General features: G+C 35.8%; 1 long non-coding RNA gene across 1 annotated transcript; it reads right to left on the minus strand.

Moving 5' to 3' along the window:
- Window positions 1-31183: 31183 nt before the first annotated feature.
- Window positions 31184-43181, minus strand: LOC105738479. The gene is made up of 3 exons (XR_001114285.1): window positions 42958-43181; window positions 42231-42546; window positions 31184-31291 (listed from the first exon to the last, which is right to left on the minus strand). It is a non-coding gene; the product is annotated as an uncharacterized LOC105738479 (long non-coding RNA).
- Between the last annotated feature and the right edge of the window lie 28908 nt (window positions 43182-72089).

Raw genomic sequence — 72089 nt, forward strand, 5'->3', positions numbered from 1 at the left:
TTATGCAGCTTGGCAAGCCTACCCTACTTCCCTCCTCAACTCATTTTTTCCATCGACCATTCCATTTCCTTTCTCTTTTCAAACTACCTTCATGGCTTTACTATTCTCGCACTTAGTCAGTGGCCTAGTTTTCTTTTTGAGTCAGAAAAGAAGTTTCAACCAGGCAGGCTGGCATGCTTCTGTGGTCCCAGCTACTGCAGAGGCTAAGGTTAGGGGGATGGCTTGAGCCCTGGAGGTCAAGGGCAGGGAGCTGTGTTTGCACCACTGCACTCCAGCCTGAGTGACAGAATGAGACTCTGTCACAATAATAAAAAAAAGAAAAGAAAAGAACTTTCGCAGGCCACCTCACTTAGAACTTTGTAAGGGAACTAAAACTCTTTTCTTAGAGCATTCCAAAATCATTAAGTTCAGTTAAAGCTAGCTTATTTCTTTATTTGATGTTTTCAAAGTTCAAAAGTCATATATGCTTGTACTACAAGCAATTAAGTCCCTGGGACTTTCTAGGCTTTTGCATTCAAAATCCTATATTCCAAGAAACCTCTCAGTCCTAGGCAAACTGGGTTGGTTTATCACCTTGTCAGGAAACAACACACTGTACAGGCAGACACAGCAAAGATGAAAAAAAATAGTGATCTCACCTGGCTACCTTCCTATTCTTTTATAGCCTTATGCTTATACCAACACATAGAAGCATACATACAACAAATTTACAGGATGTGTTTTCTATTATTTTTACTAAAATAGAATCCTGCTATACACATTTCTCTCCAAGTCGTTTTCTTTTTTCTTGATTAAAGAAATCCCTTTACAGGGCACTTGAAATGGGAAACTGAATGTTGTATTTCTGCAAAACTGAATGTAACCAGCTGAAGTTGATAAATAACCATGAACTTTGAGTGATCCCAGGACACTAGACCCTTGGTTGACCTAAATGAAGACTCTTTCCTGAATAAAGAACAATAGGAATTGTTTAATCAACTGCGTACAATTCTAAGGATTCATTCCATTTTATTCAGAATTTAGTTTTCAATCTTGATTGGCATAACCACCCCGAACTATACATTTCTAACACTTAGAAAGTTTTGAATTTTCCTTTTCAGTGAACCACTCAGTAAATTATATTCACTGGTGAGTGTTCTGTTGGCTGACAAGATAACTTCAGCTTTTTTTTAAGATAGTCTGTTTTAAAAATTTATACCTAATAGTATATAGTGGATACACACACACACACACACACACACACAAACACATATGATTTTATATACATAAATCATTATACATGTGTTTTTGTTATTGTTGTTTTAGAGACATCTTTATTTTTTTTAACTTCTTATTTTTTCCTAACAGGTTGTTATTCAGATTCCCTCTGTTCACCTGTTTAATATCTTTCCCTAATTTTCTGCGAATTCATAAGATGTATATGAGACTTGTATAATCATGCATAATAAAAGGTGGATTTTGGTCTTGTTTGCTTAATACAAATTATATCACATTAAACACATGGGAGGAAACTTTCAAAAATGGCTCCCAATAACCGCACTTTCTGGTATGCACATCATTGGCTAGTCCTTAGACCCTGAATGTGAATGGGATCTAGTCACTTGTTTCTAATGAATGTGGCAAATGTGATGGCTTGTAATTCCAAGCTTAGGTCAGACTGTTGGTGGTGGGCTGGTTCAAGTTCTTGACTTCACTGCGCAAAAGAATTTGAGAGTGAGTCCAAAGTAAGAGTAGGCAAAGAAGTTCATTGCAAAGCAAAGTACACTCTAAGAGGCAGAGTGGACTCTAAGAGGGAGAGACAGCAGCTAGCACGTTAAGAGGAATTCCTTTTATGGGAGCTGTATATACATAGTCGTAAAATACTGGTGAGGTCAAGTGTGCAAAAGAGGAGCTGGTGCATGTGCTCAGTATCTACATGCTCCAACATGCATCGCATGTATCATTAGCATATAAAATCTCCACCTAAGGTTTTTTTTTTTACTATTAAAATGAGGAAAAGATTACTATAAGGTAAAATTTGAGCCTAGCTGCACATGCAGGACCCTGGTGAAGTCCCTGCCCCCTCCCTCAACACAGGAATTTGTAGTTAATAGCTTCTTGGGCTTTCAGTGCTGATTGGTTGGGGACTGGGGAAGTTATGTCAGGAATAAGAGGCTTTTTTTCTCTTTCCTGGACTGTACTAGGTATCAGGAACATGTAACCATCTGGCAGTCTGCTGGTGTCCTGCAGGAGTGCTTGCCTTTCAAAAGAGTTATGTGCTGACTCATGAGGGTGCTAGCAAAAGAAGCCCACTGTGAAAGAAGACCACAGGGCTTCACACAAGGGGACAAGTCAGTATGGCCTCCTAACCTTACCTAATCTGCCTCAATACAAGACTGATTTCTATTTTTTTGGCACTTTCTTTGCTTGCTTGTTTTGAATAAGCCAGGTGCCATGTTGTGAGCTGCCTTTTGAAGAGGTTCAAGTGGTAAGGAACTGAGAGTGGCCTTGGTAACAGTGAAGAATTGAGGCCCTCAGTCCAACACCCTTGAGACACTGAATTTTGCATAAACCTATTGAGTGAGTTTAGAAGCAGATCCTGTCCTCCTTGACCTTGCAGATGACTCAACCTTAGCCAATATCTCCCTTGCTGAGACCCTGAACAGAGGACCGTGTTAAGCCATGTCTAGATTCTGGGCCCATGGAAACTCTCAGATAATAACTGCTATTGTTAAATCACTAAGTTATGAATTTAACATAATTTGTTATGCAGCAATAGAAAATATAACACATTTCACTAAATTTCACTTTTCTCATTTAACAATACAGTATGGAAATCTGTCCAAATTAGTTGATGTAAGTTTGATTCATTCTTTGTTACAGCACCATATTACCTCGTGGGGATTTGCCTTAATTTGTTCAAATATTTCTTTACGGATTGATATGGTTTTGCTGTGTCCCTACCCAAATCTCATCTTAAACTGTAGTTCCCATAATCCTCATGTGTAGTGGGAGGTAATTGAATCATGGGGGCAGTTATCCCCATGCTGCTGTTCTCATAATAGTGAGTGAGTTCTCATGAGATATGATGGTTTTATAAGGGGCATTTCCCCCCTTTTGCTTGGCACTTCATGTGAAGCAGGCTGCCATGTAAAGAAGGCTGCGTTTGCTTCCCCTTCTGCCATGATTTTAAGTTTCCTGAGGCCTCCCCAAGCATATGGCACTGTCAGTCAATTAAGCTTCTTTTCTTTATAAATTGCCCAGTCTCTGATTTGTCTTTATTAGCAGCATGAGAACAGACTAATACATGGGTAGTCATTAATTTGCCACTATATTTCTAGTGGCAAAAAGCTCTAAACCAAGTACATATTTTAAAATTACAATTAGAAGCTGATTTGCAGTCTTACTTTCTATATTTGAGAAGTTGATTTAGAAATCGGGAAAAATACACACATACAAGAAATACTAAGGAAGCCACATTTTCATGTTCTATAAAAAACTTTAGATGAAAATTACGACAATAATTTTAGAGTAAAATACCATTAAGACAGAGTTATATTTTGTTTGTTCTGGAGAAAACAGCTTTAAAAACGATTAAAGTAAATATTTTGTTGACTTTTTAAACTATATGAATTCTCTTTAAATTCCCTTCAGAAGTATAAAAATTAATAAAATCACTTAACATTAAGTTAGAACAGATGTTAAAAATTACCTAGTATAATCACTCATTTTGTGTGTTAACTCCCTTTAAAACTTTGGCATTGAAAGATATTGTAAACAATAATTTCCAATTTTATAAATAGTACAAATACATATTCTTTGTAAAGATGTAAACATTGAAGATAACATTGAAGTCCCCTACTCTGGTTCCTTTTCTCTCTCCCAGAGGGAACCACAACTATTGTTTTGGGTATTGGTATGTGGTATTGTAAATCTTTTGTATATTTTCAAGGCCTTTAATTCCTATAAATAGGTGTATATACCTGTAGACACTGTAAATTATATTATGTTTTATATATCATTCTCCATGCTGCTTTATTAATTGGCATTTGAGAATATAATTTTAACATCTTCTCAGTGCTTTATGACTGATGATTAAGTTTTAGGAATGAGGAATGATAAGTTTCTTTGATTTTTTTTATTTTTATCTTTATATTAAGTTGATTTTTTTTGTTCTGTTGTCATGTGTAATCAATATCATTTTTACTTTTCAACAATGTGCTGGCTTCCATGTTAATGAAATGATGTTAGTAGCTAAGCTGGCAAACAAAATTCCTTCAATTTAAAGTGTCTCTAAGTACATTTCACCCAAGGAAACATTTTGAAACCATGCAAAGCTGAAAACTTGCCTGCAAGCATTTCTACTGACAATCACTTTTCTAGTTTAAGTAAGGGCTAGATATGTTTTTAACATTCGATGTCCTGATGCCTTTAAAACAAATTTTTTCAGCCTCAACAGCAAAAACACATTTTAGAAATGCCTGTTAGTAGAGCAAACATTTCAACCAAAAACACATTTGAACTGTTTAATTCCCTTGCTGAACCAAATGTTTTGCTTCACAAATAGTTTTTAGATTTGCTTTGGTTCAACACTATTCCTTCTTAAACATTGCTGTGAGGATTTTATAAATTAAGAGCTCTTACTTCTTAGAATATTTGTGCAATTTAGATTCAGTTTGGCAGATATTTGTGGAGCATCTTCTTTGGGCTGACTGTAATGCCAGGTACTGACTGATTCAGTGATAAATACTATACAGCCCCTGCTTTTAAGGAACATGTTATCGAATGAGAGAGAGAGAAAAAATCAAGCAATAAATCTGATATAATGTAACAAATGATAGTCAATTAATCAACCAGTGAATTCTTAAGTTTTAGAAATTCTCCTCTGGGCCAGGCATTTTCCTAGGACTACAACCTATCTTTAAGAAGGGACATGCAAAAGGGCACAGGAGTAGTTACCCAATCTCTGCTTAGTAAAAGGAGATCAGGACATGCGTTCTGAGAGATAATGCAAGATCCAGGATGTGAAGGAAAGAAAATTGACATTGTGCAGGCAAAGAAAACCATTATCAGCAAATATGTGAACATTCCAGACACAGAAACAGAAAAGCATTGTGTGTTGGAGAGATACTGAAGTACATTTTGGCGATGGGCATGGTGGAGACAGAGGGTCAGCTGGGAGAAACAGACAAAGACCAGGTCGTGGTAGACCTTGTAGCCTGTTTTAGGAAGCTAATAAGTCAAGAGCTTATACTATATCTTAATATTCATGCTGAAACTCAGCTGCTGACTAATTCAGTGATAATAAATTTAAGCTTTTTACTACCTTAATAATCGTTGAAAAAGAAAATCTGATAAATTTTCAATGGACTGGAAAAAGAATGTTCAGCAAATTATACTTTGTAATATATTGGTGCTTAGGGGCAGTTTGACTCTGACATAAAAAAGCTGAGACTAAAGTGGATTAAACTCACACCCATACCACGTTCTGGCTTCCCCTATAACATGGTGGGTGTTTGGCAAAGGCCTTACTTTAATGGTGTGAGTTTTCCAGAATGCCTTTGATTTTGATTGACCAGCAAAGAGTTCTGGCAATTGCATATAGGATAGGCTGACAATTCTCAAATGCATTACATAATGTTTAAAGTGATACTGACTTTTGAAAACTTCTATAGAGTTGTCAAGATTTAAAAACATTGTAAGGTGAGTCAAAATAATACACTACAGCTTAAGGGTTATCAATGTGATGTAAATACTCCATATTTTGGTCAGATTTTCACTACTGAAGAACAAATAGTATAAATTTGGAAAAATTATTTAAGCTTCTGGGCCTTACTTTCTATAAAACTGAAGAAATTAGATATAAACCTCTTTTAGTTGTAAAATTATGCAAATCAAAGTCATCTACTTTGCAGTAAAATTATCCCTATTTTGAGTGACAAAAATATGTAGTAGCTTGGCTACTGGTAGAGCTGTCCAGTATCAGAATATCTTAAGTAATTTGCTTTTAGTAAGCACCTACTGTGTTGAAATGCTATTATAGGAGATGAGAATATGATGGCTGTGGTCATTTAAACTACTAATCAAATCTTTCTGCCTCTCTGCACCATATTAGAATATGGATTATAATTAGGATTGCACTTCCTGGCCTCTTTGTAGCTGGATAGGGCTATGTAACTTCCTCTGGTCAATGTGGTTGTCAATGAAACTGGCATAGGTCAGTTTCTGGGTCACAGCAATTAAATGTCCGGTTTGAGACCCTCAAGTGTTCTTTTATCAGTGTTCCAGATAGTAGCTGTTCCATCAGCCTGAGTCCTGAAGTGAAACTCCAGTTGACTGCAGTGAACATAAAGCATAAGTAAGAAGTAAACTTTAATTGTTAAAGCTAGTGAGGTTATAGGCTTGTATGTCACTAAAGCTGAACTTAGCCTACCCTGGACTAACAGAATGGGGAGCAAGACAGACAAGGCTACTGTTCTCATGGTGCTTACAGTCCATTGGGAGATAATAGAAATATAAGTAGGAACCAACTAACAGGGTCATTTCAGTTAGAGATTTAGGATGGGTGGTCATTGAAGGGCTTACTATAGATATTTAAATTGAGGCAAATTGACAAAAATAAGTCAATCATCAGAAGGTCTTTGGAAAGAGTATTTCAGACAGAGAAACAGCAAGCACAAAGGTAGTCAAATGGAACAAGCTTAGTATGTTTAAATAGAGAGAGGTAATGTGACTGGAGCCGAGATATTGTATGTGAGTTGTAGAGTGTAAGGTTGAAAAGATGGGCAATGAACTTTCTCAACCCTGGGGGCACATTAGATTCTCCTACAGTACTTAACAAAATACCATTACTAGCCCTAGTTGTAAGAAGCCTCAGTAATTTTTAAATTCCCTAGATGATTCTAATATGTAACTTGGGTAAAAATACCTGATGTAGAGTCTTTTTAGATTACGGTTACTTCTTGATGACTGGAATTTTACTCTGAGTTGTTGAACATTTTTTAGGAGAGGGGTGACATGACCTAACTTTTGTTTTATTAAATCACTCTGACTGCAATGTGGAAAATGTATTATGGGTGAATCAGAAAGATTACTGAAAAGGCTATATCAGAAATGATGTAGATGGGACAAGGTATTAACAGTGATGATAGAGAAACATTGTTGGATTCAGAATATATTAAGAAACTAGTGCTAAATTAACTTGCTGATGGATTGGATACACTTATGGTGGTTGGCATGATGAACAAAGTGAGAAAAAAAATGCTGACACATAGATTTTTGGGTGAAAAACAGTTAAAAGGAAAGCCACTAGCTTAAATGGGTAAGACTAGAACCATAATTGGTTTGCAAAGTGGAGAGGACCAAGAGTTGTTTTTAGGATTGTTATATTAACGTTGCAACTAGTAAACATTCAGTAGAGGCATAAAGTAGACAGATATTAGAATTTGGAGAACAGAAGAGAAAGGAAGATATAAGTTTGGTGGTTATTAGCAAATAGTTTTAAAAGCCAGGAGATTCATGTAGTAATAGAAGAGAGCAAAGAATTGCATCTTCGTATACTCTGATGTTTAGAGGCTGAAAATATATGGACAAACCAGAAAATACTGAGAAGAAACAGTCACCAAGGTAGAAAGAACATCAGAAGCATAAGCATTCATACTATTGCCAAGAAGAGTGTTTTAATGAAGCAGTAATCAACTTGTTAATTGCTGCTGCAAGGTAGAGTAAAAGGAGGACATTAATAGCACTCAAATTTAATTCTCTTTTATATTTATACCTGATAATTCAGTTGATATACATTTAAGGAAATGGCATAGAATAGTGCAGCGCTCTTCAAATATTGGCACAAATACTTCTTAAGTGAGTTTTGAAAAAGTAAGCACCCTTTGCAAATTTGTAAGTTGACCTCTAAAATACTTTTATTATAAATTCAAGTAATAGTTGCAAATAATGTAATTTTCAAAACATTGTAAATACTTATGTTTAGGATAAAATTATTACTTCTCTTTTTAAATGTACCCAGTGGCATATAAATACCACAGCCTAATTATTACTTCTCTTTTTAAATGTACCCAGTGGCATATAAATACCACAGTCTATCATTTATTGAAAATATGCATGAACAAGTTCTTTCTCAGTTGAAATTTAAATAAAAATTATCTTCAAATTTATGTTTTAATTCTACTTCATCCATTCAATTGTATCTTAATATATTTTTATGTGTGAAAGTCTTTTACTGACCACTCTATCATATATAATGCAATAACAATATATAAATAATTAAGTCTAAGTTTAAAAATCCCAGTGCTTTTAATTGTTAAGATTATTGTTCTTCTTCTGGAGTGATGTCAGGAAAACAGAAAGGAAGGTCCAAGGTCTCCTTCCCCTGTCCCCTATCTTCCAGAAAAATAAAAAGCAGATACTATTATTACCAACTTTGTAAGAACTCTGAAAAATGCTCAAGTTTTTCAGCAACCGAGCAAATGCTGAATTTCAAAGCACTAGGAAAACTTTGTGGTGTTTTTACTTGAACTTGTTTCACCCTTCCTCGTGTGGCTGCAATCTTGAAGAAGAAAGCCTATGTTCTCAGTGTAGGACTCCGGTCCCTGAATGGAGCAGAGCTGACCTGATTTGCAAATTGTTGTGTATGTTGGTTCTGACTTATTTGGGGGCTGCCTGAAGGACTGGCTTATGGTACTTGTCTCTTTCACCTAACTCACACCTTGGACTAGAAAAGTGGTAGGCATTACTCAAAAATCCTGCAAGGTGAAGTAACAACTGCAAACACTTCACATAAAAGATTATGGTTAAAAGACACAATAGACCACCTAATACCTGGGAGCAAAAGCTGGGGAGAATTTCTTTTGAAAATTGGGTTATTCAATGTACTATGAATATGGGGAAATTTAGAAATTCATTTAGACGACCAGGGCAAGGAGCATGCTCAGAAAAGGACAGAGAAGACCCTAAGCTTACACCTCAGGCTGAGCCTTAGGCTCAGTGCAAGCCTGGTTAAGTTTTGAAAGATTGCTCTTGCACACAGCCAATATACAAAGACTAGAAGAGAGTTTTATTTTTTTATTTGTTTGTTTGTTTGTTTTTAGTTTCTGGTCTTCAGGGAAATTTCTGTCAAAACTCTAGCTGAACACAAACTGAAGAACAGTGATTTCAGTGACTACAAATGATAAATAACAGTGTCTTTGCATAAATAGTTTGAGAAAGTCACTAAGCCAATGGACTGCTATAGCCTTTAATACCAGAAAGAAAAAAAAATAAAGGAAAGAAAAAAGAAAGAACAAAGAAAGAAGGAAAGAATGAAAAAAGAAAAAGAAAGAAAGAAAAAGAAAGAAAGAGAAAGAAAGAAAGAAAAAGGAAGGAGGGAGGGAAGGCAGGAAAGGAAAACACTGGGGAAGAGGAAAAATCTGATTTTCAGAGTTACCACATTATAGTGTTTAAATGTCTGTTACCAAAAGAAAATAAGGCATATAAAGAAATAGGAAAAAATGGTCCATTCAGAAGAAGAAAATAAATGGGAGGAAAGAATCTCTGAATAAGCCTAGAAATCAGACTTACTAGCAAAGACTCTAAAACAACTGTCTTAAATATGTTCAACAAGCTAAAGAAAATCATGGACAAAGAAATAAAAAAAATCAGGAAAATGATGAATGAACACAATGAGAATATCAATAAAGAGACAGAAATTATTAAAAGGAGCCAAATAGAAATTCTGGAGCTGAAAAGTAGAGTAACTGAAATAAAAAGTTAACTAGAGGGTTGTAAAAGTATATTCAAACAGGGAGAAGAATCAGTGAACTTGATAATAGTACCTTAAAATCATTGTCAGAGTTGCAGACTGAAAAATAAATAAGGAAAAGTTCATCAGAGTCTAAGGAAGCTGTGTGATATCATCAGACAATCCAACATATGCATTATGGGAGTCCCAGAAGAAGAATGGAAAGAAATGACCAAAAAGAATGTTTGAAGAAATAATGGCTGACACCTTCCCAAATTTGATGACATACATGAATCTGTATATCCAAGAAATTCAATGAACTGTAACAAGATAAAGCCAAAGAAACCCACACCAAGACACATTATAATCAAATTGTCAAAAGATTAAAAAACAAAAATGTATGTACATACAATGGAATAATGTTCAGCTATAAAAAGAAATGAAGTTCTGATACATGAAAAACATGGATGAATCTTAAAGCATTATGCTAAGTAAAATAAACCAGACACAAAAAATCAAATATTATGATTCCACTTACATAACTTATCTAGACTATGCAAATTCATAGAGAGAGGTTGTCAGGCACTGGGGTAGGGGAAATGTGGAATTATTGCTCAGTGGCTATACAATTTCTGTTTGGATGATGAAAAACTTTTGGAAATAGAGGTAATGGTTGCACAACATTGTGAATGTCATTAACGTCACTGTATTGTACACTTCACAATGGTTAAAATGGCAAATGTATACATATTTTACAAAAATAAAATAAATTTACAAAACATTATTCTTCTGCATTGAGTTATCATTACAGCTATTATTAGTATACAGTTGATTACTCTCTCTCTCTCTCTCTATATATATATATATATACACATACTTGCATATATTATACATTTGGATAACAATGACTAAATATAAAAAGTATACTTAATTGGGAGTGTATCTTTTAATGAAATGTATGGAAATTTATTCTTCTGAAAAAAATCATGCATCCATGGATAAAGCTTATTTATTGCTAGAATGAGATAAAACTCAGAATCAATTTTTGCTTTACCTTTTATCATGAGCTGTGTTCTAAGAAAATTTGTTGGTATAAATAAAAAATGAGAATGGAGGAAGTTTTGCAACAGCAATGTTGCACAATCCCTTGATTGATGTTGCTGTTGAAAAAAGTGAATGGAAGTCATTTGGGCCATCTTTTCTCAACCTAAAGTCAATGTTTTGAATTGTTTCTGTGATGTTTTCCCCCAATAACAACACACCAAAGTAAAACTAGCTATAATTAAGAATTACATCTTTCATTTGTATAGGCAGAAATAGGTAATTGTGAAAAAGGAGGTGTGAAAAGAGAAATCAACACAATACCTTCAACTGAGTCCCGTGGAAAGACTTTGTGTACCTCCATGGTCACAGGCACTATTCAGACTTCTGGTTTATTGGAAAGAACATTAGACAAAGATCCAGGAGATTTGCCTTCCAGGCTAAACTTGGTGACTGAGAAGCAGAGAAGATAAAGAATTGAATATGTTTCAATATAATTAACTGCTTCTAAGCTATCTTTATTAGTATTTATAAGTTAAATTTTATTGATGTTCTAATATAACGTTTTAAGAGAAAGAGCATTTAGCAAAGAAACTAAAGAACAGGGAAACTATAGTTAGAGGTTATCCAGGAAACCTTCTGTGTAATTTCATGTTCTTTCCCATCATACCTTCTGTGCAATTTAATGCTCTTTTCTGTACTGTTTAGTTTAGTTTAGTGAGTTGGTCCCCACAAGTCAATTACAAGAAGATATTTATTGAGTTAGTTCACCTTAAATTAAAGCTTTAATAATGAAAAGTATATCAAATAAGAAATGCTGAGGTCAATGCAGAAAAGAAAGGCAGTTTTAAAAAAGAAATTGATAAAATCTCCAAAATAAGCTCTTTCAAAACCTCACAGAAGAAATGCCACTCTGCTTATGGTAGAAAAAGAACAGAGATACCTCTATGCTAGAAACTCTTTTTTGATCAGCAGAAACCCATAAACTTATTAAATGATTTTCACTGGTCAATGAGGATGCCTTGTAAATTAAAAAAAATTAATTGAATGTGCTTGATTTATAGAGTTTGGCCAGTACTAGAGCATTTAGGTTTTGTCTACATTAGACAATGACCTGAAGAAAGTTATCCATAAGACTTTAATACACTGTGGAGGTCTCATGCTTATGGTCTTTTGGTTTCCAGTACAGTCTTTTATAATTTATGGTCCCTGGAAGTCAGAAAGATCTTGGGGAAGATATTAAGACCTCTGATTTACTTTATTTTGAAAAATCTTCCAATTGCTTTCCTTTATGCTAGGATAGATTACAAACTCCTTATAACGACCTAGAAGGCTCCTGGCTACCATGTTAACCTGTTCTCAGAGCTCCCTATTATTATCTGTACTCCAGCTGCTTCCCATCTTTCTGTGTCTGTTCTTGACACATACTGAGTTTATGCCTGCTTAGTGCTTTTGCACACTGTTCCCACTTCCTGAAATTTTCTTTTCCAGATCTTTGCTTGGCTTGTGCCTTTTCATGCTTCAGGTCTCAGTTCAAATGTAGCCTCTTCAGAAAGGCCTTTCCAAATCATTCGTTGCTATTCTCTCACTACTGTCTACCTTATTGCATGTTAGAAAGGAATGGTTTTCGTAACACTCATCATTCTTAAAAATTTTCTTGTGTAATTATTTGCTTATTTATTATTTGTATCTTTCCTTGTGTTGCAACTTCATGAAAGGAAATCAATCCTGTTAGCTATTGTATTCTGGTCTTCTAAAACAGTATAGAGTAGGTGCTTAACAAATCTTTGTTGATGATTGACTAACTAGATGAGTTTTCTGACCTTTTTTTCTAGACTATTTCGTGCAAAAGTCGCACATGGGCTTTTTTCTTATGCACAGTTCGGTTTATTTTAATTCTTAAAAATTGATTGACTTGCACATAACAAAACTGACTCAATTGAAATATTTGGCTAATTGGTCTGTCACTGTAGGAAATATAATCTGGCCAATAGATAGCTGCAAAAAACCTGAGATATGTAAATTCATTTCCATTTTTGGAACTAGAGTAGGAAATTAAGCTGAATTGCAAAACTCAGGTCTTTTATGATTTGGACTTCCATTCTTTGTATCTGAATCTCTCAGTTGATCTGAAAGTTCTAGTAAATCATTAAGCTACCCTTTTTCCCAGCAGAACATCCTTCTTATATTATGTCAGGTTCCCACTGTCCCAGAATTTCCACTGGGGAATGGGTCAGATTGGAAGCAATGACCTGAACTGAGGGGCAGATAGTAGCATTTTCTTCCCTTTCTACCCTAACAATTACATTAAATAAGTCGAGATTTCATCTCTCAGTTAGGTTTGCTTATGTAGTCCTCTTTTGGCTTCAATCAATTTGTAGAATTTTCCCGCTAAAAAGGTTGATCTCTCAAGAAGCAAGTCATAGAGGACTGATGTTTATCATTTGTGCCTGTTAACAAACATTTCTCAGTTATTGGCTATAATCAGGCTGTAGCTAAATTTTGGTTGATACCAAGAGTTATGAAGCCTAAAGTATTAGGGAAACTGTTGAAAAAAATCAATTAAATAGTTGTCTATTTTAAAACCACTATTATTTAAGTTGTAAATCTCTGCCTCATGCTTCAGCCAGTTTGTAGATATTACTATTTCAGTCGTCAGCAGCCCAGCTTATTAAAATAATTAAATATCAGTATTTCCTTTTTTCCCTGTTATATTACTTTCAGTTCTAAGTTTCAAATGGGTGTTTACTTTTTAAAATGATGAACATAAAAGCAAACAACATTAGTACCCAAGGATGATGTTTTTATTTGCCATTATTTTATTTCAACTGTAATTAAATGAAAGTAATATTTTAATATTTTACCCACAGATATTATTGGTTATGCTGGGAGCACAACAGAGTAAATATTCAAAATTTTCATTCAAATGTTAAGTCTAGGCCTTGGAAAAGAGATATTAAAATATTAATATAATTTTATTTTCTTTTTCTTAAATGTTAATCTCTCTGATTTCAAGCAATATTCTTCTACACCATTTCATAGGATAGATGATGAATGAATAGATTTTAGCAAATTAAAAATAAAAAATCTGATTTAATAATCAACTTATCTTAAAAACTACAATATATGTGAAAACTTTCAATATTATTCACATTTAAGAGAATGCAAATACATGAAAGAAAAGACTTAGAGGGAGTACTGAGCAAGGTAAAATCTGACAGATGTAGGTAAGGGTTGTGTTGGGTTTTCACAGAGATTTTATTTTGGAAAGAAAAGAGAACCGAAGAAAAATAATTATCTGTTGATAAGATATTATTTTTAAAATCCACTTTCATGATTTTAGGTTTTTATATTCCCTGTTGCTGGTTGCCTTAGAAATATTTTGCTCTCTGATGTCAATAGTGAAGGTTTAGAAATTATTAAAGATTTTCTTTTCATACTCAAAAAAAAAAAAACCTTTGATCCAAAGTAACTGACCCCAAATCCTCAACCAACAAGACCTGTTTCATTAACCTTTACATTTCAGCTGAGAACAACCGTACACTTACATGTTATAGTGCTTGCTCCTTAATAATCTCTAAACTAAAACAGGCACTATTTAAAATTTTGTGTAGGTGGCCGGGCATGGTGGCTCACGCCTATAATCCCAGCACTTTGGGAGGCCAAGGCGGGCAGATCACCTGTGGTCGGGAGTTTGAGACCAGCCTGACAAACATGGAGAAACCCCATCTCTACTAAAAATACAAAACATTAGCCAGGTGTGGTGGCGCATGCCTATAATTCCAGCTACTTTGGAGGCTGAGGCAGGAGAATTGCTTGAACCCAGGAGGCAGAGGTTTCGGTGAGCTGAGATCACGCCATTGCACTCCAGCCTGGACAACAAGAGCAAAACTCCGTCTCAAAAAAAAAAAATTTAGTTTAGTTACAATTACAATTTTTAGTTGCTTTTGTTAGATTTAAAGAAAACTCTGGCCATATCTAATAGGTCTATAGTTCATTCTTGGGTGCACAGGTGGAAATATTCATATGAAACTTAGCTTTCTTGTAGTTTCTTTTTCCTTTGGTTTCAGTGTTTCCAAAGTACACTTGATTCTGCAGTTTTGAGCTACAGCTATTGAGCCAACTATCTCCAAAGCCATCCTAATCTCTTCCCCCTTTAATATTAAAATGTGTGCTTGTTGAGGGATAAGATCATGTCTATGCCATTTTTGTTTGCCTGATGCTGGAGTAGCAAATAAGTTTCATCTCTGTGTCAACTGCAACTAGATTGTTAGTAAATGCCTGCAGTGATGTATTGAAAAGCAATCTGAGGCTGTCTGACATAAGTGGAAAAGATAACTGTGTTTGATTAGCAATGTCTGCCATGGGCATAGGAAGAAGGAATAGCTATAAGACTACGTATTTGCTATCCCTGTGTTTGTGCTTAAGGAGGTGCCTGGAAGAGATTGGTACTTTATAAATGTTTGGTATATAGATGGATGAACTTCAGTTTTATTTGGACAACCATTTTAAGCAGCAAGAAAACTCAGAAGTTCCTTTTAATCCTAACCTTGAAAGTTTCCCTGTCACTCAGTCCAGAAACTACTCCCTGGTTTTGCCAGATAAAATCAATGGTTCCTGGACCTCACCAAAACTAAACTTCCAGAATGTCAATCTATATAATTTACTTCTCACCCAGGTTACGTATTTGTCTTTGAGTGCTATTTACATTTCCTATATATTTGAGTTAATAATATATGTGATCTAGCCACTTTAATTTTGTTGTTTCTATGCTCATGGTTGACCCTGGACATATTATGAAGTAGGCTAAGCATGTTCTCTGTGATCTGAAGCTTATCTCTACAATTTATTTTCTTCCCCTGCATGGCCCTTTCCATAATACCAAAACCTGCTTTTAGGAAAAGGTCTGCTATAATATGATGCAATGCTTTTAAGCTAATATGTGAACCTTCATAGGAACATTTAAAAAATGCTTTCTCTATTTCTCTTTTATTTTTTTGATACAGTGTCTCGCTCTGTTGCCCAGACTGGAGTGCAATGGCCCAATCATGGCTCATTGAAACCTTGACCTCCTGGGCTCATGGTGGTACTTGCTCCTCAGCCTCCTGAGTAGCTGAGACCACAGGTGTGCACCACCATACCCCACTAATTTCTTATTATTATTGTTGTTATTTGTATAGACAAGGCTCATGATGTCTCTCAGGCTAGTTTCAAACTCCTGGGCTCAAGGGATCTTCCCACCTCAGTCTCCTGAAACACTTAGATTACAGGTGTGAGCCACCGCTCTAATTCTTGAGTAAAAGTCTTTGTCTTCCTCCTTTGCATATGTTCTTTACAATTTTCTTAGATTCCATAATCTTTCATAATTAAGACAGTACTCATACTTTCCTTTCTGTACAGTATCAATAAAACATTTATAAAACAAGCAAACAACTAGGACATCAAAAAATCTTGATCTAAATGCCTGATGATAATCTAAAAGGGATATTCTTTTTGTCAGTTAATAACACCTAAACACTTAGTTCAAAATACAAATAGTCATGCTATTTCTTCTTTCTAATGCTTGCCCAAAATGCAAATAATAAAATCTACTTTATAAGCTGCATTAGAATGAAACACATACATATATGGTTTAGCACAAATACAGCACCTTGACTCTAATGGACACACAATCTATGATAGGTGCTATTATGACTTGTGCTAACTCTTGTCTGTATCTCAAACATGTTTTCCCTTCACTGCTATGCCTATGAAAATGTCTCCTATTACTCCATCAAAACTTGAATATTTGTTGTGGTAAGGGCAGCGTGAACATGACTATTTGAGAGGTTCCAATAAATCAACATCTATTTTTCTCAACCAAGTGTTTTATAAGGGCTGAGGACAAATAACAAGCGATTGATTTGAATTTTACAGTTTTCCTGACTGTGTGTGTCTGTGTGTGTGTGAACATGGTATACTTTTCAAGCAGAAGAGAATGTTTTAAAAAATGTGGTTGAAAGGAAAAGAGACAAAACAATAAATCTATAAATCTAAAATGGTCCTCTAAGTAACCTGGCTGTATAAATCCACAATGATCCTCTGAGTAATGAGAACTGGCTCTATAAATGCTTATAAGCATATGCCATTAATCTCTTTTGTTTCCCCATTTATTTTATAAGCTGCTTGAGGGGAAAAGATATTTATAACATCATAGTGCCTACTGTAATGGAATACACATCATGAAATTTAGTAACTATTTTCTGAAGAAATATAGCAAACTCTCTACCAAATTTTGTGTTGCTTTTTCATAATATACTTTTATCACTGGCATATGGCTACCTGCTGGGGACTACACTTCTCATCTTCCTTTGCAACTTGGTAAGGACACGTGACTATTTCTCACGATAGAATGTGAGTGGAAATGATGATGCCGCTTCAGGGTAAGAGTGGTAAAGAAGGGAGTGTGTTTGCTTCATGCTCTTTTTCTGAGGACTCCACTGAGGGATGTGGAGACAGCGGCACAAGTCTCTTACCACTACAATCACTTACACTGAACTGTAATGGAGAAACAAACTCTTACTGAGTTAAGATACTAAAAATTTGGGGCTTGTTACCATGGCAAGCAATTGCCTAGTAGTAAGCTCATTTTTCATTTGTATGCCCTAGCATCCCCTAAGCTCGCAGCAAATTTGAGTTGCTTTCAACATCAGCCTAATTCATAACTACACTGCTAACTTTGATTTTTTACTTTTATCTCAAATTTCATCCAAACTATCTCAATTCTGACGTCTTAATTACCTAAAGTTTTGACATGCCACATGTGAACAAATTTCGTGGAATATTAGTTATGCTGAAGGTTTAAGATCTTCCTTTTGGCAGATCAAGACGGGCTGAAGCAAGACCATCACAATATTGCTATACTTCTTCTTGTTAAGCCTTTCTTCAGATTGTTGCTTGGAGCCATTGTATCTTTGACATTTTGGTATACAACTACTTTGTGGCCGATCATGACAGACAATAGCCTGCTGTTTGAATTAGAAAAATTACTGTCTTCTGTTTTTCTACAGATACTCTCTGTAATAATGAAGCCACGATATTTATCAAACATGTCTGAATGAAAAACAAAACAAAATCAAACACCCAAAACAGAAGTTTTTGTTTGGATGGTGAAAAGAACTAAAAGAAATAAAAGAGTAAATGACTTCAAATTGGTATCTTTCAACTACAATTTCACTAAGTTGCTGTTTGGAGCATTTGTATGTCATATTTTTCAAACATTTTTTCTTTATAATGATAAAATAACAGCTATTTAGTCTTTCTCAAATCTGAGTTGTTTTGTGCACAAATACAATTGTCCATCACTGGACATGTTATGGGAAAGGCCCAGAACAACAAGTTTACTTTATTTTTAAACACGCTGCACCTTTGTGATATTGCAAATAAAAATCATCTTCCAAACCTGTTCTGACAACTTTCATAATATCTTGAAATTTTAAATTTAAAAATGTCAAATTATGCTATGTGCATAATTAAAATGTTTCAACTCTTTTCATCCTTTTATATGAAGGTAGTTTTAACCATTTGCTATCCATCAAATATCAATCATAAGCAGAAACTATCTAAAAACAACATTAATTCTAGGGACTGAAATAATTATTATGATGACTGTCACTTTAATTTAGAGCATAATGATAATATACAGTGTGAGAGGGAAGAGGATCCAACATTCAGGATTCAGGCAGACCTGGTTTGAGTACTTGCCACTAACTTGTAACATGACCTTGAGAAAGTTATCTAAACTTTCTGAATCAATTTTCTTACCAGTAAAAGAATGGATTAAAAATAATACATATAAATAATCCCTGGCATATATTAGGTGCTCAATCATAACCACAATCAGCTCTTTTATAGCCTTTAATTACATCTACATGTCTTGTCATGTGAGAGAAATATAAATATGAGAATATTTTTTAAAAAATACTTTAGAGTCAGAAACCTGTGGTGTTAGAAAGAACTTTGTATCGGTCAGCTCTTTACACAATAATGCTATGTAACAAACCACCTCAAAACGCAGTGATTGGCAACAATTGGAATTTATTGTCATGCTCTGAGGTCTGCAAGTCCATGGGTATATCTGATTTAGAGTAGGCTCATCTGCTTTAGATGGCAAAGTAAGTTGGGCTCAGCTCCAGGCTGTGCATTGACTCTGTTCAATGTGTCTTTGATCTGGGGCCCTGTTGGAAGGACCAGCATCTACCTGGGATGAACTCTTCTTGTGTGAATCGGCAGGCACAAGAAGCCTGCCAAACCATGCAAGCACATCTGCTAATTCTTCACTCTAAAGCGAGCGATAAGCTCAAGTGAAATGGGAAAGTATACTCATGATGGGTTCAGAGGAAAGTGGATATTTGTAGCACACTCAAAGTATCACCATTATTTCGGAGTATAGGGGGTAAAGGCAAGAATGAAAGCAACTTAGGTCACGAGAATAAAAGAATCAAAAAGAGGGTGTTGCTAGACTTTAGTCATATTGCAGAAGAAACTGAATGAGATGAGGAATAGAAGGAAGGAGAAAGAGGAAAGAAAAGGACAAGGCAGTTCTGAGTTTTGAAATAGAACAATGCTAAAGAGACAGAAACGCGAAAGGGAAATGCTTTTAAAAGTAGCAGTTAGTTCTGAAAAATGGCATGTGTATTTATCTGTTATGACAAATAGAGACAGGCAGAGTATACTTATTCAAATGGGCTATGTGGGTTCAATATTCAGACTTATTCCAGCATACACTAGTTATTCTTGCACCATCTCTGGAAAAGATATATTGTTCATGCAATAAAATATATAATAAATTGAAAGCCAAGAAAATGATTAGTTTACATGAAATAAACTATTTCCACAAAACGTTAAACCCGTTTTGGCAATATCTATTAACATGAAACAGATGTGCTTATATCTAATGACTCTTTTAATTAAAACAGATATATTAGAGTACTCATTCTTTAATTAATTATGAGCCTTAGTTTCATTAATGTGAACACTGAGAAGTGTTTTCCTAAAAACATTACTTTGAAAATATTTATTAATTTAGGCTTTTTATAAGCTCAGATTGTTTCTCCTAAGGAGACCAGATTAATGTAATTTTATAATAAAAACTACAATTAATTTTCATTTAAGTATTCAATCAAAAATTATCTAGTCACTGAAAATAAAAAGATGAATTTAAAATGAGAATGCCTGTCCTGAAGAAGCACAGAGAAAAAATATAATTGATACTTTTATACAATATGTTAGAAGCTGTAATTGGAGAATGTACAAAATACACAAACCATTTGTAGTACATGGGACGTGAAAGTATCATCAGTGTGGTAGTGTTTGGGTTGAGTTGGAAGGACAGGAAGAATTTGGCTCTGTGAATGGTTGGTAAGATTTCTGATGGAAGGAGCAGTGTGTGCAAGGGCAAAGAGACATACAGATGGGATAGCGACTGAGGAAAATGAGTAATCCAGGAAGGCTAGTGTACCTCTTTTGCAGGTAAGTGGTAGGAGACAAAGTTGGAAGCACAGTTTGGACTAAGAATTAATAGACGCATTCATTAGTCAGGCCATCTGCCTTTCCTACAGCTCTTCTCTGTCAGTTCCACCAAGATGACCAACCATTTTCAGTTGCACAAAAATGTTGAAAACTGTTTCCACTGGGAGCTTGAATTGAACACACAGGTAGGGAATTTGGGGACAGCCATTTGCTGCCCTAAACCTGAAAAGTCAGCTATTAGACAGTTGCAAATGGTTGTCCCACTCCTGACTCCCTGTAATCAAAAAACGATTCTTCTTTCTTTTCCCCTAGTATCCAACTAGGGTTACCAACCATCCTGATTTGCTTAGGACTGTCCTGGCTTAAACACTGAGCATCCTACACCCCTGGCTTCTCAGTCTCAGGCAAACTGGGTTGGTGGGTCCCGTACATCCCCACATAATCTTACCTATCCCTCATCTTCCCCTTTCATGATCATGAAGCATAGTTAACGTACTGACTTTTCTCCCTCACTCTGGATTTTATTTCAATAGACTTCTCACTGACTTTCAATCATTCCATATTAAAATCTAAACTGCCTTTGAACACCAGATTAATTTTCCTACAAGTCTTGTTTGGTAATGTCACTATTTTGTTCAAATACTTCCAATGCCTCCCTTTTGCCCATTGAATAAAACTTAAATGCCTTAGGCTGATATTTCATGCCCCACCGCCCTCCTGGCCCCCACACATAACCTTTCACCAGCTAACCTTTCTCATTTTGCTTTGGTGACTCAGGAGGCACTTAGTATCTTTTGGAACTTTGTAGGTCTTATATTAAACAACTGTACTGCTTTTGTTAACTGTAACTTGGATTACTAAAGTGACTCAGTACAGATGTTTAGATAATAAAATCTGGATAAAGCAATATTTTTTGTATATCAATTCACATTTCTCTCCTTCCTATTGCTTGGCTGAATTACAGAGTAGTTCTTAAAAACAAATTGATTTCTTTATATGACAAGTTCAACTTAGCGCAAATGTTAATGCACATCCACTAGGAAAATAAACCATAAAATAATCTAGAATTTAACAATTTTTAAAATAAGCCATAATTATTTTTCTACTCATTCTCACTGACAAAAACTAATTCTGCTTTAAAAATTATTATATTGTTATTTTTAAAGTGGGTTCAATTACTAATTACAACTTCTCTAGTTTTGTGTTATTGTTCCTTTGATAGTGAAAAAAAGGCTTGTTTTATTTATGTGGCTTCATAGACATTTTTCAATGTCCTGAAGAAAATATCAGCGGGCCATGAAAACAATGTCATCTACATCTCCCTTTTCTATGACTGTAAAGAAGTCTTTTGATGACTTTCTTCATGGGGAAGAATAACTTAGAGTTTTCTTCATTTATTCTAGGCTTCTGTTTTTTTTTCCCCCCTGGGATTTTCAGACTGTTTCTTCTCCTCATCTTTAGTTTTATTGATGGGTGTACTTTTGCCTGCTGAGGGGCCTGGGGCATCTCTATTTATAACCCTCCTAGCCCAGTCTAAACCCCGAGGGTTCTGCTTGCTCCTGCACTGCTGCTCTCCTCCTTGTCAAGACTCTGGTGTAAGTCCAGTGTCGTCCTTCAAAGCAGGCAAGTGGCTATTAACGATGTTTTGTGCTTGCTAATATACATATGGCCATCCATCATCTCTTCGTCCTTTTGTTACTCAGATGCCAACAATCCAGCACCAGTCTCTGCTGTGGATTTCCCTCTATTTTAAGTGCATTTATCATTAAGAACAAAATTATGGAAACATTTTTTGCTTTAGTATGAATTCACTGTTTTAAAATACTCTGAGGTTGGCATTGTGGTTCAAGTGAAACTGTCTTTGAGTTATATATGATTTCACTTTCAAATTCTGCTTTGTTAGAATAAAAGTATGTGTCAACTACCCATTCTTTCTTACTTCCTCCACTGATAACAATCTAAGAAGCCCTAGGACTAAACATCACACGCTGTCCTGTAATAAGGGCTTTGGAGTCTGTGATGATTTTACAACATGATCACAAACATTTTGATTCCGCTTATGCCATCAAGACATAGGTTCTAGGTCTTCTCTCCTTGAATCTAGGTAGTTTTGTGAATTTTGCCCAATAAAGAATGGCAAAAGCGACATTATGTGACTGCAAAGGCTAGGTCATAAAAGATTAGACAGCTTTTGTCTTATTTGCTGGAATACTTACTCTTGGAGTCCTTAGCTACTACGCTGTAAGTCTGACTATCCTGAGGAAGCCATGATTTGAGGAAGCTCAAGCTATGTGAAAAGGGTACATGTGGTCATTCCAATTGTCAGTCCCTACTGAGCCCAGTCTTTGAGTGCCTGTCTCCGTATCAGACACCAAACATGTGAGTGAAGAAGTCTCTAGATGATTCTAGCTTTTGTCCTTTAAGTATTTCTAGGTGAATTACTAGACATCTTGATGCAGATAAGCCATCCCTCTAAAGCCTATTCAATTTTCTGAACCATAGATTCATGTTACTCCACTAAGTTTTAGGGCATTTTTCTTTTTTTAACTGCAATGTCTCTCAGAGTCAGATGTGATGAGATTATTTAATTTCCAATTTTCAGTTTTCTCATCTGTAAACAGAGAACAGTAATGATGCTTCTGTTATTGGCCTTTTTTTTTTTTTTTGAGAATTCAGTGAGAGAATGCATGTAATTGAGTCTGAGGAATAAGGGCTCAATTCATGGCAACTATCATTACCATTAAAGGCAATAATAATAAACATTTTTCTGCCTTTAGTGAACCTAATAATTGCTTTTTTAAAAATTGTGGTAAAATGCACACAATATAAAATTTATCATCTTAACTATTTTTGTGTGCAGTTCAATAGTATTAAGTATATTCATATTGTGTGCAACCAATCTCCAGAACTCTTTTCATTTTGCAAAACTGAAACTTTATAGGCATTAAACAACAACTCTCATTATCCCTTCCCTCTGACCCCTGGCAATAACACTTCTATTTTCTGTCTCTATACATTTGACTACTCTAAGTATCTCCTATAAGTGGAATCATACAAATTTTTATCTTTTGGTGACTGGTTTCACTTAGCATGATGTCCTCGAGGTTTATCCACATTGTAGCATGTGTCAGAATTTCTTTCCTCTTTAAGGCTGGATAATATTTCATTGTATTTGTATGCCACGTTTTATTTATCCATTCATCCTTTAATGAACACGTGTATTGCTTGTACCTTTTGGTATTGTGAATAATGCTGCCATGAGCATGGGTATATAAACATCTCTTTGACAACCTGATTTCAAATTCTTTGGGTATATATTAAGAAATGGAATTGCTGGATCATATGGTGATTATGTTTTTAATTTTTTGAGGAATCAACATATTTTTTCCATAGTGGCTGTAGTATTTTTACTTTCCCACCAACAGTACGTAAGGTTCTAGTTTTGCCACATCTTTACCAACACTTGCTACTTCCTGTTTTTTCTTTTTAACGGTAGCCTTCCTAATGGGTATGAAGTGTATCTTGTGGTTTTGACCTGCAAGTCTCTAGTGCTTAGTGATGTTCAGCATATTTTCATGTGCTTATTGTCCATTTGTTTATCTTCTTTGGAGAAATTTCTATTCAAGTTCTTTGCCCATTTTAAAATCTGATTGTTTTGTGTTAAATTGTAGACATTCTTTATATATTCTGGATATGAACTCCTTATAAGATACATAATTTGCAAATATTTTCTCCCATTCTTTGGGCTGAATTTTTACTCTGTTGATTGTGCAATGGTTGCTTTTAAGCAAATATCTTGATATATTATTAATTCAGTCTAAATCAAGATTTGAAAATGTATCATCAAAAATGTAAATATGACAGTGGAATTAACCTTGAATCAAGAATGATTCTCACTTTAAATCAGGCTTCATTTCAAGATTAGCAGAGGATGGATAGTTTTGATGAGAAAATCAGGTAAGCAAAGTAATATTCCTACTAACATAATTTATATTTTCAGGAGCAAAGAAATATTCTTCAGATTTTGGGATTTTGTTAGTCAGTGCCAGCTCCTGGTGAAACGTCCAGTGTCTATCAAATGCTGTACTGGTATCTTTATTGTAACTCACAGAGGCCATTGCACTGACTTCTACCCATCATGCCTTTCAACTTGTTGATGGAAAACTTCTGTAGTCTCTGTTGTAGCCCTTAAGCTAAATGCAGTAACTTAGTGTAGTAGTGATTGATCTTATTTTGGCTTCAGGTGCTGATATATAGCAGAAAAGATCAGTTTTTTTAAGGAATTCAGTTTACTTTTCCTTGGTGTTGCCTTGTAATTTTATACCTCAAAGTATATTTTAATTGATCACTTGAAGTTTTCTTCATCCAGGTATCTATAAATCTCCATCATGCTCCACTTTAGCACAGATGCTTTAAATAAAGATTTGTGTTCATTTCAGATGCACCAGTTAAAAAATGACTTCCTTAGTTAGGTAGAAGCTAGGCAATTCTATGTAGGATTTTAAAAAAATAACAGAAAATTTCAAAAGAAGTTAAAACTCACTAATCTGTAGGCAAAGTCTTGACTTTCTGACACATGAGATATAGTGAATTAAGCTTAATATACACATATTGGGGCAGTAGTCAACAAAAATTATTACCGTAAATTTAAAATTTCACCCATACCTCAACCCTCTAACAGCAAAGTGGCATCTACTTTCTTGAGCTTTTGAACACTGGATGGATGAGGATGATTTGTTGATTTTGATTTAAATCCTTACAGGTATGCAGTTAATTCTTAAGAGGTTCAATTTAATTTCTTTCAGATTTTAAGTCTCTGAACCTGTAAAATACTGAAAGGTGCATTCAATATACGTTTACCTTGAGAAACTACTAGAAGGATATTAGAAACAAATGTCTGTAGGTTGGAAAGAGGCAACAGGAGCCAAGAAACCTGGATTCTAGGTCTGCTTCTGTCAGTAATTACCTCTGTGACCATGGGAAGATCACTCATACTTTCAAGCTGTCATTTTCCTAATTCATCTAAGCTCATGTAAGGCTCTAACATTTAATTTTCCTATATGTCTATAAAAATTACAGAAAAAGGTAGGTAAAGATGCTTTTCCACTTACACACAAACACACACACACGTGTGCGTGCACACACAATCCTCCTTATGTTATCTTAATTTACTCATGTTAATCGTTAGCTCTGTCAACTTAACCCATTTTAAATAAGAGTATACAAATAGTGCTTACTTGCGTAATTATTTATGTATTACACTCAGCACATTATGATGAATCTATTATGGATACAGAATGGACAGAATGAATATAATATGGCTTCTGTCCCTGACAGTCATAATTTTTGAGGCATATCTGCATTACTCTGGCAGGGGATCAAGTAATAGTCAAATGTATCAAAATAATAAAAAATGGATATTAATATAAAAAAGGGAAAGTGATGACTTTTCAATATAGTTTAATATGGATATTAATTTCATCATGACAAAGAGGATGGTGGCAATTCTTTTTTGTTATTAATGTCTAGATAATATCCAGAGGAAAGTGATCCGAAAGGAGAAAAGGTTGAGAATCACTGGCATGAGTGGAAAGGTTAAAATAATTAGAATGTTTAGCCTGGATTGGAGAAGTCTTGTGGGAACTGATGACTATCTGTTAGTAATTAAAGCAATGCCATTTAGATTTGGGAGGTAAATCCAAGACTAGAAGGTGGACATTTGGTAAATTCAATTTAAGTTTAATGGAAATAGAGTTTTATTCAGTACGAAGATAAACTTTCTAACAATTGAACACTCTGGTAATAGTTTTGGCTGCCTTTTGAGACGTACCATTTTCCATAATGAGAATTGTTTGAACAGACATCGGCTCAGTGCACAAAACTCAAATGGCTTGCCAGGCAGGTAACATAAAGACGCAAGGTGGGTCAGTTGAGGCAAATGGGCAGTGTATGCTCCATTGAAAGTTTGCCAGATCTGATCTTTCTAAAGAAACAGGAAATCAGAACTTTTACATTAGTCTTTTGATATACACAGGTTGGCTTATTTTTTTTTTTTACAAACTCTGTGGGCTGACTAAACAAGATCCACCTGGTTTGAGAATAGACAGATCATCTAGTTTGATCTTTGAACTCTATTTTTGATATTAAGTAGACATGCCATCTGTAGGCCAATCATAGAACTGGGTGTATGGGAGGTGGAAACATTAAAAGGTTGGAGGATTAGGTCAAACTTCAGAAACGAGTAGGATTTACAATTAATTTATGCTGCAAAGTCACCTGATACACTAACCTTTGCATATGCATAACTGCATAGGAACAAGAATGACCTGTCCCAACAAGATCTGCAAAGAGAAATAACACAAGGCTTTGGAATGTTCCCCAGTCAAAGCTTCCAAGTAAACTATGTAAAGATAGAATTGGAACGAGAAAGTTCAAATAGATTCTCTAGATCTGCATAGTGCTTCAGGAATGAAGACTGAGGATTCAAGGGCAACCAATTAGAATTAGTACAACTCAAGGATCAACTGCCCATGTTTTCCTGATTTCTTCGTTCTTGTGGGGCCCTTTACTACTATTTCCCTTTCCGCTGGGAATACAGTGCCTTCCCCTGAATCCCCACCAATCATCAGGGCTTATTTCCTCAGTACCCTTTTTTGCTCTGTGACTCAAATATTGCACCCAGTGGCTGTTGCTCCTATTAGCCCTGTGCCAATCCACATAGGGATGGGGCAGTGGAAAGTATCAGGACAGGTGCCATCTAAAGGCAGGATGGGGTTGGCTTAGTTGCTACTAAGTGCTAGTCAGTTGTTGCCATGTGGTAAGGCAGAACTTTTCTTTTTCCATTGTATCATATGCGAAGCAGTTGCATCACATTTTTTCATGAGGCTTGGAAGAAATACAGGGAGGTTATATCCCAGAAGAACCAGTAGCTTCATACTGAATATTAGACCTCCCTCTACCAAAAAGGTCCCCAGTCCCCCAATGGACTGCTCTGTGTTGTAGGTTTCTAAGACCTTCTCCTCTCATTTTCTCCTCTTCCTTCTTACCTATTCATAGCTCTTCTTCCTCAACCTCCATGTTTAAGTTTTCATGCTTCTTCATGAAGTTCAACTCCTTCCTCCCCTTCCTTACATTTTACCCAGTTCTATGTTTGCTTATTCAAAACCTCATAACATTACTTGACTAAACAAAGGTTCTGCATTTCAAATGTAGGTGTTTTAATCACATGTAACACTTGCCCGATCTTTGTAATGACTATCTCTTTTCTTTCATGAGATCCTAGTCTTAGGTATGACCCCCTCCTACACCACCTATGTAAGTGAAAAGTGGTCATAATAGCTTTGCCTTTTTCCCTGCTACGAATTTAAGTGTTCTTCCTGGAAAGCTGGAATATAAAAAGTCAGCTGTTTTTGCTCTAAATTGTGTTTTTTTTTTCAATTACACATAGCAGATGTAAATTTATTTTACAAATACTTTGAAGCAAATAGGGACTTCTGCTGCCTAAAGTCTGATGAAAGGGGTTAGATCACAGTAGGCCTTGAAAAGACTGGATACTGGGGAGGTGTTTGAGCTGTAGAAGAAGATCCAAAGGGGAAGCCTGAGAAGAAGACGTCATGGGGAGAGGGAAACGTGGAAAGGGAATGTAGACTTTCAGGTCCAGGAGAATAACAGTGACTAAAATTGTTGAAAGACTGAAGAAACCCTTCTCTTTTTCTTCCCATGTTTCAACTTTAGCCAAAAGAAAGTAGACTGTTTCATGCTTTTTCTCTTCTAACTTCCTTTCCTCTCTGACTCACTTGTAGTTCATGCATAATCCAAATTACTTTTAGGTTTTGGAGGGAAGGCACAACGTAACCTCTACCTGTTTTAGAGGTTTTAGCAGGGGCTTTTTAACAAAAAGATTAACATGAGAAAAAGAGTTTATTAATGCACATAGAACATATCACACAGGAGAATGCTCAGGGAAAAGTAACTCAAAGTGGTGGCTTAGAACTCTGGTTTTTGTAGCAACTACAACAAAGAACAACACATTTGCAGAAAAATGACAAAACAAAGGAAAATGGTTTTTAGGTTTCCAGGAGTGGGGAGCTGTGGGTAAGAAAATATATGGGAGGAAAGTATGGAGGAAGGTTTGTTTTGGAACTCCTCTGGCGCTGTCTCTGGGTAAAGAGTCTAGTGTCATCCCCACTAAAGAAGAAGTTATATCCCTCCTTTAGGCAGAAAATAGGGTGGTAGAGAGAGCTTTTCTTGAATTTTTTGCTTCTTAATTGCTTCAGCCCCAAATAATTTTTGTGTCAAAGAGGCATGTTTTGGGGTAACATATCCTGGTTTACCTCAGTGTCCCCAAATCATAGCACATTCGTTTTTGGCTTGACTCTAACTTATTTTTGGAACTTTCTGCACTTAATACAGTGAGCTTTCTTCTTTGCTCCCTGTAAGTACACTGTAAACCACATAGCTCATTACCTCTCAAAGCGGGGTTCTTAGAAGCAACAGCTGCATCACCTGGGAACTTTTACAAATGTGAATACTTGGGCCCTACCCCAGAGGCAGTGACTCAGACACTGTGTGGGTAGGGCCCAGAAATCTGTGTTTTAATAAGTCCTTCAGGAGATTCTAATGCATGCTCAAGTTTAAGAGATCAAGTCTGGCCTTCCGTTAATCCTGCTAGGCCTTTGGTTAAGCTGTTCAGTTTGAGATTTGCTCTATGAACTTGGCCAGCCTCCATTCATGTGGAAGCTAGAATTTAGCCTCAGATCTGTGCCTGGTTTTCCAGTCCAGTTTACCACAGAGTTCTGCACTTTGAGCAATAAAATAAATGCTGTGCTTTCTTTTTGAAGGGATAGAATTTTGAAGAGATAGAGTGCTAAGATTTGGGTATCAACTTCCATCCCAAACCTCCTCTAACCTGGCATGTTGGCCAATAGTTTTAATTCCCTAGAAGAGATTTGGCTGTGGAATGGGAATAGGGAATAAAGGAAATAAGGATAAGAATAAGGTTAAAAGATAATAAGAATAATGAAAAAAGGTAACAAGCTGATATTTTTAACTTAAAGTAGTGGAGGATGTTCAGTCCTAGGAGATCAATCTTGATTTACTCAGCAGCTGCTGGTGCAAGAAATCATGGGTAGGACATAAGCACTACAAAATGTAATGTCAGGTAATTGTATAGACACTTTTGTGTTAGAGCATTTATGTATGTCTAAGACAACATGAATTGTGGTGTGTTTGTGAGGGGTATCTCTGGTTAGGATGTTGGACACAGAAATTTATTTTGGAGCTGTTTGATGCCAACACTGTGGCTCAGAATATGATGAGACACAGAAGTTGTTGGTACACAAGACCACTCGAAGTTCTGAGTTAAGATGTTGGGCACAGAAATTTATTTTAGACCTCTTTGATGCCAACACCATGGCTCAGAATATGATGAGAACCACAGAAGTTGTTGGTACACGAGACCACTCTAAGTTCACATTTCTCTTACCTCCCTCCAGTAGAGAAAAGGAGTAAGATTGAGGATGAGATATCATTTATATGGTTTCAGTGGGAGCCACCATGTTAATACAACACAACCTTTTTACTTGAACATTGATTGATCTTGGGTTGAGCACCTGACCCATTTGGGAAAATTGTGATATTGTTTAAGGGATCAGGACTAATTCCACAATATCACATGGCATGAATTTAGTGGTTCTCAAATTTTAGCAAACATCAGAATCACACAGAGTGCTTGGTAAAGTAGATTTCCGCGCTCCACTCCCAGAGTTTCTGATTTGAGTTGGTGTAGGGTCAGGTCCACCTATTTGCAATTCTAACAAATTCCCTGCTAGCGCTAATGCTTCTGGTCTAGGAATCACACCTGAGGAATCAGAATCACTGCTTTAAGGAATAGGCTTTATAAAGCAAAAAAGAAAATTACAAGGACAGGATTAGCTGAGACGGTCTAGCCTTTTTCCCCTCTTTTCCCACAGAGAGACTTCCCAGGGCCAGGATGCCCTACTGGACAGGCAATGTGGAGTTATCTGTGTTCCATTAGGGGGACTTCATGCTCCTGGGGGTGTTCTTCTTATAGAGAAATCATGAGGGCTACCATCAGTGGAGGATAACCAGTGTACTTTGGTATTAGACAATGTGGATTTGAGTGCCAGCCGTTCACATCGGGAATTTAGTAATTCCAACTATCCAACACTTGGGAACTTGAGAGATAATGGGAGTTACCTCCTACAGAGAGAAGGGAGTGCAGCAGCCCCCACTGAGAGAAGAAAGAGGGAATCTTCCTTTCACCTTTCTCCCCATTGTCCTGCCCTCTCCCAACTCTGGGCCTAGCTGGTTCATTGTTCAGGCAATTATAAAGGAGCTCTCAGGATCACTTTTGGTAATTCTGCTCATCACATGACACATGCTATCTACTCCATACCCAAAGCCTCTGATTCCACTAATTTTACTAGATGTAGATACCTGATCCAAATTGGACTAACCAATGTCTTTCCTTGAAAGTTGATTTCAGAAAAAAAAATATATATTTTACCTGTCTATTGAAACTCATAGAATATAAACCCAGGTGCTCTTGTCATTGGCTATTTTCAGCCATGTGGCCCAGGAAACCCAGCAACCTTGTCTGAAGAGGGAGAGAAGAAGTAATCCAAATTTTAGATGAGGGGAAAGAAGATATGGGGGTGGGAAAAAGACTGGGAAGTATTCGAGTTTCTGCTTCCTGTAGTTTCTGAGGCCCAGAAACTTTGATTTCGATCCTGAGAATTCAAGAAAGAACCACTGTCCTCTTTTGGCCTAACTTGTTGTGTGATTGATTCCTGTCCTTTGTAAGAAAGAATACTTCATTTAGAAGTTGTCATTTCCTAGCAAAAAGGTAAATTGAGTTACAAGAGGTTTCACTTAAAATAAGTCTAGCAAAGGCCTTCAGAGTTTGTGTTCTATTTTAATTTAAGCTTTTCTTTGCAGAGGCTTCATTGTGTGTTGGGGGGTCACTTAGAATCACTTAGATCTCGAGTTCCATCACAGCTCTGTTATCTGCAGGGCTTGGAAGTTAAAAATGTCATGTAAATTTCCTAAGGCTCAATTTTCTCCTCTTTATTGAAGGACTATATCATTTATCACACAGTGTTGTTTAAGAATTGACATGAAAAATAAAAGTACATAGCATAGTCTGTCTGATTTTAGGGTGTTTAAATTTCAAAACACATTTTCTAATTTTGAAAGACATCCCCCAAACATGATGTATTTACAATAAGATATATATAACAAGCATAAAAACAAACAAAAAATTAAGATTTTGCAAAAGAAGGAAAAGAAATTGTCAGGACCAGTATAGTTGCTGAGTCTATTAGTCACAGTTCTCCAGAGAAACAGAACCCATAGTAGATATTTATATTTATATATATCTGCTGTATATATATTTATATATCTGCTAAATAGATATATTTGTACATATATGCTGTATACATATGTTTCTATATATATGTTGCTCTCTCTGTATATATATATTTCTTAATACACATATCTGCAGGGTAGGTGGGAGGCTGGGGACCCAGACTCACAATTCAGATTCAAATGCAGCCTGCTGGCAGAATTCTCTTTTCCTTGAGAAAGATCAGTCTTTTTCTATCAAGGTATTTCACTGATTGGATGAAGCCAACCCACATTGTGGAGAATAATTTGTTTCATTTGTTTTATTTATTCAAAGTTTACTGTTTTAAATGTTCATTGCACCTAAAAAAATCTTCACAGAAACATCTAGAATAATGTTTGATCCAGTATCTGGCTACCATGGCCTCATCAAGTTGACACATATAATTAACCATCTCATCAAGACTGATTTTATTATCTATTTATTTATTTAGAGACAGGGTCTTGCTCTTTTGCCTGGGCAGATTGTACAATGGCACAATCATAGCTCATTGTAACCTTAACCCCTTGGCTCATGATCCTCCCACCTGAGCCTTCTGAATAGCCAGGACTACAGGTGCATACCACCAGGCCCAGCTGGTTTTTAAAATTTTTTTAGATACAGGGCCTCGCTATATTGCTAGGGCTGGTCTCAAACTCCTGGGCTCAAACGGTCCTCCTGCCTTGGCCTGCCAAAGTGCTGGGATTACGGGTGAGAGCCACCACACATGGCCCTAAGACTGATTTTAACTTTAATTTTGAGCTTCCTAGTAAGCCTAGGAAAAAAGAGAGATATATCTTTTATGCAGTCTTTTATTAAGTAAGACAATTTTCTTAGTAGAGACTGTTTTTCCATACATTAAATTCCAAAATATGGTATGGTTTCTCATATTTAATTTTGTATTTTGGACCTTGACTGATATCATAGGCAAGGCTTTTAAGAATTATTGTTTTATAATTAATGGAGAAGCAATTTTGGTATGGCTGTTTCTGGGAAAGGTTCTCTGTAAAATCAATGAAGGTTATTCTTCCTAGGATCCTTAATTGGTGATTTGCTTTTGGGTACATTTCTAACTCCCACACCCCTCTCATGAGTTGGAGCAAATTTATAAATATGTAGCTGCTTTACTTCTTCAGGGCTTGACTAAATCAACTTTTTAGATATCTTTGAATTTGGAAAAATGCCATCTCCTGCATCCAATCTGTCACCAAATTCTGTCATTTCTGACTCCAATATTCTTTAAAAACTGTACATTCCACTCCCTCCTGTTGCCAGTGTCTTAGTTTAATCTGTTATTGTTTCTCACATGAACCTAGGCAATAGTTTCCAAACTTATCTCTGCTCCTTCTTTGGTCACTTCAAATGCTGTCTTTACACAGACACCAGACGGCCCCTTTTTGGGACACAGTTATCATGCTACTTTTCTGTTTAACAATTATCTTTGATGTCTCAATAAATAAAAAACAGAGTTTCAGCATCACATGTACCTTAACCTTTGACCATATCAAATTATTTAGAATACTTAGAAAATGCCGTCACTTAGAGAGTTGTGCCTCTGCAGATTGCTGTTTCCTCTGCTTGGAGTACTCTTTCCTCCCAACTAGCCTAGACAAATCCCAGTCATTCTTTAAGACTCAACTTAAAGGCTATCTCCTTTGTCAGACCTTCCCTGACACATGTAAGCAAGAAGTCACACTCCTTCCTCCTTCCCCCAGATCAACTTTAACATTTGAGTTACATCCCCTTGGGTGTCAGGATCTGAAATTAAGGCATAAAGTGGAAATCACAAATAGTTATATCACCCTTGAAAATACCTTAAATAGCCCATCAAATAGAATATGTTAAGTCTACACTCATGCCACATCGAGACTGACATACTATTGCTCCGTGAGTCCTACATAGAGCATGCTTCCCTCAGATATTGGGACCAGTTGCGCTTTCATTAATTAAGCACATGTAAAGCAGTTGGATTATGTTTAGTTTATGTTTCATGGTTATATATAATAAAGACACATAGTGTCTTTACAACTAGACACGTATTCAATGCTCCACACTGAGAGGTACATGCATGAGGGGCTAAGGCTGAGAACCATTGACCGCCATCTTCTGTCACATGCATGTGGTAGGGTATATGCTCACTGAAAGGAACAGTGTGGGGAATTAGCCGCACATTTAAACTGTTTCTTTCTGTTTTTCTCTCTCTCCCTCTCTCTTGTGCCATACTCAGGAGTTTAGTACAAACACATCAAATAATTATACTCTATGGTGCATAACTTAATTCTAGTTGATTAACCTAGGTAGGGCACTCACATTGTGATACAAATTTTCGTTTGATGCTCAGGAATCCCCAGGCCATCAGAGTAGAAAGTTCCATGAATACTGACCTATATTTTTTATATCTATTTCCTTTCCTCATACATTATTAGGACTTTAGTGGTCATTTCATGAATCAGTTGATAGAAGGCAAAGGACAAGGCATTGAAATTTCCTTCAGCTTTCACTAGGAACTTTCAGTATGATGAGAGGGAACTTTAACATGTCTGGTCATTTGTGACAAGGTTCTGCATAGGAATAAAAATAGTCTATTTGATAGGCTTGTGAAAGATAATATAGGACAGATAAAATACTGCATAAATGCTAAATAATAAAGTGACAAGCACAATATGTCAGGGGACGCATAGTAATGCAACTATGTCTGTAAAACATTTACTGTATTTTGTCTCTGAAATGTACAACAACAACAACCCACCAAATGGCGGCATCTGTGCTTATTTCCTCCCTGGTCCTCGATATTTGGAATCCTTTCAATGTTCAATGCCCAAAAATGCAATAAATATTTTTACTTTGGTACATCTATATTTTAACACTGGAGTTGGTACCAGCCAGGATTGTGGGGTTACTCACATCATGTGACTCTCCTCCCACCATTCAATGTGTTTACAAGTGAAAACTGATAAAATGAGCATCGAAGGCAGCCTGGGAGGGAGAATGAATGGGAGAAGGCATTGCAGAATGCATACTAAGGGCTAAGTGTGGAAGGCCCAAGAAGGGGGTGGGTACTGTTTATAGGCAATCTTATTAGAAGTGGTGGGAGGAGCAGGAAGTGGGAGAGTAGGTATGTACAAGCTCTGATCTCTTTGAGCACCAGGTGGCACTACTGCCTTCACTCTTGGCTGCTGCCTACCTGTGTCAGGGGAATTCCAGAAACCTAGATTTCATAGGAAAGGCTAGAAGATTAAGAACCTATATGGGTCAAGAGAGAAGTGGGTAGACAATACAGAGATCAGAATGTTTCTTATTGATCAAATCCTGGGAATGACTGTAATCACGGCACTCTGCCAATTTTTAGCATTTCACAACCCATCAAGGGACATGATTTGATATTGTTAAACTCAAATTTATGAATAAGAGACATTGTTTAGCTTAGGGTATTACTAGCTTGTAAATGTATTAGTAAGTTGCCAAGTTCCTAGAGGCAGAGAAATGTGTAGAAAACCAAGCAACCAACCAACCGAACTAAACCGAAACAAAATGAATCACTACAAGTTACTTAACACATATGTAATAGTTGATTGGAGGGTATGTATCTGCTTTTTGTATCAAGAAGATTCCTTCTCTTTGGCAGTAGGTGGTTTTTTCAGTAGTCAGTTTCTGTGAATGGGATAACTGATCTGATTCCCCTTTTCTTACTTGCTATTAGTGAGTTTAGAAGTAAATATGGGAGCCATTTGTAGCCAGTATAACATTTTGCAAGATTGTAAACACATTTTAGCCACATCCCCAGGCTTTATCTTTCATCTTGCTTCTACATCTCACACAATATTTTACATTATATTTCACTTTCACTTTTAATTTGTTATATTGTATATGTTTATATGCTCTGGAAAGAGCATATCCTAAGTTTATATGCTTATATCCTAAGTTTATATGTTCCGGAAAGCTCCTCTAAATACTTTCTGAAATAAGGAAAGGAAGACATATAATTAATTATGTAATTATAACAAATTTCCATTGGATGTACATTGCTAAATACCAAGAATCAATAGAATTGCTCCTTCCCTCAAGAAGTTTACAACCAAATAACGGACTTACTAGAAAATGTGCACTAAATAAAATTTTTTTTTCTTAAAAATGTAAGTTTTTGGAGTAGAGATATCTAAGAGTAAACACAAGGGAAAAAGGGATACTTGATTCCATGATTAACTTTGTATTTCTACTGTTGGCTTTGCATGGCCTCAGGCAAGATGTATAACTGTCTCCGGCATCAATTTTTCAATAGTAAAAGGCAGATTCACCTTGGGACAAACACTTGGATAGGTTACAGCGATGAAAGGCATGGTGTGCTGTAAAATTTGACTATTGTTATGGAACATTTGATTATAATCTCACTCTCAGCAAAACTAGTAGAAGAAAAGATCAATTTAAGTCACATACTAAAAGGAAAAAACGTGTTTTGACTGAACCCCAGCACATTTTCTATAGGAAAGTGCCACACTATAGAGGCTATGGGTATAGTAGATACTGTTTTTATTTTTAAGCTTCCATTTACAACAGTTTGAGACAAATATTCAAAATTGTGTTCTTCATGTAAGAAAGTAAATGTTTTTGGAAAAAAATACAACATAAGCTTTTATTTTGAGGATTTTAGGCTGGAAGAGAAGGAAGCTAAAGAGAGTAAAATTGGAAATATTCTCCACAGGCTACTTTTCAGTAAATTTTAGAGCAACCACTAACAAAACTGTTTGCTATTGCATTGAAATTAATATTTTCTTTTGTTTATTAATTTTCTATTCTTTTAAAACAGATATGTAACTGATATGCCAGGGTGTATTACTTTGTAGAAATGGTAGTGTGATTATTTTGGGATAAATGAAGAAGAAAAGAGGTAGAAACTACAGAGGAAGGAATGGAGCTTGATTCTTACCTTTAGTTAGGCTCAGTAACTTCATGGAAAACCATGGGCCAGAGACAGTGGCACCTAATAGGCTTTGGTGTCAGTTAGAGCTGAGTGGAACCCAGCTTAGTCTGTGGCACTGGGCAAGTTCCTTCACTTGATTCTTGGATTCTTTGCAAAAAGTGGGCACAATAACATCCGCCTCATTGAAAGAATAAGAAACATGCATGATGTTTCCAGTTCAGGGCCAGACGAGGCTTATGGTAGATGCTCACTGGATGGCAACTAATAAGGTGGGACAATTCATTCAAAAATCATCTCCTTTTGTTTCTATTTAGGAGAGGACAGGAAATGGTAGCTTTGCATCATGGCTTACTTCATAGTGGGTAGCAGATGACTTTAGGTAAAGTATGTTAGTGGTCCATCAACTGCTGCGCAAGTCTCCTACTAGTCTTTCTCCAGTTTTGAAAAGTCACTCCTTCCAAGCTCTCATTTGCTTTTGAAATCTGTCTTGATCAATAGCTAGCTTCCATGAGGTCTAGCCTTATCTGCCTTCCTTATTCATATTCAGAGGGCAGGGGCCATGTTTTATAAAATTTCATAGTAGGCAGCACACAATCATACATTTTACTTTTTCCTAATGACATAATTTATTTTAATGCAAGCTTGTCAGTCAGGGCATTGAAAGATCAGCCTGATACCGTAGTTCATTTTTTACTTTTATTCCTTGACCTGCTTGCCCTAGGTGACTAGTGAGAAAGTCAGCACTTTTTGAACACATTACTCTATGTAAAGCATCCTGTTCAGCACATTACAAACAAAGGGGGAACACCTCAGGTGCTCATCACGTGGGTAATACATAAAACTTTCTTAAGTTTTCAGGAATTAAAATTTCTCTTTTGAATCCCCTATAGCTCACTGAGTTATACCCATGAAGAAATAAAATTAAATTCTAAGACCCCAACTAACTGAATGGACCATTTCTTGGCCAAGGGGATGCCAAAGAAAACTTGGAAGCTGAGCCCCTGGCCATGACAGGATGTGAGGATGGACATGTCCCATTATATCCCTTCCCTTGCTAACCACTCTCAGGCTTTCTTCCCTAAGGGTTAAACAGAAACAAGCCCTTTGGAGAAATTTTACTGCTGATTTCACCCAACTGCCTGACTACTGCCACTCCCTTTTGCAGTTTCTGCACAACCAATCAGCATTCCTTCCCCATAAGAAACCACTGACCACGAAGTGGTTCTGGCCAGTCTTCAAAGAATGAGCAGTGACGGTTTTTGTGGCCTGTGCTTCACCTTTTGATGTCAGAGGGCTGAAAAGTTCACTCTCAGATCATGTTAATGCCGCCATTTTTGAAGACGGGGTCCCATGGAGAGGCATGAACTCAATTGCACCTGCGCATGTTTCTCCTTTCATAAATATTCATGACTCCTCCTATAGCTTATTGAATTATGTATAGTCAGCCACCTCATTCCGCATATGTCTCTGTCTTATTCTTCCCACCCTTGAAATGTCTGTTTCTGGCTTCTGGAAGGAGGCTATGTTTCCCAACCTGTCAGAATGGCCACCCTGCAGGCTGCAATCCTTTATGAGAAATAAAGCTCCGCTTTACAAATGTATGAACCTTTTCATTCATCAGTTGACACTACTTAATCAAATTGGGGCTCTTTTTCTTCTTTAATCTCATGCTTTACATTTTCATTCAGGGGTCTTAGAAAATGCTAGGATTTGAACCTAATTCCTGGTAACTTCATCTATCAGTGCTGATGTCCACTGGAATATTATTATACAGGCCTGATTCTGAGAGTTTGGACTATGCAGCTCACCACCTAGACTGCTTTCATTGCTCCCTGCAAAACCTCTCAGTCTGAGTCCAAGTTCCTGACACTGCCAGGCTCTCAGGACATATTCAGCTGCTCCTTTACAACTCCAGAGACAGAGCTCTGCTTCCATGTGCTTCTCAGCTTCCTGGGCTCTTTCCTTTACTGCCATTCAATCTTCCCAAACCTGGAAGTGAAGGTTTAATTAAATCCTTTCTCAAGGAAACTGAGGCTCAGAGAAATTCAGGAAGTTGTCCACTGTCATATATTTCACAAGGGGAGGAGTACACTTTCAGAGCAAAGTCCAACTAAATTCATGATTCAAGTTTCTCCCATTATGCTGGACTGCCTCAATGATTTCAGCTAAGTCTCAGGTCTTTTTAATTCTCATGCTAAAACCTATCATCTATTACTAACTTTTAATAGTTTAACTCTTATTTTTAGTTACACGTCACCTTGGAAAGTAAAAACTGGAGCTTTAAAGGAGTGTTTCTCAAAATATGGTGTCTACATCAGAATTACCTGGACTAATTGTTAAAATATTTATTCTTAGACCCAATCATAGCCCTACAGAATCATTATTTCTATTGGGCCATGGAATCTGTATTATTAATAAGCTCACCTAATAATTGCTATTCATGTCAGATTTAGTAGATTATTTCTTTAACATGTGTAGACAAGTTTATTTTGATCTTAGTAAGGAGAGTGAGAAATAATTGAAATATGAGGTGCTAAGGCTTTGAATTGGTTTCTCATGCTAGCTAACTATTGAAAATTTTGGATATGGAGGAATGACCTTAATATTGGGAAAAGAAGAAGAAAACAGAAGAACAACAGATGGGTTCCTGAGACCTGAGACAAATTTCCTCTACTTCTTGATTTTGCCTGCAGGCAGTTCCGTGTGAGAGTGGATGAACCGGTGAGAAAATGTATTTGAAATTTAAACCTACAGTAACTTTTGGGTTAAGAACTATATTCCCAAATGAAATAACTTTGTTATTATTTTTAACTCCCCCTGCCCAAATACCCTAAGGACTTAAGCTGCTTGATATAGCAGTCTAGGTGCTCACTTTCAGAACCAAGACGGCTTTTCTATTCTATTCTTCACATCACAGTAAAACTGTTAGATGGGCTGAATGCCTGGGTTCAAAATTTCAGAAATTTGCACCTAAATTGCACCTGTAAAATATGTCCTCACACATGTAAGTGAGTCATTTTACTTGCAAATTATTGTTTTGCATATGCAATTACTTGCTTGCATCTGGATATACATTTTGTGGAACAATTAAGTGTTTACATTAGAAAATTAGATCACTAATTTTATGTTCATTTGTATAAGACTTAGAACTTAAACTACCCAGAATGTTTTTAGACAGAAAGATCATTATTGCATATGGTTTAAATTGTGAGGGAGGAGTACATTCTTTCATCTATTCATTTGTTAATTTGACAAATATATTCTGAATGCCTACTGTGGGTCAGCTGATGTAGTAGATGCTAAACTTACAATGAAAAACAAATAGTCCTGCCTACGGACATGGAGATTAACACTATGTTCAGTTGTTTTTAGAGAGACCAGAAATTTGTTAGTGTCTTGTTTGATAACTTCAAAATATGCAGTTTTCGTTTAAATCTCAGGTTATTTTCTAATATGTGCCATATCAAGTTGAAAACTAACAGTTGTCATTTCTCACTACTTTCACTGATGGAATGAATAATAAGATGGGGGAGTCATTTTTTATCTGATTTTGCTTTCCTCCTAATTTAAAAATTAGAATGGTAAGTTTGTATGTCTTTTGTGCAATCGTTGGGCTCTAGATCAGATAGTCTGGATGATTAATAGAAGCATAATTTGGTGAAAATTAAAGGCTGATGATGGTCTTTGAATGAATGCCCTTCCTATGGGAAGATATTCAGGGGTTTTGCAACACTTGACACTTGTATACTTTTCTCTGGGTAAAAGCTATATTTTAGAGTGCTTAGTTTGTTGGGATAATGACTGCAAGATTAGAGAGATATTGCATTACACACCTACACATTTCTTCATAAACAAAAATATATCAATACACCTGCACACATATGTACCTTGTGTCTATAAAGTCTGTGTAAGACGCTGGTCTTTTAAACCTATAAATTTATCATTCAGGACCTAATTATAATAATACATTTATAGATATTTTGGGTTGAAAGAAACTTGAAAGTATTTTTTATTTAGTTCCCTTACTTTACAAATGAGTAAACTGAGGCCTGAGGAGGTTAAAAGAATTTTAAGGATTACACAGAAGCTAAGGCAGAGTAAAGACTAAAATCTAGTATATAGGCATTCATTATGTTTTGAAAAATATCTTTCGTGAAGAAATGTAATGGAAACCAACTAACATTACCCTTGCAGATCCTATGGTGATATTGAATGTGGCTCTTCTTTAAATAAATGTGGGAGGAAGAGAAAAATTATACAAAGTCAGAGAAGAGTCAGAAAAGCATAAGTTTGTCTTCTCTGTTAGATACTGCTTTTTCTAGTAACCACAAAGCTTGACATACATTAAAGGCAAATAAAGATGAGAGATGCAGTGATGGTAAAGGGAAGGAATAGAGAGAGAGAGATCTGGAAATTTTATGTACTTACACAATGTTTTGTTTTGTTGCAATCAGGGTCCCAACAGAAAACAGATGTCAAGCATAAATTAAGAATATTCCAAGACAATGTATTTACATAAGAACCAATTACAGAAGTGTGGGCTTGATAGAAACCACAAGAAATAGTACAGTAACACTGGATTAGTAACCATGGAGCTGGTACCACTCTAGGCCCTGGGGAATGAGGAGAGAGAGAGTCGTTACTAGGACCCAGAAGGAGCAAATTTTCTTGAGAGGGCTGTCTTGAGAGGAGCAGTGACCTTCATTGGAGAGACACAGCCAGGTTGAGGCAAGGGATTCCAGCAGAAAAAATCCCGTAATGTTGTTTTCTACTCATCTCAGATTTCTTGCTGATATCCCCATTGTTAATTCTAACTGGAAGCCAGAAAGCAAGGAAGAGCCCATTAATGTCATCTGCCAATGGGGAAGAAGGCAGGTGGAAGGGTGCAGGTAGGGATTTGGAGTTGCAAACAAATGGCACAAGGTACACTCTTCCAAAAAGAAGTCAAGCACTCTTACAAGAATATATAGAATGTTAGAAAATGGCATAAATTAAAATACTGTGAAAGAAAAAAAGAAAATAAAGAAAAAGAACTGATGCCATTGAAACTAAAAGACTGATTTATACAATTGCTCACACTAGGTGGAAAATTATTTATCTCTAATGTAATCGTTCAGAGATAGGTAGGTAGTCTAGGGGCAGCTCTGCTCCATGAGGGCATTGTTCTTTCTTTTTGCTTTGATCAGCACCACACCATGTTTAAATTTTAGCTGTAGGAAAATCAAATTACAGTGTGGGGAGCAAGCAGCTTCCCCTTAAGGAAGTGGCTGAGACATTATACCCTTGTCTTCTGTAGCTCCTCGGAGTCCCTGGGTGTTGGACACTTCTGTGACTTCCAGTTATTTGATTCGCTTTGCCTGTCTGTTAGGTCTGGCAGTTGGACACCTAGGGCAGATTCAGCCTTTTGCCCTCAGAAAGCTCTCTACTTGGCCTCTACTTTTCAGCCAGGCTTCATACCTAAATTGTTTGGCTGTGTCATCCTATCTGAACTTAGGTGAATGCCAGAGCACATGGTGTTGGGGCTCTGAGTGCCTCCCAATGGGTCAAATATAATCTAGGTGTGCAGGTAATTCTCCATGGGGTAAGTGTGGACCAACATAGAATAATGGAAGAAACCTGGTTTCTCTCTTCTTTACCATACGTACCCTTTCATAGTCCTTATCAAATTCTTTGAAGCACAATGTTTCTTGGTAGTCCATCTGGAGAAGTTCTATGCATGAAATAGATGCAACTGCCAAACAATCAGTTTTGTGTTGTTGAAACATCATTTTACATCTTGCATAGCTCACTTGCCTTTGTCCTCATCCTGGATCCTCTGAATTTATGCCTTGCCAAAAAGCATCTTCCTTTCATCCTTGATTCAGGCTTTGTGTTCTAGGGAAGCTGATATAGAACACATCTATTCACATTTAGTTGATCAGTCCTGGTCTGTGATAAAGCTTGAAGTAGAGAAGTGTTTTGCTGAATAAGAAAAATGAGAAAATTATGGAATTTTGGGAATAATGAGAAATTTTTGCCAAAAAAGAAGAAAATAAAGTCAGGAATGAGACCAAAACAACAACAACAACAACAACAAATCTAAAACAAAATAAAATGTGTAACAAAACTCTTTACATCAAGTAGATAAAAAACTTATTTAACTTTTACAGAAGCCACCACAAAAAAGAAAATGTTATTTATTTTTGTGTTCATGATACAATGAGAAGAAAAAAACACACACAAACCCAAATCTTTAGGAAAATTCCTAATTCTTTGTATAAATTTCAATTAAATTTTCTTTCTGAATCCTGTATCACTTATGAATACTATCAGAAATAAATAACAATGTACAACTAATAGTGACTTCATAATGAAGATATTGGATTATCTCACTCAATAGGAAGTGTGGAGGTAAGCATCCAAAGGTTTATTTGGTGGCCATTCAGGATCACTAATGATCCAAGTTATTTTCATCTTTTGCTCTCCCATCTTCAGTACGTTGCTTTTGATCCTTTAGTTTGTCTTCTCTTGGTGGCAAGATGCCTGCCAGTATTCCAACTATCAAAGGTAGGAAGTGGGGAAGGAAGTAAAGGGCAGGAGAGAATTTTTGCTCTAATGTCTTTCATGGGATGACGGAAGGTCTTTCCTGGAATTCCCCTACATCAACTTCTGTTTATGTCACACTGGCCAGAACTGGGTCATCAAGGCCATTCAAACCTGCAAGAGAGGCTGGGAGTGTGAGCACCTGCCTTTTTGAGCCTGAGAAACTCACAAGGAGAAGAGGGTTGAGAAAAGGCATATGGAGACACAACTGGTATTTATTTTTTTTTATAGTTCTCATAATGAGAATTACCTGTGATATACTGAATAATATCCTAGGTAACATGTTACAGTAGATATGTGACATTCCCTATAGCTATACATAAGTGCTTTCCATACATGCTGATGACATTATACCACCATATGATGCAGTAGAAATAATTCCTCATAGTGGGAATAGGTAGGGGAGAAATGGTTGCAGTCTAGATGTGTAGGCAACTGACCTAGCTTGCATATTTTAGAACATGGGACATGTCTAAACATAGTTTGGTCTGAGTGTTCCCTGAATCGAGATTTGTAAGGTTAAATGTACATGTGACACAGCTCCAGATTACACTTCATAGTAATGCTTGAGTATGACTTTGATTTTGCCATTTCTATATAGACCCAGAATTACTAGGAGATAATCAAGTTAGGAATAAAGTTGCCTGATGTTGGGGGATAACTAAGAAATCTAGTATGAATGCATGCATGCTATCTCTGCTTGGATGTAACTATGCCAGGGGGGCAGGATTCTGTTCAGAAGATTGTTTCAAATTGGCTTCAGTGCCTGCACAAATGGGCAATAAAAGCCCCCAAGATACACTCCATATTATATCACAGAAATAATTATACCTGAAGAATTTAAGGCAAGTAAAATCACACGCTTGCCTGGACAAAAGTAAGATATCCATAAACTACCCATAAAATGCTAAGCTTTCAGTAGTGCTATTTTCTAGTGTCCCCTCCAAAATAAACTGTGAGTGAATATGCACCAAAATAACTAAACAAGGCAATTCATTGTATGCGGTTGTTATTTATATACCAATTAAAAGTAATAGAATGGCTTCCAAAAATAGCTACATTAGTTTTAGAATAATTTCTCTGCACTACCTTTTGGCAATAATCAGCAAATAGAATTGATGATTCAGGCCACAGTAGTATGAAATAATAAAACTATGCAGTCTTTATATAATAAAATATTTGCCTTTTTTTGTGCCAGTTTTGCCTTTTTTTATTAAAAGTAAAATAAGCTAATATTTATTAAGCCCTGTACTTACTTAAATGTCTTGACACCAATGACATAGACACTATCTCCAAAATGTTACGTGACTCAGAAAAGTTAAGGGGTTTGTCCAAGTTATGTAGTTGTAAGTGGTAGATCTGGGATAATGAGGAGGCCTGAATTTTGTGAATCTAAAAGTGGATTAGAATTATTAGGAAACAAGAAAGAGAACTGCCCAGAATTTCTGCTTAGCACAGACTCAGGATCTCTGAGTTCAAGGTCATATGTGAGGAAGGTACAAAGTATCTGTTTACCTTTTTCTCAGGCTGTGTTTATTTCATGAGACAAAGCCTATCAATGTCATAAGGTGAAGACTTCACAGTTTTTTTTTTCGTAATCCATCTCCACCTGCTTCACTGTAAATGAAAATCCCACTCATATTCTAGCATTGGGCTGCTGGTGGTATTGTCAGCTTTCACCCTCATCTCTGTTTTCATCTGTGCCCCAGTGATAACTTGGATAGAGAGTATATCAAATGTTACTAATTAGAGGCAATTGAAAATGGAAAGTCTTGTTTCATGGATTTTTAAAATGTATTCTTATACGATAATTTACTTTTTCTTGTATTCCTCAATTCTTGATTCTATCTTTTAAGGCTGAAATTCTAGTTTTATGCATTATAACTTTCAGTACCCTCCTCCTCCCCGACCCATACACATTCCATGTATAGTACAAGCCCAGAACACACATACACATACACACACACTCATATACCATGTATACCACACCATCACACACATTTACATATACCTGCTTTCTTTTTTTAATATCTTGCAGTAGTCACACACAACTGAGCAGGATGAGAGGGCACAAAACATGGCGCTTTGTACTCCTGGAGCTGCAGCCTTCTGATGTTGAATAACATAATTAAAAGAGAAACATGGAAAGCCATCTTAGCAGTGCCTATAGATATCTAAAGTTTTTCAAGTTATTCGTCAATTCAGAGTATCAGAGACACAGGCCTATCTGTCAATATATGCTCTCTCTTGGGCACACTATGGGCAATGTGGTCCAAGGGACAGTTGTGTTCCATGGTTAGGTTTTCCTGTTTTTTAGTATTTTGCCCATAGCATCCTAGAAGTGCCTTGTATGGAACCTAGACTAACCAAACAATGACTCATTCATTTCTACCCATATCAGATTTGTTTTTGTTCCAAATAGGTCATAAGCATCAACATTTACAATTTAGGAACTTTTGCAAAAGTACATCCTGAATTTTAGATGACAAGAATGGAAGACGTCAATACTATATATGGGAAAAAAAGAACTGAAGAACAATAGAACCCAGGATAGAATGGATTAGAAATGATTAATATTAAAAAGGCAAAGACTATCTCAGACATATATATATCTCAGATGTGTATCTATATTTTCCATCATATATATTCTCTCTCTATATATATACATATATATTTGTGTATCTGTTTACTATATATATATAAATATATATAATGGAATAAGACATAGGTAGTTTGATAACTTGGGGACAGACTGGGATCTCTTTACTGCCCCCAATTATTAGAAATATTTCAAGTTTTTTCTGCCCCGTCGGATTATGTCTCATGTATTTGAATTGAAGCTGTGTTTTTTCCTTATCTTGACAGATTTACCTTTATATTCCCCAGAATTTACTGAATGAGTTTTCACTTTGTTGACAAAAGTTGTACTTCCAAGAATTTAGCAGACAGTGATGATGGTCTTGAAGCTAAATTACAGCAGCATAATTCTTTCTATCCAATATAGAATACCACATGGTACTTTTTATATAGTATAAGTTTGATTTTGAAAACTGTTATTAGAAATGAGAATAACACAATTTTTCTCAATAATTTTCCATTTTAAATTATTTTATTTGGATTTTCAGGGCATGTTTGTTGAGAGAGTGCTAAAATAGTACAAAGTCAGTGCAAAAGTATTTCAATAGCTAAAAAATTAAGTACATTTTTCATTTTTTGGTTTCTTGACAAAGGTATCAAAAATATATCATCCCTTCTCATAAAGGGACACATAGATAACCATAATGACAGATAGAAGTTCTCTAATCTCTCGCTTAAAATGGCAGGTATGGGCACAGAGACAAAATAGGATTTAGTTCTGCCTAGAAGAAAGAGTGGCAAAAGGAGCTTTGTGGAGGAGATTAAATTTGAACTGGACCTTAGAAGATGGTTAGAATTAGGATTTCCATCTAATGGTGGTGAAGTAAGTAATTTGAACCAAACTTTCTTATAAGGACAACTTTAAAAACTGCTTAAATCTTTAAAAAGTATTTTATTTATTTATTAGAAATCATAGTTTTTATTTTATGTAATTATCTTTATATTTAGACCCAATTATTTAGATAGATTAAGAAATGGCTAAGGATATTGATTTCATCTCAGTAAATTTTAGTCTGACTAGCCACAAAATCTCATTTTGTCTTATATACTCAAACAAATGTATCTCTATATATGTGTGTGATGTATATGTTTATGTATGTTTTTGTTTTGTTTTGTTTTGTTTTGTTTTGTGACGGAGTCTTGCTCTGTCGCCCAGGCTGGAGTGCAGTGGCGTGATCTCGGCTCACTGCAAGCTCCACCTCCCGGGTTCATGCCATTCTCCTGCCTCAGCCTCCCGAGTAGCTGGGACTACAGGCGCCTGCCACCACGCCTGGCTAATTTTTTGTATTTTTAGTAGAGACAGTGTTTCACCATGTTAGCTAAGATGGTCTCTATCTCCTGACCTTGTGATCTGCCTGCCTCAGCCTCCCAAAGTGCTGGGATTACAGGCATGCGCCACTGCGCCTGGCCGTATGTGTTTTTTTTTTATCCAACTTTTATTTTAGTTTCAAGGAGTACATGTGGAGGCTTGTTACATGGGTAAATTGCATGTTGCAGAGGTTTGGTGTACAGATAATTTTGTCACTCAGGTAATCAGCACAATACTTGATAGGTAGTTTTTTAATCTTCAGTGTCCTCACACTCTCCACCCTTAAGTAGACCTGGTGGCTATTATTCCCTTCCTCGTATCCATGTGTATTCAACATTTAGCTCCCACTTATAAGTGTGAACATGCAGTATTTGGTTTTCCGTTCCTGCATTAATGTGCTTAGAAAAATGCTCACCAGCTCTATCCATGTTGCTGCAAAGGACATGATCTCATTCTTTTTTATGGCTGTGTAGTATTCCATAGCATATATGTATCACTTTTTTTTTTTTATCAAATCTACCATTGATGGGCATCTAGATTGATTCCATGTTGTTGCTATTGTGAATAGTGCTGTAATGAACATATGTGTTCATGTGTCTTTATGGTAGAACAATTTATATTCCTTTGGGTGTATATCCAGTAATGGGATTACTGGGTTGAATGGTAATACTCTGTTAAGTTCTTTGAGAAATTCCTGACTGCGTTTCACAGTGTCTGAACTAATTTACATTCCTACCAGCAGTGTATAAGTGTTCTCTATTCTCTGCAACCTTTCCAGCATCTGTTATTTTTTTGACATGTTAATAATAGCCATTCTGACTGGTATGAGATGGTATCTCATTGTAGTTTTGATTTGCATTTCCCAAGGATTAGTGATATTGAGCGTTTTTTTTCATACACTTGTTGGTCGTGTGCTAAAAAAAGTATTTTTAAAGGAATCAGACTGTCAACAAAACTATGAAGACTTATCAAGTAGAAGCCAGGAGAAGATAAAGATCCAAAGAAGTAGCCATGGCATTTGGGTTTGTATTCCCGTTGGAAAAGCAAGTTGAAATAGGTACTTGTCAATTCCAAAAGGTGTGGCTGAGAGGATGAGGGGCTGAACAGCACTAAATGGGCAATTATTGAAGCCCAGGACCAACAGGTAGAAAAACTCATCTTAGCATAGGAACCCAAATGGGCTGCATTGTAGGAGTAAAGACGAACTACTATGCTGCCAGTGAACTTGTGCAAAGATTTTCCCAGAGTGTTAATGCCCATTAGTACTTGGCAAAAGCAAAGATAAATCCTCTCTGGAGAAAGATAACGGTCCAACTCTCAAACTATTTTTACAAATGATTCATAAATAAAATATTTGGTACAAAATAAAAATAATCAGGCATTTAAGAAGACAAATTCACATGAAGAAAAGCCAGAATATACAGCAGAAGAAATAAATAACTGATGAAATCAAATTAAGATAAAGTCTAAATAATTCCTAAGAGTTATTTATACATAAACACTAAAATAACAGGGATTATTAAGTTAAAAAGTAAAGATTCAAAATTTTAGCAGAGAATCAAATGAAAATTCTTGAATGGAAAAAATGATCAAAATTTAGACCCCAATGAATAGATTTAATAGCAAATTAGACACAGTTGAACAGAAGAATTAGTAATCTAAAAGATAGGTGAGAAAAAATATCCAAGTGGAAGCAATGAGGTCACCAAGAATTAAGATACAAAATAAAAGATGATATAAATAGAAGATATAACATTCTTTATTTGGAGTCAAAGAATAAGACAGAAAAAAATGAGCCAGATGCATTTTTGGAAGAGTTAATGACCAAGAGTTTTTCAGGACTAATCACAGATATCTAGACATAGATTCAAGAAACTATATGAAACTGAGGTGGAGAGAGAAATTCATGATTAGCCTTATTATAATAATAAAATTGCTGAAAATCAAAGGTAAAGAAGGAAAAAACCTTAAAAGCAACCAGAAACAGAGAGATGGACTTTAAAGGAGCAATTCGTAGACAGTACCTGACTTTTCCACAGAAGAAAATTAAATGATGCTTTTATAAAACTGAAAGAAAATAATTTCCAATAGAGAATTCTACATTCACTAAAAATGTTCTTCAAAATGAAGGTGAAATAACCATTGTGGAAGACAGTGTGGCAATTCATCAAAGACCTTGAACAAGAAATACCGTTTGATCCAGCAATCCCATTACTGGGTATATATCCAAAGGAATATAAATCATTCTACTTTTAAGATACATGCACATGTATGTTCATTGCAGCACTATTCACAATAGCCAAGACATGAAATCAACCCAAATGCCCATCAGTGATAGACTGGATAAAGGAAATGTGGTACGTATATAGCATGGAATACTATGCCACCACAAAAAGAGATGAGATCATGTCCTTTGCAGAGACATGGATGGAACTGGAAGCCATTATTCTCAGCAGATTAACCCAGGAACAGAAAACCAAATACTGCACCTTCTCACTTATAAGTCGGAAATCAACTGTCTGAACACATAGACACAGGGAGAAGAACAACACACACTGGGGCCTGTCAGAGGTGGGAGGGGGGAGGGAGAGCATCAGGAAAAATAGCCAATGCATGCTGGTCTCATTCCTAGGCAATGGGTTGATAGGTGCAGCAAATCATCATGACACATGTTTACCTATGTAACAAACCTGCACATCCTGCACATATACCCTGGAACTTAAAATAAATAAAATAAAATACAATAAACAATGAAGGTGAAATAGACATTTTAAATATTATATTTGTTGGAGTAGATGGAAGTAGATTTATCACCTGCAGTCCTACACTGCAAATAATACTATAGGGTATTTTTAGGTAGGAGAAAAATTATTTCAGAAGGAAATAAAGTGATGTTGGTAGAAATGCAGAGCAAGGCAAATTGTACATCCATGGGTCAATCTAAATAAACATAGCCTATATAAATAATAAGTAATGTTATATTTATTGTATCATATATATATATAAGTAAAATGTAAATACACATAAACAAACACATTTCATTCTGCCAAGGAATTAAAGAAGACAGAAGTGCTTGCACTGCCCACATAGAGGGTCACATAACTACCTGTCAGACTTGATTAAGTCTAGAATATGACAAAATGTAAATAGATGAGATGCTCCAATTGTAGAATCAGTTTTTTTTTTTAATTCAACACTATGCAGTTTAAAGAAGACATATCTAATACAGAAGGAGTCAGATAGCTTGAAAGGACAACGCTGGGCAAAAGGATTCCTAATAATTCCACAGACAAGCCAGGGTGGTGGGTAGTATATTTATAGCATTGTCCAAAGGCTGCAATTCACATAAGAGACAGTAAGGGAAGAGCCCTTTGTTAGTAACATTGTCTTTAGTGGACATGGTTTATAGGATGAAGGAAGACTGAGAACATTCATATATTAAGAAATCTTGTTCCTGGTGCATTTATGATTGAGACAAAAAAGAGAGAAGATCTTTTAGTCCCTTTCAAGTGACTTAGTTGGTAGAATTATAAAATATTCTACAGCACCAGTGAGGATCTGGGTATCAGTGACACTGGTATCTTTCATAGTTTGTGGACTAGAGGAAACACAGATTTATACTAACATAAGGAAATCACTACGTTCCTCTGAAAATAAGTAAAGGGAAATGTTTGTATTGTATTCAGCATGGCTGTTGTAATCATAACCCATTTTGTCAAAATTCACTTGAGTGCAGATAATAAATTAAATAGCTCAAGAGGTGATTCATTTATATCTAATTAGACACACAAAAGTTGTCATGCACAATGATTAACAGACTTCACCCTTCTTTGATGTAAAGAATGATTTTTTAAAAACTTTATTATCCACCTACTTCTCCACCCACAGGCTTAGGCTATTTCACTAATATAAAATTGTTAAATCTATTTTATGTAGTATTTTTATGAACTGTTTTTAACCACAAGGGCTATAATAGCGTGCTATGTTCTTTTACTTTTTACACACTTCTTTTTTTAAAAATTTTTCTCCCTTTGGTCAAAATTGTAATTTACCCAGTATTGCACGCTTTTCTTATATGGCAAGGTTCATATACACGAAGCATTTTATTTAGTTCCTGGAGTGGGTAGTATTCGTTGATACAGTACATTTAGTTAATGAGACAATGATACAGTTAATTATCTGTAAGAAAACTCAGGACCAATATGAGCATGACCCTCCATTTATAAGTAAAGCCACTGCATAAATATTTATATTAGTCTCTGCAGTGTGACTAACACTGGAAATTCATTGTACTTCTGAAGATAAACCACTTGGAGACCTTCAGGTAGGATTTACTTTCCTGATCAATTGTTGATGAGTTTTTAATCCTTGATAGTAGGAAGTAGTAAGTACAGGAGGGAAGCAGAGGAGATGGGGAGCAATTTGCTCTCATAGAGAGGCTGGCAATCATGGGCTGGGATGGTGAGAAGGCAAGCCAAAAAAAGAAACACTCAATATAGAATTAGAAAATTATAGATGAGAGTGGGGAGCTCCTTGTTTAAATAGAAGATAATTTGTGTTTGGTTAAATTTACTTAGAAGGATAATGTAAATTTAAGCCATGCTCAGTGCATTTGGGAGAAAATATACGAGAAAGATGTTTTTTCAGTGGGTAGGAACAAAGTAGCAAACTGAAAAACTTGTTTTGCTTCAGAAGTAGTACCATAATCTGTAATGAGCTAGTTGTTGTGACAGTATTTACAAATTACTCAGGGGCCTTGAGGTCCTAGAAATTACCTGAAGGAGCATGGTGGCCTCCAGGCAGAGTTGCTGAGCTTCCTACATTGTGTCAATCAAAAATCTATGAAAATATGGCCTCTCAAAGTCCCATGTGATAGGGCAGAAGCCTTGGAAGAGCAGCTTTATCTTCCACAGCGATCAAATTTTACAGGGCAAAGTGGAAATGAAACCAAGTTGTGGACATGCTGATTTGACATCTGTGCTGGACAGCACCCCTAGCTCACTCTAGGCTAATGCTCTTAATCTGGGGATTGTTGGAGAAAAGACCAGCTCTTCAAATCACTTTGGACTTTGAAATGGAGAACTTGTGTATGAAGGAAAAGAGACTAATTATTTAGGCAAATTCAACCACGAACTCACTAGTGATTTTGGGAAAGAAGCTTATATCTTTATTCAAATGCCATTTGACCCACCCAGGGTGTCATTGTCTTATACTTAATGACCATATTAAGAATTTGAATAAACGGTTATTGCTACATTATGTGGGTGTAAAGAATGAGGAAAATGGAAAACACATTTTTAAGGTCAAGGCTTGATAAATTTTCTATTTGCCTTTAATCTACGGACTCATGACCTAAAATTCCTTTTTGCTTGTGAGGTGTTTCATGTTACAGAACGTTCCTGCCTTCTGGAGCTTTTACTCCTACAAATATTACTAGCTTGTATGTGATAGATACTTTTGTTTATAATTTTAGTTACTTCTGCAAATATAAATAGGTGACCCTGTCTCTTCAAAAGAAACATTTGGGAGTCCTGTGGAACACAAGCCACCTTTATGTCATCTCTTACTTCAGCATCCTTTGTGGAGGAACCGTTAGGAAGAGAAGTAAATCTTGTGTGATTGTTTGCCCAACAGAGAAACGTAACTGGAGTAGTGTAAGATATTTGACTGTATCCATGGAAACCTTCTAGCCTACCATTCTTAGATTTTGCTTAGGCTAAAGCAGGTGACAGGGTTCACACTTCTTAAAAATGTTTTTGAGGGGAGATGGGGAGCTATTAAAAATGTTTTTGAGGGGAGATGGGGAGCTATTACTCAGTGATGACAGAAATCTAATAGTTAAGGAAGGTTCTAGCCCTTAACAACCAGGAAGCAACATATAAATCCTAGGTGTGAGTCAAATGTGACTCAGGCAATGATAAGGGCAAGTCATTCTCTTCACTAGAGAAATGGCATAATTTCAAGACCTGCCCATGCTGCACTAATCAGTATCATCATCACCACCATTTTACAGTCAAAAAGTGCTATTAACTCTACAAAGCAGTTTCATACTAATGATATCTTTGATTCTCACAGATAGGCAGATAGATAGTACTATGGTTCATTTTATAGATGAAGAAATCAAGGCACCTAACCATTAAATAATTTGCTTAAAGTCATATAGCTAATTAGTATCAGATCGGAGCCTCTTCACCATCAGACTTGGGATCTTAATAGCAAAAATTTTAAAATAAGAAATCAGCATCCTAATTTATACCCTATGCAAAAGCAGTGAAAAATATTAATGACTTCAGTAGAGAGTGCAGTAAGAGCTGGATTATATAAATGTTTAAGAATAAGCTTATCCTTCCTGATGAAGATCTTTTATAAAAACTTTTGAAAACAATATAGAATTGTTGTTTTATTGTTTTGAAAACAATATAGAATTCATATGCTCTAAATATAAGGTAAAATGCATCAATGTAGTGGCATAAGCTTTCAGAACTGCAGAATGTTGAACTCGGGCTAAAAAGATACGATCTACTAAAATTAAATGATAGGCACTTCACTGTTTAATTTTTTTGTTTTTAAAAACAGCTTTGAATGGTCTAAGTCCTTATCAGAGTGAGTCTTTTCTGTTCTAGGTGAGAAAGCAGAAAAATACTTTTGATAGGGAAGACAAGTTTCAGTTTAACTTGTGTTGGTCAATGCCACACTTAAGTAATTGCCAATAAATGTGTTTAGATCATTAAGAACATGTCTTCTTGCTAAATAACTGAAATTATATTTGAAATACTTGCTCCATACTATTGATTATATCAATTGTGTGAGACAGGAAAACCACTTAACTTTTGTAGGTGTCTCAGTTTCCTCATATAAATCAGGTATTGTCCCAGTTTATTTCCAAATTTAATTTCTAGCACGCAACTTGAGTAAGGGCTAAAGAATGGACCCATTTACTTTTCCTGTAAAACTTGATTTTATTTTCATTATCTCTTACAGGTGAAGAGAGGGCATGAGGGGAACCTGCCAGAAAACTACTTACTGAATAGTAATTTTTCTGTGTGTGTGTATTTTTTTTTTTTTTTGAGACAGTCTTGCTCTGTCACCCATGCTGGAGTACAGTTCTTACCTAATCAGTTGTCACAAAACGATAATTGTATTTGTTTTGTTTTTTTTGTTTTTGTTTTTTGTTTTCTTTTTCTTTTTTTCTTTTTTGAGACAGAGTCTTGCTTTGTCACTCAGGCTTTGTCACTCCAGTACAGTGGCGCAATCTCGGCTTGCTGCAACCTCCGCCTCCTGAGTTCAAGCGATTCTCCTGCCTCAGCCTCCCGAGTAGCTGGGATTACAGGCGCCCGGCCCCATGCCCGGCTAATTTTTGTATTTTTAGTAGAGACGGGGTTTCACCATGTTGGCCATGCTGGTCTCTATCTGCTGACCTCAGGTGATCCACCCACCTCAGCCTCCCAAAGTGCTGGGATTACAGACGTGAGCCACTGCCTCTGGCTGAATTGTGATCTTTCATGTCCTCACTGTCATATTATAAAATAATACCTTTAAGAATTTTATTCTTCATTCCATTTGACCCCAGGCTGGTTTCCTATCCTCACTCTCATCCTAAGTGCAATCATTGCAATGGCTTTGCTGCTGTATTGGTTCTAGATGAGGTAAAACATTGCCAGAAATCTTCAGAGAGAGAGACCTTAAACTTCTAAGCCTGATAATTTGATTTTATCCTTATTTTATCCTTTTGGTGCATTTTAGGAAAAAGAGTGAGGGAAAGAGAAAAAGAGAGTTTTTCCAAATATGCGACCCTTAATGAGACTATTCCATTTTTCCTCACATCGCATTAATTGTTTTTAATTTTTCTAGTTATCTTGACATTCATGTCATATGGAAAACTGAAGGAGCAGAGGGAGGCATTTATTTCCAGAAGAGGTCAGAGAGCATAATCAGGGGACAGAGACTAGTAAGTAATCAAGCATGCAGTACACACTTTCATTAAGGCCCATGTGTTACAAAACCACAATATTTTAATATTCTGGTTCCTGCTGTTTATGCTGAAGAGGTTGTGTTAAGGTTTATTTTAGTTAAATTTTACAAAGGATAAAAGTGTAACATTTTCAATCTTATTAGAGATGCAATGTGTTATTCTAAGTTTCATCTTCATTTACATGAAAGGAAAAAACTCCTCTTGATTAAATAATAAAGAAGTCTGATTGTTTACAGAGCCAAGTAACAAGACTCGATTGTGTGCCATGAACCAATCTCTCCTTAAATCTAGAAATTCTTATCCAACTTAATGATGGCATCTGCTGGGAGGAGAAAATTTCCATAGCACATCTTTGCAACAACCCCAAATCTCATGGAAACAAGCCAGGAGACAAATTTAAATGAGTGTAATCCTCTAGGAAAGATACACTTAGAATTTTTCTCTTAATGGGAACTTTGTTTGCAGACAGTGAACAGTCTACCCAGATAATGCCAACAACATCTGCTGCTGTTGGTAAGAACTGACCTCTTAATCATGAGCTATTCACATCAAAATGACTGCAGGCTGTTGGAACAACACGAGTTTTCTTCGAGAAGCCCCTTTCAACAGTATCACACAGACTGAATGCCAAAATTATCTTTTACCTCTTTGTTTTAAATGCAATTTGCTAAGACAAGGTAAAAGGAACGCATGGAACAGGGAAGAGGATCAGATCAATCAAGCGAGATGAAGGCGATCTGATTTGTCTGGCATCTGCTCTGGAAGAGTAATGTTCTGGCTTGCCTTTATTTCAGCTTAGATTTGTCAATTTGAGGGAATCGTCTCTTTGCTTTCTCCACTAAGTCCATCTTTACTGTGACTGTACCAGCTGTTTGTTTTGATTATAGGATGGTAGACACCAGCTTCCTGACCATAATGTCTGTGGGAAGAAGAAGGACATAGGGGCAGGAAATAGCCATCCTTTCCAGGTTAAAGGTCCTTACATTTAAATCTCTGTCTCAGGACATTGAGCTGATAGCATATGACTTATATGTCATACAGTTGGAGACTTACGCTATTCTATTTGCTGTGATCCACAGTGGTTCGCTTTATTTTCAGTCTGTTGCCATTTAAGGTAAAGCAACAACATAAAAATACCTTTCTGTTGATACTTATGGCTAACTTGGGAACTATATCTCTTGATCCAATATTTTAGGTTATTTTATGTTATCAAAATCTAGTGTAGAATCAAATAATTTGAAGGGACCTTAGAGCATCGAGTCCTTCCTAATCTCCGTTTTATAATATTCTTGACAGAAAATGGCCATTCTTCCTTGTATATTTCTAGGCATTGTGTATAAGCTCTTCTGTAGTGACAGTAGTGAAAAGCAAAAATTTGCCTCTAGGTAGTTTCTACAGTAATTTTTTTTTGAATCTCTGTTCTACAGAACATCTCTTCAGATAAATGGAAAAAACAAAACAGAACAAGAAAAAACATTTAACTATTGCATCCTTCCCACACTGAGTCACCTTTTCAGGACTATAAAGTACAGATTTCTTCTGTGATGAGGTTTCCAGATGCCTCTCTGTCCTGGCTTTCTTTCTGCCCACACAACCTAGGATATCTAGGTGTATTTTAATGTGTATTACAAGGAGAGCAGAACATAGCAGAGCTGATAGATATAAAGAACTTCAGAAAGGAAAGGCACATCCACATTTTACAAAATAGAAACGGGGCCCAGAGAAGCAATGCAAACTGTTCCATGTCACAAAAATAGTCTCCTCTCTCCCAGAACAATGCGCTTTTCACTTTTTTCTAGACTGAATTGCTGATTAACTAGATAAAATGCTTCAGATGTTATCTAATCAGCCCAGAGCTGGGGATCAAATGCATTTTGCTCTATTAACAACCATACTACTTGGCCGTTTGTTTTATATTATTTATATAAACTGTAGTTAGACTAGGTCTTGTATTTTCTCTTATGTTTTATCTTGTGTAGTTTAGCCAGGGTACCAACTTCTCAGGATATTTTTGAGTCCTAATTCTTTCATTTCATCAATCCCTTGTCTACGGCTTTTTGACTCATGCAACTGTTAATTCTCAGAATGCTTTCTGTGTCCTTGTTCAGGACATAGAAATACTCTAACTTATTGTTAGAAGTATTCAACAGGACAGGGACAAAACCAAAATGAAGCCAAAAAATAACAGAGAACAAGCCCGTTTCATTCTATTGCATCTAGTTCTAGATTGAAAATTAATTAACCAAGATATGTTGGAACTGTTGTTAAATCTTGCATGTTTATGCTTGATTGTGTATTCACACATATTATGTTTTCCTCCTTGCCCAAAAACATTTTATGAAGGCCCTTTTGCAGATGCCTTACTGGAATTAAGACATTGTTTAAAATCTGTTAACTCCACAGAAAAGGAAAAGGAGATTATTGTGAAATGATTTATCCTTAGTAAATTCCTTAGTAAAGGAAAGAGATCTTTCTTTCCTATGAACTCACTAATCTTCTGTTTAGTAACTTAGTCTAGAATTTTGCCCGGAATTGATAAAAATTCATAAATCGTTGATAATTTTTTTTGAATGTTTTTGAAAATCAGGACATTTCTTGGACCTTACCTGTTCATGAATTCTCAAATATTGTAGTATTTTGGATATTATATGTGCCAATGCTTAATAGCTTGTTATATAAATGTAATGGACTGAATTCTGAATGTATTTAAAGTTGTTTGTGCTCTGTTACAAACTAATTCTTGGTTTCCTTTTATTGATGTATTCCCTGACATTTAAAGAATTTTTTAAAAAATTAAATACTAACTAAATAAAAAACAACCCTTATAAAATATGTGTTAGTTATAAAGACAATAACATAAAAATATCCATGTACGTAAGTGCACTTTGAGCATGAGAACATTTCCATTAACCATGAAGTCCTTTGGGTACCCCTGCCAATTCCATCTCCTTCCCTGCCCCTCAGAAAAATACTGCCATATTGGGAGGCCGAGGCGGGCGGATCACAAGGTCAGGAGATAGAGACCATCCTGGCTAACATGGTGAAACCCCGTCTCTACTAAAAATACAAAAAATTAGCCGGGCGTAGTGGCGGGCGCCTGTGGTCCCAGCTACTGGGGAGGCAGAGGCAGGAGAATGGCGTGAACCCGGGAGGTGGAGCTTGCAGTGAGCCTAGATCGCGCCACTGCACTCCAGCCTGGGCGACGGAACAAGACTCTGTCTCAAAAAAAAAAAAAAAAAAATAAGAGAAAAATACTGCCATACTAACTCCCCCTTCCTTGAAGATATTATTCTGTTTGTTCCACAGCTTCTCACTTATGGTGTGTCCCCTATTCCCCCCAGCATCAAGATATGCAATTTTCTTTATATTCCCCTATTGAATGCAGTGCCAGCAGTCGTACTTTTTATTTATAATTATGCTGAGGGCTTTGAGCTTCCGAAAATTCGAATGTAAGTGTATGTCTGTTTCCTATTTGACTTCCACCTTTACATACTTTTTCTCCATGCCTTGAGGACTGTGAAAAGTTCATTAGAGTTCAGCAAATCCCCTCATTTTAGTCAGAAAGTGGACCTCTGTGTGGGCTTTCCTCATCTCTCTGGATTCCTGTTTGCTCTTAATTTTTGACACAGATGTATGTGTGTGTGTGGGTGTTTGTGTGTGTGTTTTCTATGTCTTATTCAACATAAGTCATTTTCAGCAGAAGCATTGGTCAGGAAATGAAATGTGCTCCACACTTTTCAGTTTGAAGGTAATTCTTGATGGGGAAGGCAGAATAAAAACAGGAGTTCAGTAATTCTATTATTCAATTAATAGCACGTCTTTGTGGCCCTACCTTCTGCTTTCATCATAGCTGTTGCCTTAGAATTTTTTCCCAGGCCTTTGTTGATCCTCACATTCTACCCTTGCTCTTATACTTAGTTTGGATCTGGATTGATATGTATTGTTTTCAACCTTATAATTTCTCTTATCTTTTAGAAACTTTTATCCTTTAAACTATTTAGAAATGAGGTCATAATTATCTTTACAATGATACAGCAGAGTCTCAGAATCAGAAACAAAATTTCTAAGAACTTGCATAAAATTAGTTTTTTATGGACCTTTTTATGGACCTTCCTTATCTTACCACCATCCTCCTTTATGAGAACATCTTGGTGCCATATATTGTGGGAGTCATAAAGCTTTCTCTGGCTAACTATATAGCTATACAGAACATAAGCTCTGTCCTCTGAAGCCAGTGATTGCTCACTGTCCTGGGGAATACTTCTCAATTGAAATGGGATATCAACAGGTTTAATGGGATTTTAGGACAATACAGTTAACCAAGCTGACTCAGCTTTTTAATGCACAGTTGGATTTCATTGAAATACTTAGAAATAGACTTAGGTTTATTTAATCTGGCTCTTTGCTATAAAAATAAAGGACAGGTAATTATTATTCTTAGTATCCTCCAAAGACAGGATGGGATCAGTGAACATATAGTAAGTGTTTGAATACCTCTTCGATATGATGAAAATGATTTTTGGTGTATTCTGCCAGATTCAGATTCTGAATGTCACTGCAACTCCTGTGAGGAATGAGAGAATGTGAAGAAATAGAAACAATCTAGTATTCATCATACAGGGATCTGTTATAATCACCTCAAGTTTGTAGGGTGTTGGTTGTGAGAAAAACGTTACACTTTGGCTATAATTGATATGAACATTGGAATATGGTATTTAGACTGACCTAATATTTTAGCAAGTATCCCTGGTCCAAAAACAGTTATGATATATTATCCAATCACGTGATACTACATAAGACTTAAAGAAGAATTGAATTATTGTTATTTGTAAATTTTTTTTCACAAACTAAATTAGAAGCAAAATTTGATTAACTTTAACATCTATAAAACTAGATGTAGTTAAAAAAACCATTGACATGAATATATTTTATATCTGTGAATACATGACTTTTATAGGATATTCAAATTAAACTATCCTTTCTTACTCTTTGTATTTGGAAATTTATATTTATTTTAATCTGGAATTTTGTTGGTTAGTTTTGCAAATCTTACTATGACTTGAAATTTTACAAGTAAACTCGCATCTGGATTTTCCAGTGTGTATTATTTATAGATTAAAAATAATCTTGACTTGCTGTAAATTTTATGAAATTTGCTTAAACATCATTGGCAGGCTAAGCTTGTTCACAGATTCCTATTTCTCCTATATCATTTTAGAGGAGGTTATATACCTTAGGAATATGAAAATCCCTAAGTTACTGTTTCCAGATTTAAAGAAACTTAGAGTGTAACAGGGGAAATAGAAATGCTTGCAGATGATGTAGGGAAGAAAAAGAAGGCTCAGGTGAGAACAAACAGACCTGTTTATTGTCAAAGTTCCGGGTTGGAACAATTGCATTATGAATTGTATTTCTTTATAGTCCCGGTCTTAATCCCAATATGGCACTTTTTCTTGATAGACTTGTTCAAGAGAGTAAGCCAGTGGATAAACCATGGTAAATTATGTTTCAGTAACATAAGTGATTTCAGCCTATTTGTTGTCTGAAGGATAGAGGAGAAGAAAAGAAAGAAGTAACAATTGAAATCTGGTCTCTGTAGGGAAGGAATTCAGTAGAACATAAAACATCCTTCAGAGGTTAAATGCTGAAGGAGACATGCTTTCTTATCCCTTCAGTCCTTAACTGTGTTTGTACTTGTGGTTTTCATGAATAAAGACAAAATCCAGATTAGTATGGCTACCCTAGTTTGAATGGTCATTCTGCATACTTGCTAACTTTCAATAATGATGGGAATACTAAATTAAAAGAAATAGACAACCACAAAATATATTGCAATATTTTATTTTCACTGGAATCAAATGTTAATCTTTGCAAGTAGTAGAGAATAGCAATTTGAAAGAATTGTGTCTAGTGGCAGAATGACTTTCAAAGAGAACAGAAAAGCTTTCCTTATTGCAAACTAATAAGACTTTAAATACTTAGTTTTTGATGCTTGCAGAACAGTAGGTATTACATTTAAACTCTTTGGTAATTTTATAAGTGGAAAGATTATGTTGTGTACTATTTAATTTCCTAAATTACTAATGAGATAATAAATCTATTGACCATTTGCTTTTTTTAAGAAAAAATAAATCTATTGCTTATTCATCTACTTGGCTTCTTTTCTTTTTGAGACAGTTTAGACTTATTTTATTATATATTGTTATTTCCCCAAATATGTTTGGGGAAATAACAATAGCCTCTTTTTATTGTTGATTGGTAGAAAAAAGACATCAGTTTCTGGCCATGGTAGAATAACAGGGTATCGATATATTCTGTTTATAAACAATTAGAAAATTGTACAAAGTATAAGAAACAATTATTTTCAGATATCGAATAGTTGTGATCCTTAGGAGAAGAGAAACAAGTGAGGTAAGCCTATGATCACCCCTTCTTTCAGTCTAGTGACACATTCTTTATGCTTTCTCCTAAAGAAGAGTCGCTCAAAAGAGCATGGCAGGCTTGCTGAAATGAAGAGGCAGAGTTTGTAACTAAGGATGGCTGGGACATTCGAAGTTGTTTTGAAAGGAAGAAGCTACTGAGAAAAAGCTTTAGTAATCTGGATAGGGATTTCTTTTTCAGTCGTTGCTTAATACTAAGCTTTGTGAAGTTGAGCAAAGGATGACTGAGGAACTATAAGCTGTACAATTCCCAGAACTCACACAGAGTGGTGAAATGATTAATCTCCAGTCACCCAGAGTAGAGAGTCCTCATTCTATACCGAGAGAATTAAGTAGTGACCCTGGTAGAGTGACACAGTAGTAGTAGGTCTAAGTTATCCCTAGAATAAAGGCTACTTCAGACCATGCTAACAAAGCTTAAAAATAAGGCTTGAAAAGAGCGAACTGAACCGTAAGTGATTTATCTGCCTTCCGAAATGAATTTCAACATTTACAGAAAGACAACAAAATCCAAACCCACAACAGCATATGACTGAAAATTTCAGCATCTGAGCAGAAATATGAGACATGCAAACACACGTCTATTAGATAGTAGAAAAATCAGTCAATAGAAAGAGACCTATAAATGACAAAAATGACGGAATTAGTAAAGACCCTAAAACACTTATTAAAAATATGCTCGTATGTTTAAGCATTTAAAGGAAAACATGAATATAATGGATACATCAAAAAGAACTCAATGAAACCTGTAGAAATTACAAAAAAATTTGAAGTGACAATTTTACCATATGAGAATAACAACAGGTTAGAAACTACAGAACAAATATCAACATATTTGGGGAAATAACAATAGACTCTATGCTAACTAAAGTACATACAGAAAATGATTAAAAATACTTGACAGTTAATGAGTATTGGCAAATACTCATTAACCTGCTGAACAGTATGTGGAAGACACAGTTGCAATTATAGACCTAGGGAAAAGAGAGAGAAAAAGGCAGAAAACAATGTTTGACTAAATAATGGCTTAAAAACATTTCAAATTTGATAAAAACAATAAATCTAAGAACCCTATAAATCCCAGGCATGAGAAATAGAAAGAAAACACACACTAAGGTACATCAAAATCAAATTGCCAAGAGCCAATGATGAAAAGAAAATCATCTAGGAAAAAACAAAAATGAAAACATTGTGTACAGAGGAACAAACATAAGATTGACCACATTTTTTTTTCCAGAAACTCTGGATTCCAGAATATAAAATGACAATTTTAAAGTTGTTAAAAAAAAACTTGTCAATCTAGAATTCTATATCCAGGGAAATTATTATTTAAAATGATGGCAATAAAAAGGCTTTTCAGAATAATGAGAGCTGGGCAGATTTATTGCTAGTAGCCAAGCTAGATTATATGTTAAATGACACCAGATTGAAATCTGAGTCTGCACAATGGAATGAAGAATATCATACATGGAAATAAATGGGCAAACATAAAATAAAGATTTTTATTCTCATTTTAAAATATTTTTAAGGTTATTTACTGCTTAATACATTATGACTAAGTAGGGTTTGTCCCAGGAATGTAGGATTGTTTTAACATTCAAAAATAAATTTAATTTATCATATTATAATAATTAAAAAGGGATAAAAACCATGTACTTACTCCAAGAGATAAAAGAAAAGCATTTGGCAAAACTTAACACCCAATAATGATAAAAACTCTCTGAAAACCAATATTAGAAGTGAGCTTCCTCAACTTTATTAAGGGCATCTATAAAAACAGTTAACATTGTACTTAAGGGTGAGATGTTGAATACTTTCTACCCAAGACTGGGAACAAGACGAGAATACCCACTCTTCTCCAAAACTTTCTACCAAAAACCTAATTCTAACCTAATTCTAAATTCTAAAATTTATGTGTAAAGGCAAAGCATCTAGAAGATCCCAATGATTCTAAGAAATCTTCCAAAAGTTACTGAAACTAATAAGTGAATGTGCAAGTTCATAGACACAGGATCAATGCGGGCCGGGTGCGGTGCCTCATGCCTGTAATCCCAGCACTTTGGGAGGCCGAGGTGGGCAGATCACCTAAGGTTGGGAGTTGGAGACCAGCCTGATCAACATGGAGAAAACCTGTCTCTACTAAAAATACAAAATTAGCCAGGTGTGGTGACGTATGCTTGTAATCCCAGCTACTCGGGAGGCTGAGGCAGGAGAATCGCTTGAACCTGGAGGCAGAGGTTGCAATCAGCTGAGATCGCGCCATTGCACTCCAGCCGGGGCGGCAAGAGCGAAACTCCGCCTCAAAAAAACAAAATAAAATAATAAAATAAAATAAAATAAAATAAAATAGTTGCACAGTAACAACAAACAATTGGAAAATGAAATTCAAACATGTAATTTATGATGTAAAAAATAAAATTCCTGAGAATAAATTTAACAAAGTATGTTCAATATCTATATGCTGAAAACTACAAATCATTACTGAGTAAAATTAAAGAAGGCTTAAGTAAATGGAGTGATACGTTTTGCTAATGGATCAGAAAGCTCCATACTGTTAAATGCTGATGTGCCCTAATTGATCTATAGATTCAATCAGTCTTAAATAAAATCTCAACAGGCTTTTAAAACAAATGTAAAATGAAAACCTAATTCTAAAATTTATGTGTAAAAGCAAAGGATCTAGAAGAGCCCAGTGAATTTTGAAAAATAGCAAATTCGGCTTTCAAGACTTACCGTAAAGCTGCGGTATCAATATAGTGTGGTAATGGCATACAAATAGTCATATGTATCAATGGAACAGAATATAGTCCACAAATAGACCCATACATATATGGTTAAGTGATATTCAACAAAATGACAAGATGGTTCAATGGGAGAATGAAGAGTCTTTCAAAAATTATGCTGGAAAAACTGGTTATCCATGTGGGGGGAAAAAAGAAACACAAACACGAACTCAAAATGGACCATAGATCTAAACGTAAAAGCCCAAACTATACAAATTTTAGAGAATAACATAGGAGAGAACACGTTGCAATCCAGTGGTAGGTAAACTTTTATGTTACACAAATATCTTATGAGAACTCTAAAATTTAAAACAAATGTTGATTGAAACTCATCACAATTAAAAACTTCTGGGCCGGGTGCAGCGGCTCACGCCTGTAATCCCAGCACTTTGGGAGTCTGAGGCAGGCGGTTCAAACTGAGGTCAGGAGTCTGAGACCAGCCTGGCCAACATGGTGAAACCATGTTTCTACTAAAATACAAAAAGTAGCCGGGCATGGTGGCAGGTGCCTGTGATCCCAGCTACTTGGGAGGCTGAGGCAGGGTAATTGCTTAAACCTGGAAGGTGGAGTTTGCAGTGAGCCCAGATCACACCACTGCACTCCAGCCTGGATGACAGAGCAAGACTTCGTCTCAAAAAAAAAAAAAAAAAAATCTTCTGCCCTTTGAAAGACATCGTTAAGAAAATGAAAAGGTAAGCCCTAGACTGTGTGAGAGTGTATTCACTATACATGTATTGAGAAAGGAGTTATATCCAGAATATATAAAGAACCCTTGCCACTCAATAACAAGAAGAAAAATCAATCAATAGAAAAATTATCAAAGGTCTTAAAACAGGCACTTCACAAAAGAAATATATTGATGGTCAATAAGTACATGAAGTTATGTTCAACATCATTAGCTACCAAAATGATGCAAAATAAAATGACAATGAGATATGAGTACATACACATTAACATGACTAAAATTAGAAAGACTAACAATACCAAGTTTTAGCTAGTTTGTATAATAACTGGAACTCTCATATATTGTTGATGAAAATGTCCAGTTATACAATAACTTAAATAGTTTAGATATTTCTTATAAAGTTGATCATATTCCTAATGTATGACCTAGCCATTCTTCTCCCCAGATGTTTACCTAAAATAAATAAAAATATATGTCCACACAAAGACTTATGCAAGAATGTTTCTAAGTTTTACTTACAATGTCTGAAAACTTCAAACAACCCTAATGTCCATCATTAGGTAAATGGATAAACAAAATATGATATAATAGTAAAATATTATCTTCAATAAAAAGAAATGAACTATTGATAAACACAACATGAATGAATCTCAAAAATTCAGAAACCAGACATAAGAGAGTATATACTATGTGATTCCATATATGAACATCTGAAAAAGATTAATCTGATTTATGGTATCAAAAAGCAGATTAGTAGTTGCTTGGGGCCAGGGTCGAGGAATGACACCAGGATGGGGAGATGATTAACTGGTAATGGGCATAAGGGAACAATTTGGAGGATGGAACTATGTCTAGAATATAATTGTGGTTGCAATATTCATAGCTTGACAAAACCCGCTGGACTACACACACTTAAAATTGGAGCATTTGAAAGTATGTAGCTTATACCTCACTAAAGCTGATTTTTTTAAAAAAAAGGATAATCTTTTTCCTTTAATCATTTGTTTGCAGTAATTTTGACATACAGAAATTCAAATTTCTACACAGTCAAAATATATCAATCTTTCATTCACAGCTTTCGAGTTTTGTGTCATATCTAGAAAAGCTTTCCCTGCACGTTTCATACAAAGGCCATTTAAGGGAGTGTTTTATAATGCATCTTCTGGCATCAGATGCCATCACGAGACTGTTTACACTTGAGCAAGTTACTTAATCTATCTATTCTGTAATTTCTTCATGTTTAAATCTGTGCATGATTACAGCTTCTGCCTTAACAATAGAAAGTGATGAAATGCAGGCAAAGTAGTTAGAGTACTAGTGGGTACATTGGAAAACTTAACACGAGCTATTTTTATTATCATATTTTCTTAGAGTATTTTTTATTTGAACTATTACACATGTTAAGAGAAGTATAGAAATTATAATGAAGACCTGTGTAGCCACTACTCCATTTGGTCAAATCTTAATTTAATGTTCTACCAAATTCGTTTAGGATGTCTTAACTTTAAGAACTATGGTTAGAATTGAATCCCTCTTGGCACTTTTTGATGCTCATCTTTTATTATACATAGATTGATGCTCCCCAACCTAAGATCACCTCACTGAAATTTGTGTGTATTTTTCTTGTCCATGTAGTAAAGTGGTACTATATATTTTTAAGTATTTTAAATCCTATGTAAATGGAATACCGTATGCATTGTTATACAACTAGCAATTCTTAGTGACTATAATAGTATGGTTGAAATTTATCTATGTTTGTATATTTTTAAGTAATTTTACACTTTTATTTTTCATGTTTATGTCTCTAACCTGTCTGGATTGTAGTTTACTATACAGTATGATGTAGGAATGTAATTTACTGTACTGTTCAAAATGGTTAGCTGGTTGTTCCAAAATCATGTGTATAATACAATCTTCATTTTTCTTGTAGTTTTGACATTGTGCTATTTTATATTCTGCTATACTTAAGCATGTATATGTATTTAAGTATATTTCAAATATGTTTAAAATATTGGGCGTGTTTCTTGACTTTGTCTTTTGTTCCATTGATCCATATCTTGAGTTCCATTACATTGCCACATTATTTCAATTATTTTAGCTTTTATATAATTATAATACATATATTTATGTTTGAGTGTACATATACATTGAAAAATTCACAGTCATAATATTATAAATTGTCAGTTTTTAATTTTAAGATTTATAATACACAGAATAGAAAGATAATTATTGTTGCAGGAGAGAGTATAAACATGAATTTTGACAATTTAAAAATAATATTATAAGTAACACTTTTGGAGGAAAGGAAGATTGGTGGAAGGAAGTTTAAGGGTGTTACACAATACTTATTTTTCTAAGTAAGGTGCCAGTAGATTTTTCCTAAACTTACTTAATCAAGTAATGGAAATCTAAATGTATTAGTTTAAGATGTAAACAAACAATTACAATTATAAGCAAACAATGGGGAATTAGGTGAAGAAGTGGAGGAGTGATGTAGATGTACTACATGTTTTATCTTTTAAAGGACTGTCAACTTGCACACGCATGTTTACAGCAGCACAATTTGCAATTGCAAATATATGGAGCCAGCCCAAATGCCCATCAATCAACAAATGGATGAATAAATTGTGATATATATATATGATGGAATATATATATCTACACGATGGAACATGTATATATGTGTGTGTGTGTGTGTGTGTATGATGGAACATATATATATGTGTATACATATATATGATGGAATACTACTCAGCCATAGAAAGAAATGGATTAACGGCATTCACAGCAACCAGAATGGAACTGGAGACTATTATTCTAAGTGAAGTAACTCAGGAATGGAAAACCAAACATCGTATGTTCTCACTCGTAAGTGGGAGCTAAGCTATGAGGATGCAAAGGCATAAGAATGATACAATGGTCTTTGGGGACTGGAGGGAAAGAGTGGAAGGGGGTGAGGAATAAAAGGCTACAAATTGGGTTCAGTGTATACTGCTCAGGTGATGGGTGCACCAAAATCTCAGAAATCACCACTAAAGAACTTATGTAACCAAATACCACCTGTTCCTCAAAAACCTAAGGAAATAAAAAAAACTTTAAAAATAAAGGACTGTCAATTCATACTATTCAAAGTGGCTAGGTCAAGATATAGTTACATTGGTAACTACCAGAATGTTTAGAAATAGAGTTTATTAATAGTAATTATCTCTGGAAAATGAACTAGAGGTTCAAGAAGAGATTTCTCTAATAACTTTTTGTTTTTAAAGGGGCTAGTCTTAATTTTAATTTGTTATATTTTTTGCTTAGAATATTTGGCTTTCTTAGAAGACTGGGTTTTTATTAAAGAGGTGGTTCTCCTTTCAAATTAGTCTTATGTCTCCCAAGAAAGACATCATGGGAATGTCAAGATTGATCCATTAGTATCTTTGGTCTGTCATCTAAGTGCCGCTCTTAGGATGATTAGAGCGTCAGAAAGGCGAGTTGTTGAGCTTCAAGGCCACCTTGATAATTCTCTTGATATTATGCCAATTTCCTCTTGTTTGATCCTCTATCAGTTATTACTGAAAATAAATTACTTCTTTAGAAACACTGTTGCCCGATTGAGAAGTCTGGCTGCACACACACCTATTTTAAAAAGTCATTTCTTCTTTGGCCGTGTACTCATTGAAACACTAGACCACAAAGTGACATTATCTCCCAATTCTTGATCTAGTCATTTGTTGACTCCTATTTCCTTTACTAAAAATCCTTGAGAATTATACCTTTTCTCACTTAGAGTTCCACTGCTAATGCTTTGGTTTAGGAAGCCTTAAAAAGTTTAGGTAAACTCATCTTCTATTAGAACGAACTTGTTGGTTAAGTTCTATTTTGGCCCATTTGACCTGGAATATTGGCGTACACCACACAAGGGGAAAGAACGGCCCCAAGTGATGAGGAAAATAGTAAGAGCTATGGAAGCATATTTTAAAATCTGATAGAATCCTTACATCATGCTCCACAGTGACCAAGTATTATTTTAGAAAAATGGCTCATCAAGATCAAAGAAAAAAGTTCTATTACATATTTTTAGGGATTTTAGAATCTATGCTTGTAAACAAATATTAGTTTTTTGTTTTCAAGGTTTTGGACTTTCTGTTTCTGGCCATTGGGGTGTAAAAGATTACATGTAGGAATAAGAAGGTACTTTGATGTATTGGCCAAATTTGCTTTTTAAGTTTTAGGGGGAGCTGCTGTCAAGCTGCCCAACGAAAATGATAAGAGTTATTTTATTCTGATTTTTATATAATTTCCTGGCAAGCAGAAAATGATCTGTCTTAACACTTACATTCTTCCTGCCAACACGTATGCAGTATGTTTGGACATATGGTCTCATTTTTATGATCTTTTAACCTTTATTTATTTTACATACCCTGTGGCAGAGCTAATCTCTCATGGGACTTGAATGCCAGGGAAAGGTCCCATCTGGAGCCTCTGAAAAAAGGAAAAATAGGATTGCTTCTGTGAGGGAAAACTTTTAAAGATAGACACATTCATTTAAATGAAATAATTTTAGTTCAACTCTTGATTATCTTAACCTGGTGGCTTAATATTTAGGAAAAAATCTATGGGAAAAATTTCCTATCTCTTCTGTCGGGTTTAGCATTATTAAAAAAAAAAAAACCCAACAACAACAACAACAAAAAACATGTAGTAAGCAACTTGTGCTGCCAACCAACCCTGGTTAGAGAACATTCTTTTAAAGCTTTGGTCCTAGAAGTTCAGAACTGTATTTTCATAAACAGGTGATGCATCAGCTAAGAAAATGTGTTGCCACAAATGGTAGGAAACCCCAAGTACCAGTGGCTTAAACAAAACAGATGTTTAATGTTTCTTATGGAAAACAAGTCTGGAGTTGTGCAGCTCAAGGACTTCGATGTGTTGGCTCTGCTATTGTTACAGTGTGGCCTTTGCCTAAAATAGCTTCCAGAACTCCAGCCATTACATCTGAATCTCAGATAGTAGAATGAAGGTTAAGGACCTTCTGCAGTAAAATCTTGATGAAAAGTAGTAATGGAGGCTGTCTTTGCCTCTTTCCTAATCTTGGGCAATATTTTAATATTCTTTTATGTATAATGTTTACATTAGACAAAAGCTTTCAAAATCAAATGTAAGACTCTCCTTTGTATTTTTACTCTACTGTTTTAAATTATGAATGGGTACTGATTTTGTCACATACTGTTTTTTGCATTTATTGTGATATCCAAAATTCATCTTGCATATTGATTTACAAAATACATTGGTTTCTTCTTCTTCTTTTTTTTTTTTTTGAGACAGAGTTTCACTCTTGTTGCCCAGGCTGCGGTGCAATGGCACAATCTTTGCTCATTGCAACCTCCACCTACCGGATTCAAGCGATTCTCCTGCCTTAGCCTTCTGAGTAGCTGGGATTATAGGTATGTGCCACCACGCCAGGCTAATTTTGTATTTTTAGTAGAGACGGGGTTTCTCCATGTTGGTCAGGCTGGTCTTGAACTCCCGACCTCAGGTGATCTGCCCGCCTTGGCCTCCGAAAGTGCTGGGATTACAGGCCTAAGCCACCGCGCCCTGCCAGTTCCTTCTTAAAGATTAAATCAACTTCACATTTGTGGAATAAATACAGCTTAATACAGCTTAGTCATTCTTTCAATATATAATTGGATTCGGCTAGCTGATATATTGTTTACTACTTCTGAACTTGTATTTATTTCCTTATTTTTGAGACAGAGTCTCACTCTGTCACCCAGGCTGGAGTTCAGTAGTGTGATCTCGGCTCACTGCAACCTCCTCCTCCCGGGTTCAAGAGATTCTCCTGTCTCAGCCTCCCAAGAAGCTGGGATTACAGGCACCTGCCACCACTTCTGGCTAATTTTGTATTTTTAGTAGAGTCGGGGTTTCACCATGTTGGTCAGGCTGGTCTCGTACTCCTGACCTCAGGTGATCCACCCGCCTCGGCCTCCCAAAATGTTGGGATTACAGGCATGAGCCACTGTGCCCAGCCACTTGTATTTATTTTTAAAAGGTGCCTATAATTATCTATTCTTACTATGTCCTTATCAGGTTTTTTCGTTTTAAGATTGGCTTCGCCGGGCGCGGTGGCTCACGCTTGTAATCCCAGCACTTTGGGAGGCCGAGGCGGGCGGATCACGAGGTCAGGAGATCCAGACCACGGTGAAACCCCGTCTCTACCAAAAAATACAAAAAATTAGCCGGGCGTGGTGGTGGGCGCCTGTAGTCCCAGCTACTCGGAGAGGCTGAGGCAGGAGAATGGCGTGAACCCGGGAGGCGAAGCTTGCAGTGAGCCGAGATTGCGCCACTGCACTCCAGCCTGGGTGACAGAGCGGGACTCCGTCTCAAAAAAAAAAAAAAAAAAAAAGGATTGGCTTCATAGAATGAGCTAGGAAGTGATCATTATTTTTTTCTTTGCTAGAAGAATTCCGTAACATTGAAAGTTTTTTCTATTTTCTCTATTTAGAAGAATTTATTGCTGCAAACATCTGTAGGTGCATTCACAACTTTTGCCTTTTTTTCTTACCAGTCTTGCTAGAGATTTATAAATTTTGTTAGTCTTTTTAGAGAGCTAATTTTGGGCTTCATTGATTTTTCTTAATTACGCCTTTGTTTTCTATTTCATTAATTTTTACTCTTATCATTAATGTATTCCTTCAACTTTATTTGGGTTTAATTTACTGTTATTTTTCTAGTGTTGGAGACTGCTATTTATATAATTTATTTTTAGCTTTTCTATATATGGATTTAACACTATAAACTCCTGGGCCTTTCTTTTGCTGCATTCAGCATATTTTTATATGTTATATTTTCATTTTCATTTAGTTAAAAATGTTTTCTACCATTTGTTGCAAGTTTTTCTTTGACCTACAGATTATTTAGAAGTGTATTGCTTTATTTTTAAATATGTGGGTTTTCTAGTCATCTTTTTATTTATTTCAAGCTTAATTTCAATGTGGTCAGAGAACATAATATACATGATTTGAATCTTTTGTAATTTGATTAGACTTGCTTTGTAGCCCAACATGTTGTTCGATTTGGTTCATGAAAAGAAATCTGCAATTGTGCGAAG

This window comes from Nomascus leucogenys, chromosome 1a (assembly GCF_006542625.1).
Source record: "Nomascus leucogenys isolate Asia chromosome 1a, Asia_NLE_v1, whole genome shotgun sequence".
Taxonomy (NCBI): domain Eukaryota; kingdom Metazoa; phylum Chordata; class Mammalia; order Primates; family Hylobatidae; genus Nomascus; species Nomascus leucogenys.